We start from the raw sequence: 72,089 nt of genomic DNA, 5'->3' as shown, positions 1-72,089 counted from the left end.
GCTGTATTTTATTATTACTACATACTGTACGTACCGTACTGTTTTATGTTTATGTCTCTCTCTCCCATTGATCATTGATTTTGTACATCGTAAGAGTATTTTATGTTGAATAATGCAGCTTTTTTAAGAATACGGTAAAAATTCAGCTCTTTAGTAAGAAACGGTAATATAGAGTTATAAATGGTTCAAAACAGTTTAAAAGGTGTTTAAAAATGTCAAAAATGATTGGGTGTGTTAATAAAAAAAATAATTTACACAACACTTTTCCACAACGCGAAATTTCGACTTACGCGAGGAGTCTTTTGGAACGTATCCCTCGCGTAAATGCGGATTCGACTGTATTTCTATTTTAATATTGACTTGGAAAAAGTCTCTAACGAACTTATAGTTTTGATGCTTTAATTAACCAAATGAAACCATCGGGTTCTGAAATTTCATCCAAACTGGTTTATAAACTACATCATATATAGTATTTTAAATCGTCATTTTAATTAGTGCATTCCGCGGAATTCTAACATTACTTACATTTATTTGTCAAAAATAACTGAAAAAAATCAGCATAACTCTTTAGTACATAACTCACTTTTTGCAACTGGGTCATCCACGAAAATGTCAACCTGCAGGCCAAAATTTCAAACTCAATCAACATTAATGTGTTATACATCATTTTAGAGACAACATTCTTAATTTTCGAATCTGGTAAAACATTTTTCAAGATGGATGCCCTGTGTAGAATAATTACTGTTTGACGATCTTCAGGAATACCATGTAAATTTTAACTAAAAACCGTTCAAGAAACGCGACCTGTAATGTTTTAAGCATATATTTGATGTAAACAATTTGTTTTCCAGTTATTGCTTATATTTTGAGATTTTAGTTTCTTTCACTTATTTTATTGGTTTTTTTTTTCTCGTTGAGCTTAATTTGAATTCTGTGTTAAACGGCCTGTTACGTTTGCCACGAAACGTCCTATTTTCTCTTCCACTCTTTTTATAGGACTATAAAAAGAAAATTTTTGCTTTATCCTCTTCCCAAGAGCTACCTAGAATGCATTTAAAATGTTAAATTTTTATTTAATTACTTAAACAATTATTTATCAGCGTGACGAACGTAACAAATTGATTGTACTGAACGTAATTGCTTGAAACAAACGCTGCATCTTTCAAACGTTTAGTTCCATACAAAATAAATAAAACGATATTTTGAAGTAATTTATTTTTTTTTAATGTCACTGCATAACATTTTGTAATTTTCGAAATAATTAACTCGATTTTTAACACATATTTGGAATTTTCTCTCGCTGTATTTTATGGAAAAAACAGCTGCTCAAAAAAAAGTTAAAGCAGAGCAAGAATGGCAGGTAAACAAAGAGAAAATGATAGGAAAAAAGCAGCAGAGCATATGCAAATATTACGGCAAAAAAATAAATAAATAAATAAATAAATAAATAAAAATAAATAAATAAAAATAAAAAATAAAAATAATAATAATAAGAAGAAGAAGAAGAAGAATTAATGAATAAAACCGATTAAGGAAATCAAGAAGGCCGAGAAATCAAAAATTAGAAGTCAGGAGATGAGAATCAATTGCAGAGAAGCTAGTAAGGTAACTTTGTATAGCGTTGTAAACCAATGCAACTACGCCTTTCTCAACATGCTAAGTTTACGGAAAGATTCAAAAAGCATGCTCTTCCAAGTACTCCCAGGAAAAAATAGGCTTTTATGCGTTATCTTTCCTAATAATAATAATAATAATAATAATAATAATAATAATAATGAAATCACTATGCAGCAGAAATGAAAATCAAAGAGTTCCTGAAAGAAATCTTCTTGAAAAAACAATCCTTACAATTGATTTTGTTTTCGTAAAGAAGATTTTATTTCTTGATAGTTTTTTAGAAAAAGAAGTTGCACTTGTGAGTAATTTAAAAATAAAATTGCGTTGTAAAACTATCGAAGTAAAACTTTTATATTTTCTTCTTTTTCACATTCTAAGCTGCCATTTCAACCCGTATGTTTTCTCTCACTCTAAGCTCTTGTTCTTTCTGCGTCTGACTTAGGCATATTCACCACATTATTGTATATTTTAATGGAGAAAATAGATTATAAATAGACTAAAAATTGCTCGAAATCCGCTTTTTAATTGTTGCCAAAAACAATAAAAAATAATGGTAATCATGAAGTTAATTTTGGTAATAAAAGTGAACAAACTAACTTCTAGGCAAAACCTTATTAATGTAGGTTACGCTTGAAAACTGGTGATTTGACTTAAATCAAAGAAATCCTCAAAAATCTGCATTATTTGTAACGTTTAAAGTGGCCAAAATCCACAAATATATGCTTACTTAAATTGTTAATTTTACTAACAAAAATAAATTTACAGATACTATCATTTTATTATACAGATTTTTCATTATTTCTGGCAACAATTAAAAAACAACTATGTCATTTCCGTTACACAAAAAGAATATCAAAAATTCAAAGCTCTCGCATAAAAATTTCTCTTTAAAACAGAAGAAAAAAAATAAATTTTACACAAAGGCAATAAAAAAGCGTTTATTTAGTCCATGTTGAAAATTTGTTGAAAGAAGTGTTAATTTTAAGAAAATGGATCCACACACAAGCTTACTTATTAATTAATATTTAGTCACGTAACGGTCTAAAAAAACTAAACGAGTCTTCACCGAGACGAACGTAACTTCAGAGTTGGGTTCGTCACACGTCATATTTTGAAGAATTATTCATTTCTGCTACATTATAAAAAAAAAAAAAAATGAGTATTATTCTGCATGATAAATAAAGTTAAGGAATGAAAATAACGCACTACACTGTTTTTACAGTAATATCTACCAAAACTTTAGAGAAATCGAGAGCGGAATTTCATGTTGCTAATTCAAGGTTGCAAAAATGTTACGTTCGTCACACTATAGTAATCTTATACATATAAAATCTGAGTATCTATCTATCTATCTATCTATCTATGTCCAAGCTTCTTCTCCCGAACGACAGTGAACTGACCATCGAACCAGGTATCGATGGATTCGTCATCTTCCCGTCTTCATGTTTGGCTATTTAACATAATCCTCCGATAATAATTAGCGGAGATATCAATTAAAAATTATTAATTATGACTCTTAGATTTCAAAATAAAATCCATATTTTTCGAAGGTTTTCCTCCATTCAAATTATTATTCAGTGCTTCAACTCAACTTTCCGGATGAACGCTTTTATTAAAATTTACAGCGTGAAGAAAATCATTGAGATGAAAGATCTGTTGCCATTTCTTTTTCTCGAATATGAACAGGTAAAATTCTTGTTTTTGTTTTGAGGCTTTTCCAGTAATCAGGGGATTTAAAATGTTTACTTTATGGGGGTTTTCCGCAATCTGCCACAAAATTTCACTGACTTTTTTTTTTGGTTCAAGCCTGATTGTTAAATACGCGTCACATGACATAACTTTCATTTTCGAGGAGGACCGTGCACGTCGTAAAGTAAATGAGTGATTTACAAGTTATTTGAGTTCTTTGAGGGTTTGTACCTGGAAAACGGATTGATGTAATTCTTGTACGACCATGTGAATAGAATCCATCCAAATATTTATCTGAGTGGTATGTTGCATTAATAAACACCCGGGCAACGCCGGGTAGTAGACTATTTTATGTAAAAAGCGGATTGTTATTGTGCATAAATATTTCCGATATAGTCTATCAGATGTAATTCAGTTTAACGTGAGTAAAGATTATAGTTGATAATGCATATATTTTCCCCTTTTGTGCTGACTGAAAATGTACTCATAACTTGTATCATTGATAACGATTATTAACGTTGATGAGGTGTTTTGGCAAAAATATGTTTTACTGGTGTTTTGCAAACCTTGCTTTACGCGCATTTATTTATTCCTTAACGCGTTAGAAACTAGTGTCAGTGTACTACAAAAGCATCAACTGGACTGCTCTTACATTTTTTAGGTAGCCCGTGCAACGCCGGGCACGCAGCTAGTATAGTTTTAAAATCCGATTTATGGACTTACACTGTGCTTTATTGCATGAATATTACACAGAAATTATATTCTTTCACAAAATTCCGTAAAACCACAAGTAAATTATTATTAGACGTTTAAAACTCATGATATGCAACGAAAAAGAGTCTGAATGTTACGTCCGTTACCATAGAATAACCCTACTGCTAGTTGAAAATAATTTTTAAACACTCATCGGATTCACATACATAACTAAGTTCAATGACAGCTGTCTTATGCGAAGACAGTTGTCGATGCTATTAATGATGAGGCTCAATTTGTTAGAATAAAAAATGTTTCAAGAAAATTAATTTTATTTTTGCCCTTTTGGTTGCAACCAATCACTGTTTCCATCATCAAACGCTGAGGGGGGGGGGGGTTATATGGTTCATGGCCCCACCTTTTAAAGGCCCAAATATAACTCAAAGCTGCTTTTTCGGATCTTTTAAATTGTCCTAATAAACCATCTATTTGCGACCGGACTAATGACTCCCTTTTTTTTACCCGAGAATAAACTCCTCTAAAACCAAAAACTGGTTTTTCCCTCATGTAGCATAAGATTCAGCATAGGCGTGCGACTCACTATTCGGTCAAAAATTCATACAGTCATTAAAATTTACCTATTAAGCTTTATATAGAAAGTTTGAATGTTTATTCAATTTCGCTGGATTTCACACATTTTTCCCAGGTCACCTTGCAACTAATTCCGGAAAATATTTTCTTTTGTGGGGCCCAGCCTCTTTTGTATAATGAACTGGCAAATGCCTCATTTCAATAAAAATAGTTCAAGACAAAGGCTCCGGTGCAAGTTAAACTCTTTTTTAAGGCGAGAGAAAAAACAAATTTATTTTTCCCTTTAAGTGTAAAAATTTAAATTGTAGCTAAAAAGTGCAAATTTGTTTTTTGATAATAGAATGAAGCAAAATTTAATAATCCTCATGTATATACAATAGCCAAATCACTGATCAAGTGACGTTGACGTCACCAACAATGAAACTTTCGCCATAGCATGATAATCCTCATATAAATAATAGCCGATGATAGAGTAGCCCGCGCGTTTCAACAATGAAACTCGCGCCACAGCTTGATAATTTGATAATATGTTTTGGTAACATGCAGGGAAAGGCTGAACTAGATCCGGTAACTTAACAGTTTCACTGGTAAGACTGAGTCATTTCAAGAAAAATGAAGAAACGAAAACAATTAACGCTATCTACTGGAGTTTAGGGTTAATCCACTGGTGTTGGGGTTAAAGTTTCAACTATCAAAATATCAACAAAACAGGCAATTCTTTCGTTCGAATGTAGTAGCAATTTTCACCCGTCATAACTTGATGCGCGACTTTCTAGTTTGATAATATTTGCTGTCCATATTTTACATACAGGGAAATGTTTTATTTTGATAAGGCTAAAATGGATCCCGCAACTTAACTGTATTACTGGTAAGATGCATTTTAGGAGAATGAAGAAACAAAAAAGTGGTCAACAATGAACGATATCTACCGGAGTTTAGAGTACATCGACTGGAGTTAGAGTTAAAATTTCAACTATCAAAATATGACCAAACAGGCAATTGCTTCGTTAAGATGTAGAAGCAATTTTCACCCGTCATATCTTGACGAGCTATTTTCTAGTGCTAGCAATAACGCTAAAAATGTTGATCCGGTCGCGCGATTAGGTTGGACTTCTCTACTGTTTAATGAGAGAAGTGATTTTGTTTGATTCACGCAATCAACTCTAACAGTTAAAAAATGTAGAGGTAAAGAACTATAAAAATCAAAACAATCATCAGACTTGCAGAAAATACATCAGCACGATAAATGCACACGTGTTCCTGGTCGTGAAACGAAGATAATAGCTGTGGAAATTTCAAGACTGTCTTGGATCAACTAAATTTTTCGAAATAAATCAATGAAAATGTTAGGTTACGGTTAGGCACTAACAAACATGCATTCTTTTACGTTCTTTTACGGTTTATCTCTCATATTCAGGAGAAAAACAGCTCTCACAGGCATGCCGAGTACTTCAAATATCAGAAGGTCTCTTAGTGATCTGGTTGTTATCTGTTTGCCAAGACATATGTTCAAAGGGCATCTTGATAGAAGGTCGTTCAGATGAATCCAAAGTCAGTTTACTGACGCAAGTAATCCACAGTAAAAAAAATGGGATACATCAACTCCGAGACAAGCAACGGTGCTGTCGGTGCTTGATAAGGATTATTAGTTTCATGATAAGAGAGTATCAAAGTCCTAGTTCTGATGAAGTTTTTTTTCTTCCTTTCAAATATCGTTTTGGGTTCCTGTTAAATTTTATAAAAAGTTTCATCAATAAATAATTACTCTTTACAAAATTAAAGTACAGGGTGGTTTACAACTAGAATTGAATCATCAGAGGTACCCCGCTAGGAGGTCACTATGACCTTCCAGAAAATTCCTTTTTCGGCAAATTTTGTCTGACAATCCAGCAAAATTTGAAGTTCCTATTTGCCAAAATTATCATTGTTCGGTGAAAAAAAAGGGGGTGGGTATCTATTTCATAAAACGTTGGGAGAGGATGAGGGGGGGGGGGAGGACAATGGTCATATTTGGATTCAAGGGGTTAATTCGCATAATAATCAATGAAAATGGTATCAGAAGCTTTTTGTTTTTTAGGCAAGCAGCGTTGTTAAGTTTTTCTTTTCTTTTTAAAGAAAGCAAGAAACAGCAACTAAATAGTAGTACCGCTTTTCTAAAGTTATGGATTCTTTGACAAACTACTGATTATGGCGAAGCGCAAACATGAAGACATTTTTTTTGCTAGTATTACTTCAGTAAATAGCCACCATATGTGAAAAGAATATGACAATCTGGAAGCCTTCTAAAACTGCTGCTACCTTTGTCATATCGAATGACGAGATAATCACAAAAAAGTCCTGTCAAGCGATCTGTACTAAGTACTCTGCTGTATTCAGTATTTTGTTAATATGTCAGCTGCTTTATCCTCTCATCATAATCTTATTAGTTGAAGACGATATTAGATTTTTCTTGAGCAACCAAGAAGATTGCTTATTAGTCTCACTTTGACGAGCCTGTTGACAATTTTTCTTTTGATGCCTTTGACGTCGGCATTCTCTTTGGGATTGGTTATTGAAAGTCACGAGATCCTTTCTAATTTTCTTTTTCAAAATTAATCACTCAACCTTAATTCTTACGTCAAAATTCATCGCAAATTTAGCCCTATATTTTGGACGAAAAATTATTCAATTCTGTGCAGGACTTAGACGATTTTGGCTCAGTGCAATATCCTCATGGCCCAGTATGCGACTACTTTGTTTGTGACGTCGATTTTACATCAACGGTACATCTACCAGTCAAACGTGCTTAAAAAAATTTCGCTGACGAAAAAATACTGTGATAAAAAGAGACGTCCTACAACCCACGTCCTAAAGAATGTCCGGTATTCGAAGAGGACATTCTTTGGTCATTACGTACTAGCATTTCGATTTTGGAGTAGTAAATGCGATAACAGCGGACGGAAGAACTGTGATCTTTCTTTTCTGTTCCGATAGATTAGAAGTGTTCGGTCGCTGTTGGAACACGTGAACTGTGAAATCGTTTCCAAAAGAAGTAGTTGTACTTACATAAGGCGGGAATAGAAAGCGAACTGTTCAAGGATGCCTCCTTCGGAATCTGGCCATGATCGGTTCAAGGGTAAGTCGAGTGACGGTCAAGGTGAAAATTCTCCGATAACCGCTCTGTTCCAGTGCATCAATTAACCGCATGCTTAACCACATGTAAGTCTCACGAACCGAATTGAGACAGTGAAAAGGAAGTGGATGTAAGTGGACTTGAGTTTTGAACGAAACAAGTGCTAAGTCCCAACGTACGCATTCATTGAAAAGTTTCAACATCTACCACCCGACTACGAGTACCATCTGTTGCCTCAAAGCAGATGAGAGTTTCTCCAACTATTTGGTACCAGCTACCTACAAATTTTAAGTTTTGACACTTAATCCCAGGGATGCCCCGATGGGAGGTCACTATGACGTTCTCAAAAAGTCCTTATTCCGCAAATTTTGTCTGACGATTCGGCAAAATTTGGAGTTTCATTCGGTAAAAGTATCACCATTCTGCAAAATTTGGAGTTCCATTCGGTAAAATTATCATCATTCGGCAAAATTTGGAGTTCCATTCAGTAAAATTATCATCATTTTCAAAATTAGGAGTTCCATTTCGCTAATTCAGAGTTTCTGTCCTCCTAAAAATTTATCAACACATTTTACTTCTAGGCCCTTACGTATTACTCAGCCAACCCTGAACTTCGGCAGGAAAATTTCAAATATTCTTAGAAATGTTTCCAATTTTCGCCAAGTGTTTTGACACTAATCATCAATACATCAAAAAATAACCACTGCGCTTAAGTCTCAAAGTCTCAAATATCGAAATACATTCCCAAGATAAACTTGGCCGTTCTCTGGCGGGATTGTATGGTAATGTGGTCCTTCTGCGATAAATAATGGATTTTGATTTATTACTTTACATTTTAACGCTGCTTTCAGTTGCAAAAATAAACAAGAAGTTCCGTCAAGAGTTAAACGAGCCTACTTTCCCGTATACCCATACTACTTTCTAGATCAAAATTCTCAAAAATAGCTAAAATCGCAAATTGTTTAAGGGGGTCTAAGGACCCTTAACCTTCAAAATTTTCAATTTTCTGGAAAAAATATATGTTATGCATAATTTAATTCTGAACAATTTGATACCTTATTTATTACCATACGTAAAAACTTTTCAAGTTATCGTGAAAATGCGTAAACTTTCCCCATAGAGATTTATGTTTACAGCAGTTGTTTAAGCTTCTTTTTCTAAAGTGCCGGTTTCTCGTTTTGCGCTCATGATATCTTAGAAAGTTTCTTATATATTTCCGTAAAACTTTTCATGCATGTTTGTCTGGTTTGTTTTTATGATCTGAACCTAAATTTTAATTAAAAACAGAAATTAATATTAAAGTAAAAAAAAAAATATTTTCCTCCAAAATTTTGGAAAATTTTGATATTAACTTATAAAATTTCAAAAATAAATTAAATTAATTTTAAAAAATAAATAAATTTAGGCTCAGATCATAAAACTAAACCAGACAAGCATGGACAAAAAGTTTTACGGAAATATATAAGAAACATTCTGAGATATCATGCGCGCAAAACGAGAAACCTGAGAAAACGCAACTTGAGAAAAAGAGACTTGTAAACATCTGCTGTTAACATAAATCTCTTTGGTGAAAGTATACGCATTTTTTCGATAACTTGAAATTTTTTTTGCGTATGGTAATAAATAAGTTATCAAACTGTTCAGAATTAAATTAGCCATAACATATATTTTTTCCAGAAAATCGAACATTTTGAAGGTTAAGATTCTTAGACCCCTTAATGCACTTACCAAAATAAATAAAAACAATAAAATGTCAAATTAAATAAATAATTTTCATTGTCAAAAAAAAAAAAAAAAACTTGTCTGCGCATATTTTTATGTAGAAACATAAATGACTACGAGTTCATCCGCCGAAAACTGAATACCTGAATTAAAACTTTAGCGTGAAAATAAAAACAAGTCATATCAATAATAATTATTTCACATTTAAAACCATAGCTGTGGAGTCGGAGTCGGAGTCAATCTCATTTTGGGATAAAGGAGTCGGAGTCGAATATCCAAGAATCGGAGTCAGTCATTTATCCTCCGTGTATAAATTTTTCCCAAAGTTACGAAGTCAGAGTCGAAGTCGGGGAGTTGGAGTCAATCTCATTTTGAGATAAAGGAGTCGGAGTCGAATATCCAAGAATCGGAGTTCTTCCGAAATCTTGGCGTTGCAGCCATTACAAAAGTTGTATTAAAATGCAAAAATTCCGCCAAATTAATTTTGGAAAAGGAATCATTAAATACTATAAGGTATTGAAGTTAAAATTAACCCACCAAATTAGTAAAACAACACGCTCAAATAACATTAAAGCTACTATTAATTTGTAAATTAATCCGCCAAATCCATTTTTTTTAATCTCCAGTCTCGCCAGACGACTATGTTAGCTCATCGGCGAATTATTTTTTATGAAACGCTTAATTTTTCATTTTTGTGTGTGTGTTTTTAAGGATTAATGATGCTAATTAGGATTTTGTGGAATTAATGTCCATATTTTAATGGCAACAATGGAGAATACTGTTCTTTGTTTTAAATTTGTTTTTTATGCTATCTGACTTTTTACTGATGAAGATTTTTGAAGTTAATCATGACGGAGATTTTCAGAGGGAGATCGATGTTATTTGAAAATGCTGTTATCACCATTCTAATAGAAACTTTAGGGAATGTTCCTCTTTCCGAAACGTGAAGTTTTTTGTACTATTGTCCTCATTGAAATATAAACTTAAAAAAAAAAAAAAAAAAACTGTTGTGCTCACTCTGATTTTAATGGTATATTTTTACTCGGAACTTTTTAGTATTTCAAACAGGACCGTTAACGCTATTTAGAAACAGTTGATTTCCTTCTGATTGGGATTTTAAAGATTTGATGTTCTCACTCTAAAGGGACATTATTAGAAAATCAGTATTTGTCGTGACTGTTGACCCTATTTTGGGACGATTGCCATTTAATGCTTAATTCTCTTTATTTATTCAGGAGGGACATGCGTCACCTGAGCTCCGTTCCTTTCTTCGACAAGAAGCGTATGCAATAATTTAGATAGCCGGCGTAGTGTTGGACACCATTTGACGGGGATCAGGATTATAAGGGAAATGTTTGATTTTATTTAAGAATAGTTGACCTCACTCGAATTAGAATTTTTAAGAATCACCCTTACTAAGATATTTACTACTTTTATACGTTTTCCTGATTTATATTGTGTAATTTTTTGGTTGTCTTCCCAGTTTCGACGACATTTCATTTACCCCCCCCTCCCCCCAACCCTGGTTTTCAGTTTTAATCATACCTTTTGATATATTAAGGGGGGGGATATGAAATGTCGGCGAAACTGGGGACAAACCCATTTTTAGTAATTATTTGACCCCTGCCTGTGTTGAGCATTAACCTGAATCGATTGAAAAAAATCTACATAAACGTGGGCAAAGCCGCGGGTAAAAGCTAGTGTTTAGTAATATTTCTTGTTATTACTGAGTTTTCTGTATCTGATTGGTTATTATTTAATGTGTGTATTTGTAAACTTACGATATAAGTTTGGCATCCTTTCTGGGGATTGTACTGCCCGGGACGTGCAGTCCTTAGAAATGGGGCAATGTTAAAAATTCTGTAAATAGTAATTATTTTTATGATTAAGTTGTTGTAATCTGGCTAAATTTGGCGTTTGTGCCATTATTTTTCACTTAAAATCATCTTATTAATGTAACCTGTAAATAGTTTCTTGTAATGAATGTACAACTCGCTTACATTCGAATGAAGTTTATGGTCCCTCCATTTCTGAAGGATAAGATTTATGGATGAATAAAAAGAAAATGAAATGAAACTTCAAGAATCACGTGGAATGTTCGAGAGCTCTCTTTCGAGAGTTATAAATAGCCGGGTGGCATTGGAAAGTTTGTATTAGCCTTTGCTCTATGTTTTTGCGTATTTTGATGTAAATACGTGTGTTATCGTTGAGTTTACGGTGTTAATTGATGTTTACCTAATTGCTATGATTAATTTAGCACTTGCTAACGATATTTCTTGTACATAGTTGTAAATAAATCTTCTGTGTTTTCTCAAGAACTGTGTCGTCATTTAAAGAAAGTTTAAAGTTGCACCGAACACGTATTCGCGCTCAAAAATGCTAAACAATACATTTATTAAGTGCTCAAGTTAGTGATCCGAAACACATAAATTGATACAACTAATAATAATAACTATTTTCAATAAATTTGTTTACAAACACTGAACTTGATTTTGGTGGACAAATTTTTACAAATTACTTAATGTCTTTTTTTCCCCTCAACACTTTAAGGTCATTAATTTGTTCTTTGAAGTGGAGAACGAGTGGCGATTGATAAATGAACTTTTTTTTGAGCAATCACGATTGCTTATTGTTCTCACTTGACTGTTTTTGACGTTCCTTTGATTTTTCCCACCGCCACCCTCCGCAACATCACCGTCGACGGGCTCCTCACAATGCTGCTCCTATAGCGAAACCGTCTCCAGGTTGCATCCATGTCCTACACACACGCGCATACATACACAACTACACACTCACACACACAAACACATACACACACAAAAACATACACACACATACACACAACTACCCACACATTCATGCCTGCACACAGACACAAACACATATGGCTACACACACGCCTACATACACACACTCGTGATTGCGAAAAACATAATTTGAATTCAAGATGTCAAAATTCAAATTAATTTTTTTTTTCATTTATTCGCCGTGTGACCGTTATTGATAGCCAATTTTATCTTTTACTTCTTAATTAACAATAAAAGTGAAAAACCTCAAAATAGTAAGTTCAGCACCTGCCTTGACTCGGATTCTTGAAGATGTCAGAACTGAATAGTGGTTTCACAACTAAACCTAGCTTCGAATGGCATTTCATGATTTAAGGTTCAACATCATTGTCATGGAGAGCTCGCACTGTAACTATTTTTTTTTTAATCTAAAGTGTAAAAATTAAGCAGAATTGACAAAGCCATAAAAAAGCAAGATCGTTTAAAGTTATCATCTACAAGTTCAACAAGTACGTGGTGAAAAAAAACTTTTAAAAATGCTTTTAAACTGATGCTTTCTATCAAGGAAATCTTCAGACACCTGTATTGTTTGAAAAGTTTCAACACCCAAAATCCATAAATCTCTGCTTGCTTAAGCTCAGCTTTGAAATGAACGTGTTAACTTCTTCAACAAAATTAACTTTCTATTCATTTTGGTTTCTGTCAACGAGTAAAAAGCTTGTCCCCTAGCAACGACAGAGCAAGTATCATAACACAAGCTGCTAAAAAGGTTAAGCTTTAGTATTACTAGTTGAAATCCAGCTCTTGAAAGGGCGAGGAGCAGCGATCGTAACGTGCCATAACCGTAATCATCTCTTAACAGGTTTCTTCCTCTCAGAAATCAACGAGCCATGACTTAAACGAGAGATTTCACGGGGTAAGAGGAAAATTCTGCCAGTTCATTTTGTGTGCCAGAAACCTTCCTTTTTAAAGAGGTTTCTTTTATTTTTGATACAAATAGAGAACAGTAAATAATGTTATTACTTTATTATGCACTAGCTGCATTGCCCGGCTTTGCACGGTCTACCTCGGAAATAAAAATTTTGTCAAGTGACGCATGTTCAACAATCAGGCTTCAATTAGAGTTTAAAAAAAATAAAGAAAATTAATTTGAATTCTGAAATTTTTAATCCAAATTATGTTTTTCGCAATCACGAACTGAGACAGGACCCTACTCATTGGAGTTATTGTTTCTAGAAACGGCTCCTGTCCCCCCCCCCCCAAGCCTGCCTCTCCTCCTGGGCGGTTACGTGTGCATAGTTGTGTGTGTGCGTAGACCTGTGTGTATGCACGTAGGCGTGTGTGAGTGTATGTGTGTGAAGTCGTGTGTGTGTGTGTGAACGTGCGTGTGTGTAGGACGCATGGACGCCTCCGACCAGGAGATCGGATAGCTCAAAACCGGAACAGCCGCGCCGCGCCGCCAGCAGAGGACGGTGGGCGGTGGTGCTGTAAAGGCTTCTGGTCCAAGTTGAAAAAGGCACGGACACCAAAAACGGTCAAATGAGAACAATAAGCAATCGTGATTGCTCAAAAAAATACCTTGAAATTTTCCGTCCAAATAATCATTCTTAAAGGAAGAAAACGGCAAATCAAAATTCCCGAATGAATTAAACGCAACCCTCCATAAATACGACTAAAATCCTAAAAAAAAAAAAAAGAAAGAAAGAAAAGGAAAAGGGAAAAGGAAATTAATTTGAATTCTGAAACTTTGAATTCAAACTATGGTTTTTGCAATCACGTACTGCGACAGGACCTTACTCATTGGAGTTATTGTTTCTAGAAACGGCTCCTGTCCCCTAAAGCCTGCCTCTCCTCCTGGGCGGTTACGTGTGCATAGTTGTGTGTGTAAGTGTGTAGGCTTGTGTGAGTGCGTAGACCTGTGTGTATGCACGCAGGCATATGTGAGTGTATGCGTGTGAAGTCGTGTGTGTGTATGTGTGTGTGAGCGTGCGTGTGTGTAGGACATGGACTCTTCCGACCAGGAGAAGCGGATAGCTCCGGACCGGAGCAGCCGCGCCGCCTGCAGAGGACGGTGGGCGGTGGTGCTGCAGAGGCCCCTGGTCCAAGCTGAAAAAGGAACCACAACGCCAAGGACGGTCAAGTGAGGACAATAAGCAATCGTGATTGCTCAAAAAAAAAAAAAAAAAAAAAAAAAAAAAAAAGAAGATAAATCGCCAAATGATAAACAAAAGGAGAAATTTTTACCTCAAAACAGAAACAAAATTTTATTTAGTCACAACCGAGAAAAAAAGTGGCAACCTTCTGAAAGCTAATTTAAAATGAGATAGCGCAAGCGATAATTTTCCGATTTAAAATTTATGTTCCATTAGGCTTAGCAGTGCGTTTTAATTTTTCCCGGTGATTTTACAGCTTTTTCTTTTTTCTTTTTTTTTTGAAATTCGAAGGAAATGAATGAACTTCGCGCGCTTTCGAATGGCGCCAAAATTGAACTCATCGGATAATTATTTCAAGTGAAAGAGCCATTTAATGCCATTTTCGGGCTCTAAAGTTAAAATTTGAACGGTTCGATACTTTTTTGGCATTTGATCCCCCCTCCCCTCCCCCCACGTTCCTTCTCGGGTGCCCAAGTACCTCCCTGTCAAATTTGGTGGAGATCCAATGTAAACTGTGGATTTGTATAGGGAACATACACATACACACAAATAAATATATTCTCTGTTTTATTTATATGGATTTAAACGTCAAAAATTCAAACTAATTGGGAACATAAGTACTAGTTCGGATTTTCGAATTCATCGGGTTTTCGAAAGTAACCAAGAACATACCGTTTGGGAAAATAGTATGCCATTTAATCAAAAAAAAGTGCTTTTAAAATATGTATGTACATAATATACAATACAGTACATAACGCTAAAATATCTAATTACATTTTTTAGCAAAAATTAACTCTCAATGTTCACTGAACATAAAGGAAAATCTATTTAAGTTTCAAGAAAGTGTGTTCGGATTTTTGACAATTCGGATTTTTAACATTTATATTTTGACGTTCTACCACCGGTGCCCCGAACTTAAATTATTTAATGGCTTGTTTCATTTATTTATTTGATTAATTTAAATTCTAACGAGACTTCCAAATGCTCTTGATAACCTAATTTAGTTATTTGACAAAATTTTTTGCAGTTTAATAGAACTATTTGACTGACTGTGGAGCGAAGATTTTTGAAAACTCTCGTTAACTACTTTACCGTAACTTCGCTAGTGATTGCAATACCGAAACAAAAATGCAATACCAGTATCCGGTATTTAAATTTTCACTACGCGAAGCAAGATAAATTGGTAAAACTATTTCTTATTTCCTGAATTATTGCTGCCTTTTGTGTTCCTAATTCATTAAATTTACAGTTTAATTGTTTTAAATTAATTTGATATGCATTTATTTGTGAATTGAGCATCATCAAACAGAAAATTTTGATTTTTCCTTTTGTATTCAAATGCTAGTGAATTGGTAATTTCAAATTTTTATTTCAGAGAATCGTTTGGCTGGGCTACAGTTGCGTGGTCGCTTTGTGAGAAACGCAATAAATAATGGAGCTTTTATAGTCTTTTTTTTTGCAGGATTTAATATTATTTAATAGCTTGTTTCCTTTATTTATTTAATTTAAATTCTAACGAGAATTCCAAATGCTCTTGATGACCTAATTTATTTATTTAACAAAATCTTTTACAGTTTAATAGAACTTTTTGACTGACTGTGGAGCGAAGATTTTTGAAAACTCTCGTCGACTGCTTTACCGTAACTTCGCTTGTAATTGCAATACCGAAACAAAAATGCAATGCCAGTATCCGGTATTTAAATTTCCATTACGTGAAGCATGATAAATTGGTAAAAATATTTCCTATTTCAGAATTATTGCTGCCATTTTTGTTTCTCATTCATTAAATTTAGTTTAATTGGTTTTAATCAATTTGATATGCATTTATTTGTGAATTATTTGACACTTTTATGGCTTTATTCAATTATTTTGCTGCAAACTTTTCCTTTTATTGGATTACATAGAGGCAGTGAGAAGCAAAGGGATATAACTAGCAAAATTAAAAATTTGGAGATAACCAGTACAAACGGTAGGTGAACCTCTCCTCTATCTTGGGCAAGAGATATTACTAGAGGCCCTGATAGGGTCTGTTATAGAACGTGATTTAGAAAAAAAAAATTAATGAAAGCCTACCTAGGACCTCATATAATTTTAAAATTCAGCAACTTTGCTTTTGACCATGTGTTCCGTGTTATTTTACATATTTTCTTACTCTTGTTTTGCAAAGTTTAGGAAAATATGAATAAAATAAAACTTACAATAGCGACTAATTAAAACCACAACAGGATGGGCGGTACAAGAGAAAATCCACAAACTGGAGAATCGCCAAACCATTGTTTGCCACCTGAGGCAACAATGAGGTTTTACTTTGCCGATGAAAACAACGCCTCGTGCGCCATTTTTGTACCTACTATCTGAGAAATGGACATTTGGATGCATACTGATACGAAAATTTTAAAAAATCTTATCTTCTAGAAAAGTATTACTAAATAATACAAGATAACGATTGTATAGTTCAGCGTTTCTTAAATTGTGTTCCGCAGAACCCAAGAGTTCCATGAAGATGAATTAAGGGTTCCACGAAACTCTCATTCATTTTTTCCCCCCTAACTTTCTAACTTAAAAAATAGAGTAAAATAATGAATTTCCAAAACTTAAAGTTTAATTTCAAACTTTAAAATTTTGTTCGTGTTTATAAAACTAAGTTTTCCAAGTTGTTTTATTTATTTATTTATTTATTTTTGGTAATTTTTGAAATTACGATTTGACAGTAAAAAATTTTATTTGAAATAATTTTCACTTTCACTATAAATAAAACATAATGTTGCTTCTAACTATACTACTTATGAAAACAACAGGGGATCCACAAAGAGTAGTTATTTAATAGGGTTTCATTAATTTAAAAAAAAATAAAATAAAATAAAAAATACTGGTATAGTTCGTAAAACAAACAATTATAAGAATTTTTAACGCTTTTACAAGCGTATTTATTTTACGCATTCAATTTTAAAATATTCTTCAAATCTTTTCTCAAGCTTATTTTCAGGCTTTATTCCAAAAAATTTAGCGTCGTGGAAGATGGAGGTAAAGTAATTCGAATTTTAGAAACATTACTTTTGAATGTTATTTAAATTCAAAACATCAAACATTCTAAAGGCTGAAAAAAAAAAAAAAAAAAAAACTAAATGGTGCACATCTTTTCTTCCCTGCCATTTTACATCTTATCCTTAAAAAGAGTTTTTTTACGTCATTTGACACTATTATGGTCTTTACTGTACTCGTATATTTCACTCCTCATAAATGAAGGCTTTGAATTTACTTCATTTTGGTTCAGTTAATCAATATCTACTTTTGTCAATGTTAAGTCTATGAAAAATGGCATTTCGACTTTTTTTGGATAACTTTTTCGTATTTCTTAAAATCAGAAATCAGAGTGTATACATATTCTTTCTGCAGATAGGAGGAACTCACGATTTAAACAAATAATAAAACAATGCATTGAATGTAAAATACAGTTAAGAAAAAAATCAGAAGGACGCGAGAGAATAAAAATTTATTCGTGATCGCATTTTTCATTCAGTTATTGGGGAGTGCATCATATCGTGGATTAAAAAAATTTGTTTCCTTCAATCTAAAGTGTGACTTTTAGTCACTGCCATTGATAGCATAAGCAAAGAAAATAACATGGAGCGAGAAAAAAACTTTCATTTTCCCAACGCTTGATTTTTAATTAATTTTTTTTAATGTCCGATTTTGAAAATAAGGCGTGGTCTTAATGATGTCACAAATGATGTACTTAGACGTACCCGTCTATCGCGTTTCCACGTTATGATAATCAAGAAGCGAATTAAATATTCCGCTCTAAGCTTGCTATCAACCATATCGTTGCCAACACATGTGAGTAAAAAAGCGAATTAAATACTGTTCTCTGTGAATGGCATCAGGGAATGGCATTTCATCATTTGTGATGTCGTCGGCAGAAGCATAAACAAATGAAAGCGCACCGATCAAAATGACTTTTTAAAACTTAGTCAAATTATTTAAAAAATGGTCAGATCCAATGTTCTTTTGCATGCTCTTTCAGAAAAAAGAAAAATACTTTTAAAATTTCGGAAACGACCCAATTTTTGTTTTAATAATGTTGCATGCGGTGTTTTAAACATTGTATATTGTTGTATAGAATGTTTAGTACTTTCGTTTTCGATTTCGATCACTAATGAAGTAGCTTTTGTACAGAACCACGTATAAGAAGTGCCACGCAAAAAAAAAAAAAAAAAAAGGAGGCGCGGCTCTCACGTAATTGCGCGCGAAAACAAGTTCATGGAACAGTGCGCTAATAAAATAGATGACACGGAGAAAACACTCGCAGAGCGCGAATTCGAAAACCGAAGCAGTCCGTTTACCACGTGCTAGCCATGCAGTGTGTGCATGCTTTCATGACGTCACCGCCAGCTGGGAAGGAGCGGGTTGGCCACTCTCGTCGCATGTGACCAAAGCATGATCTCGGAGCGAAGCGAAAAGTTCGGTTTCCTAGTTCAGTTATTTTATCCTCGTTTTGGCGAAGCTTTGAGTTTTTGTTTTAGCAATCTGAAACTTCTTGCCTGATTTGCTTCTTACGAGTCGTATTATTGCAGATAAATACTTTTAGTTTCAAAGTTTATACAATGTAGCAGGAAAGCTCCTTTGCTTCTTTGTTCATCTTACTGGGCTTAGATTAAGTACAGCTGCACCAAAGCTCTGCTAATTCAAACTTTCTGAACTTTTTTCAAATACAATTTTAATTTGGAAATTTACGTTTCATTTTAAATGATACTTATTAAGTAATTAATATTATTATAATTTATATTAAGTTGTTTTATGGAAAGTAAGTTAAAATTTATTTCAACTTAAAAAATAAAATTTTAAAAATGAAAATTAGATTAAAAAAAAAAGAAACTTAAATTTCCAAATTAAAATTATATTTTCATTTTCGAATTTTGATTTTCTTCTTTGAAATTTGATTTTCATTTCCGAATTTTGATTTTCTTCTTTAAAATTTGATTTTCATTTTCGAATTTTGACTTTATTCTTTGAAATTTAATTTTTATATTTTCATCTCTGTCACTACGGATAATGACAGCTATATGTACTTCCATATAAATCCTGTTCTGAAACGGGCAATACCTTTCGCGGTAAGTGGTCCCGTTGGCCTCTCACCAAGTTTTGGGACACTGAACTGTCCCGTTTTCTGAAATCACAGAATGGAGAACGGAATGCTTCAAAATCTATCAAAAGTCATTATGTAGAATTATTCACATGAACTTATTCAGAATTTTTACGTTTGCTCTTCCCGAGCCTAATGCATTCGGAGAATGGAGGAAGTATTTTTGCTTATGAATAATTATGTGCTAGCCAAAAAGCAAAGCTTCAAATCACATTTCTAAAAGCAATGTTAATTGTACAAAAGGTAAATTGCAGGAAATCCTGCAAAAATTTCATCGTTGTTTAAAATCAGATCAAATGTACTAAAATCAAATTTGTGTATTAAAAATTATAAAACTACACAAAGTCTTTTTAAAGCTCTCTTCTGTAACAGGAACAAACTAAAAGAAAAAAAAAAATCTGTGACAGTTTTGTAATACCCTGCAACTGTAAAATATTCCGTTTTAAAATTACTCCATTGTCTTACATCGAAGCAATATGATTTGTATATTTTATTCTCTTAGGAAGGAACGATGAAGAGAGAATTTTTAAAAAGAAAGTGTACAAAAGCTTTAGATTTAAACGTATTTTGTCTGCAAAATATTAAAAAAAAAAAAAAAATCAGATAATCCGAATCAAGTATATGTCTGTTCCGAGTAATGACTAGTCCAAATTAGATCTTATTAGATTGTCTCCAATGTACTTCAAAGCTTTCCGAATTGGTCCACATTGGCCGATGGCACAAATATCATTTGAGACAAATTCTAAATTCTGTTTGTGATTACATAAAAAACCACGTGAAGGGGTAAGGAAAGACCTTTTTCATCACTGAAAAGTTAGCTTGTAAATTATTTTCAACAGAAGATTTTTTAAGTTAAATCCACTCATAATTAAGAGTTTTTAAGTCCCCCCCCCCATACATCGTAAAAATCGTACGGTTCGCATCTGTGCACTATTTTTTTTAAAGGATAAAAGAAAAACTGGCTGATTTTTTTTCCTCACAAAAACCAAATCTTTAATTTTTACCAATTTCTGTTGCCAAAATTTATTAGCGTAATTTGTGACCTGATGACAATATTCATAGGAAGAAGACTGCAGGTGTTATGTAATAGAACTGCAGCTCTATTTTAATGAAATAATTAAACTTCTGAGTTAAATGTGACAGGGGTGCCCCTCCCCTAAGGGCAAAGGCACACCCCTCCTAAATATCGCAAAGACCCCCAAAAGCAAGAGTCCGCTAAAAAAGTGAAAAATACCCCTCAAAACACCTCTCCTAAAAATTTCAATGGCGCAGTCTGCGCCATACTCACCCCCCCCCCCAGGTGAGCACCCCTGTGTAATATATGCTAAGAGACAAGGGTGATAGTGGACTCAAGTAAAATTTTTTGAAGACAGAGTGAAATTTTCGTAAGCTATGAGGAAGCTCGCCCCCTACCTCTCCCCCGTAAAAACCATTCAAATATGTACGCAGAAATCATTGAAATCATTGAAAGAAAAAAAAATTGTTTTAAAATTTTTTTTTTTAAATAATATTTTAGTTTTAGAATGTGTTGCTTGCGCAAAACTTTCGGAAACGGCAACCTAAAATTTTCGGATCACAAACACCCTTGTAATAAGGGAATAACAATAAACATTTTTTGGAGTAAAACATATCTTGACTGCTTGATTTGAAATCAAAAAGTTATTACTTTTCATAGTACGAATTTTAGATTTTCTAGAAACAATCGTTTGCGCTTTGTCAGTTGATCAGTTGCGCAAAAAAGTTGTCTGTTTCCTTTTTTTTTTTTTTTTGCCCTTGCTATAAATTTCAGATAACGTCGAGTGTTTCCTGAGTGCTTAGAGAAAAAGTTTTTTTTTTTTTTAAGTGCTTCAAGCTCAAGTCCTTGAAGTTCATTTCGTGAACAATAAAAACGGACTAATTTTCATTTATTTTTTTTTCTATTGGTGCAACTTTATTCTTCACTTTTCTTTCTCTTTCTTCTTTTTTCTAATGACCAAACGGCATGACTTTGAGGGTCTCGGATTTGGATAAAATTCTAGATATAAGTCCATTCCCACTAGGTATGAGCCCAGGTACAGCGGTTTGACTTCATAGGCTCAAGTTGGGCTGCAACGAGGGTCCAAAGTTGCTAGTTTGGCCTCAGAAATGCAATGGCGTTTCCATTGGAGTTCCCATTGGACTTCGACACAATGTTCGTTCTCCCAACACTTTTGGCGTCTTTTATTAGTATAACGAGTGGAAGAGAGAGCACCGATTTATTTATGGGCATTATTTAAGTTCTTTGAAAAATCAAAACGATTTTTTATTTTTGTTTTGTTTTTTAAGTACTATGTGCAATAAATTGGAGGTTTTTCTACACTTCCATTTTTTGCTTATCATTGTGGAATATCTTTGAAAGCAGACGATAAAAAAATCCAGTTAAACTAAATGCTTTTATTAGCAAACAATAAATACTTTTTACTTGCAGACTATTAATATAAAACGAAAATAATTAGTTTCATTTGCAAATGATAAATATCCTGTAACAATGTTATTTTGGCCATCACGTTTTTGAAATTAAAAATAGTATCCAATTTAAATTTGAGAACTACTTATTAAAAATAAGTATTCAAAGTAATTAATTCAAAAACAAGTGCATGAAAATATTTAGTACTTCAGTACAATTGTGGAAAAAGGGATAAAAATGACAATTCTAAAGGAAACGCTATTGCATTTCTGGGTGCAAATTATCAACTCTAGACCCCCGTTGCGGCCGAACTAGGGCCTATGCAGTTAAACCGCTTTACTTAAGTTCATACCTAGTGGTTATTGACCTATAGTCAGAATTTGGTCCAAATCCGCGACCCTCAAGTTCGTGCCGTTTGGTAGTAAGTTAAATTTAGTCATTAATATTTTTTCGTCGTATTCTTGCGATCAAAAAGTTTCTCCTTGTTGAGAATTCTCTGTATGTGGTTAATTCTAAAAAAAAGAGATACAATTCGAAAATTTAATATTTAAGCAATGCATACATTCTTTTTACTTCGCTTTTTAATTGTTTTTATCAAACATCTTTTTTGTTAATTGAATTCATGAAAATTTGATCACTTTTTTAGTGGTAAGAACTCAATTTAATTAATTGTTTCTTAAAAAAGGCACATCTCCACTCTCTGTTACCACTGATTATTATAATTGTTACCTTTATTATTGTTGTTATTATTACTTTTGTTTTTATTACCATTATTATTATTTTATTATTGTTGATTATTTTATTATTGGTGCGATTATTACTATTACTATTATTTACTTTTTTAAATTTTAATTTCATTATTATTTTTTAATTTTTAACAACCATTTTCTACATAGCAGTTGTATTACTAACTATCCAATTATCTTTGAATTAATTAAATTATCAAACGACTTATCAAAACTTCAAAACTCAATTATTCAACTGAGTGGAGAAATATTTATTACATTTGGTGTACTCTTTCTTTTTACTCTATTAACGCTTGATGTTTAATTCGCTATTATTATACCTTATAGGACTAATATATATATATATATATATATATATATATATATATATATATATATATATATATATATATATATATATATATATATATATATATATATATATTATATTAATAGTTCCAAATGGGAAGTACGCAGTTATAAGAAACTTTGTTGTGTCATGTCAATCAGACAATGTTGCATACTTGTCTGAGTGTCCGAATTTCAATCATATTCATTTCATTTCAGATTTGGCAGTCATTTTGATCCATCCTTGAACGAATTGCTAGGGGACACACCCCATACCAAATTGTTCTCCTTAATTCAGGAGATGGGCTTTGTGTTGATAATTTAGTGGTAGTCTCGTTGTCCTCGTTTTCACATCGTCATTGTGTTTCTTTATGCATTTTTATTGTTATTCTAAATTTTCTCGCAGTGCATTAATTCGGCCCTTGATTTAAAATTAAAAATTTCATATACATGTTTATTTTAGCAATCCATATTATTGTACTATATTCCGTCCTTTTTCCCTTCTGGAAACAATCGTTCGGCGCAATGTAGTTCATTAGCGCAATATATATTAAGACTCTAGGGGTACCCCAAACATTAATTTTTGGTTGAGCGGAAATTCTTAATTTGCCGAATGGAACTCTAAATTTCGCCGAATGATTATAATTTTGCCAAGATGAACTCCAAGTTTTGCCGAATTGTTAGACAAAATTTGTCGAATATTGACATTTTTGGGAGGTCACAGATACCTCCCGTGGCCTCCCAACAGAGCATCTCTGAATGCCATTAAAACCAATAGAATCAGGGGTGCCCACAGGGCGCGCAAGTGGCGCCATCAACATTTGGGGGGGGGGGAATTTTATTTTTTTTAGATTTATTTATTTAAATTCATTTATTGATTTATTTTTAAATCGAATTATTTACTTTATTTTATTTTATACTGTTCGTATTTTATTTCATTTATTTATTAGTTGCTCTGTGTGTGTGTATGTTATTGGTGTAGTACAGAACTTTCTAATAAAATAATAATTAAAAATAAATAAATAAATAAATAAAAATTAAAAATAAATTAATAAATATATTTTTTTCAAATAAAAGAAGAAGGCTAAAAATAAAAAATAAAAAAGAGAAAGAGAGTTGAGAAAAATTTGAGGGGGGGGGGGCATTTGCGCCATTGGACATGGGAGGGGGGCACCCCTGAATAGAACCAACTAACCAACTTCTTACATCAGAATCAGATATTTATAGTTCTTTGTTTAGGTCCAAGAGAAATCTTACGGAGGTTGTCAAATAAATAAATAAATAAATATAAATAAAACTGTCTAAATAGGAATGTTTCGTAATATTTTCTCAAACCCATTCCTTAACGCTTGATTTGCTGATGTTTGGGTTCATTATGACCATCTTTGCTTCCTGTTTACAAAGTGAGATCAATTGAAACACGCTGCGTCATTCGTCAAATTAACGCTCACGAAAAAGGGAAAGAATAATAGGAAATGCATTTGAAAAACAGGCATCAAATTTGATAGAATAACATGAAAAGGGAAGCTGATGGAATAATTAGTCCAATGAATTCATCGAAGATAGAAATATGTTCTAACCGAAAACTTCTTCCCGTTTGAATCCGCTACATTTAAGTCGAAGCAAAATAAACCAAAAAGCGATAATTTATTCCAATAAAAACAACTGATTTCATCATGGGGTCGTTTCCAAAATTTTAGTTTCTCTCGTGTTACATCACAAACGATGAAATGCCATTCAGTGTTGCCATTCACGGAGAAAAACATTTATTTCGCATCTTTACTCATGTGTATTGGCAACGATATGGTTGATATCAAGCGTAGAGCGCAATATTTATTTCGCTTCTTGATTATCATAACGTGGAAACGTGGTAGAAAGATGCGCCAAATTGCATCATTTGTGACGTCATAAAGACCACGCCTTGTTTTCAAAATCGGAAATTTTAAAAAATTAATTAAAAAATAACTGTTGGGAAAATGAAAGTATTTTCTGGGTCCATGCTATTTCTTTTACTCAGTCTATCAATTTCAGTGACTAAAAGTAGTACTTTTGACTGAAGGAAACAACCTCATTGATTTTAGGGTATAATTTTTTCGTATATATGTTACGGGGTAGTCTGCCAAGTAAATGAGGACTTAGCACACTTTCTCATAAGTACATAATATCGTTAACAAGCCCAGATCTATAAAATTTAGGTCCCCCTCCCCCTGCAAAAAATCATTAGGGCCCCAAGTCACCGACTATAGATTGATTCCCCTCTCCTCTCCTCGGAAAAAAAAATAACTTGGGCAAGTTGTTTGTTTTTAGCTGCTTCAATATTTACTACTGGCGTTTCTGAGAAATTGGAAGAGATTTTTAAATTCTGATCTTTGGAAAAATTATTTTATTTGTAAGTTGTGTACAAAAATAACAAGTAAGCAAGTCTCACATATCTTGACACTGCTAGAATTTCAATCAATTTTATTTTCAATCCAAAAAATAAATTAAGATAATATTAAAAATCCAAAATTGTTATCTTCTTAAGATGGTGGCATTTAAAGTGCGTCCGAATTGTCTAGATTCGGGGCTTCGTTCCGTATTTTTTTCAAGCTTGGCATATATGTTTCGAAATTTTGTGGGAAAAATAATGGAGGGTTTAAAATAGATGGGTTTAAATAATTTCTTGACTGTTGCCAGTTTTTTAACTTTCATTTAACGATACCCGATTTAACGATTTCCTCAATTTAAGGATACATTTCCCTGGTCCGGATTTGACTGTATTGAATGTCTATGCTCCTCGATTTAACGATTTCCTTGATTTAATGATAACATTTTCCTGTTCCTTGACAATCGTTAAATCGAGGTTACAATTTGAATTTTCTGTGAATTCATTTTTGCATCTTCAATAAATCTTTATTTTATTTGTTTTAATGTTAAAATCTTATTTAGATTTTTGTTCTGATAAACCGAAATTCTTCGATTTTTTACTCAACAGAATTGGTCTAAATCTATTTTCGAAAGATGCTTTGACCTTTTTTTTTTTTAAGTATTTCGGGGGAATTTTGTGAATGCTTTGATATACAGTTGGCTCTCTGTTTAACGACTTTCAAGGGACCACAAAAAATCGTCCTTAAGTGGAAAGCGTCCTTAAATAGAATGCTTTTAACACTACAGTGAACCATCTGGGACCGTGACACGCCGTCGTTAAATAGAGAAAGTCGTTAAATAGAGCGTCGTTAAACAGAGAGAGCCATTCATAATTTTCTTCTATTTACCTTTTTACCCCCCCCCCCCCCGAACCGTGGAATCGGCAGGTATGTAGATCCGGCCCTGATCGTTAAAAATTGTTGCGTTTGGTAGAATTAAACTTGTCCAAAACAGGGAGACTAACATATTCTGGTCTTCCAATAAATAAATAAATAAATAAATAAATAAATAAATAAATAAGAGTAGTATTCTTCGTGAAAAATTGAATTTACAAATAATATTTCAGGCACTTATTTGCGTGTTTTTAATTTATTATTCTTTATCTTTTTCGCTAACAATAAAGCTCAAAGTTTGTCTGGATCTCTGTCCGGATCTTTGTCGAGACTCTGACGCGCATAGCGCCTAAACCGTTCGGCCGATTTTCATGAAATTTGGTACAAAATTAGTTCGCAGCATGAGGGTGTACATCTCGAAGCGATTTTTCAAAAATTCGATTTGTTCTTTTTCTATCTCAATTTTAAAAACATTTTACCGAGCAAATTACCATAACGTGAACGAGCAAATTACCATAAAGTGGACGCAAGAATTACCTTAACAAGGGCGAGCAAATTAACATAGCAAATTGGAGAAAAATTCATCATCCATTTTTTGTAAATACACAGGTGAACCAAATGACCTTTTAATTTTTACTACGGGCAAAACCGTGCGGGCACCACTAGTTACAAATAATTTAAAACTCAACTTAGATAAAATTGACAGTTAGTGAGTAATAGTGAAGCACTGTAATACATAGAAATTTGACTGTAAAACATGTAAATATATTAACTTCTCTACCAGCTTTCGTATCCTACAAAGAATTTTATGGAAGAATCATTTATGCACCTAATCCAAGCTTCACATACATACTGGCTTTTTTTCCATTTTTTAAACTTGTCCTTTCGAATGTGTGCAAATTACTTATTTTCCAACACTAATTCAAGCCAACGCCTATAACAATGACAGCGGTATTAACGAAAATTATATTTTTTAGTCTGTGAAATTATTCCAACAAAATTGTATTGAAATTAAAAAGATGATTAATAATTTACTTTTGAAAAACTAAACTTAATTTATATATACCTGACTCGTTTAATTAATCCTTGCATGTATTTACTCGAGACCATAATTCCATAATTGAAGGATATTCCTGAAGTAAAAAACTTTTATATTTTAAGGTGTCTACAAGTTACCTTTTTTGTGGAATCGTAAAAAAAAAATAATCAAAAATATTTAACTATCTTCAAATCGAATCAAGTACTTTCGAACATTGCTGGTCTTTGGTAAAAAATCCAAGCTTAATTTTAAATAGATTTAAAAAAAACCTCATAGATATTTGTTGGAAAAATAGTTACAGCATTTTTACAATGAATTAGTATTTTTCAAATTAAATTAGCAGAAGAAACAGTTATGGTCAACTATTGAATACTTTTTCAACTTAAACGAACGTTCTTTCAGGATCAGTTTCAATCTAATTAATTTCTTATTTCAAAAAAAATAAAAATAAATAAATGAATAAATATAAATAAATAAATAAATAAATAAATAAAATAAAAGAGAATTTTTTCACAACCGGTTTGGATTTACTACTTTTTCATTTAAAATATATTCCCAAACTAATCAGCATTTTTTTTTCAGAACCAGTTCGGATCCACTATTTCCTAATTTAAAATATTTCTCTTATTGTATTTTTTTTTTCAATTAAAATGAACATTTTTTCGGTAATAGTTTGGATCTACAACTTTTTTACCTAAAATATTTTTTTTAATCAAATTATCATTTTTTTTTAATAAAACCGATTTGGATTGTTCACTTTCACATTTTATAAATATGTTTTTTTCAAACTAAATAACATTTTTTCAAAACCAGTTTGGATATATTACTTTTTATAGTTCAAATAATTTTCAAATCAAATGAAAGTTTTCCCATCTGCTACTCTCTTGTTTAAAACAATATTGCAAACTAAACGAGAATTTTTTTCAGAACTGATTTTGATCTACTACATAAAAGAAGGATTGCTCCATGGTTTTCGCTTAAGAGTAAGAAATGTTTCCATTTAGCTTTAAAAGTTTCACTGTGCGTTTTAATTATTAATTTAACAGTAATGAACTCTTCTATTTTAATTTCGTAAAATATTTTGTTCGAATAATTTTATTGATTAAAAATAAAGTTTGATTTTTATCCGTTGTCATTGTTATGGGTTTTATTTGAATAAGTGTTCAAAAAGAATTCTTAAGCATAAAACACCATTCGAAAGGACTAGTTAAAAAAATAATAATTGAGTATGCATTCGATGTTTAAGACTTGGCACAGGAAAAATTATGTATTCCTTAAAATTCTCTGAAAAAGTTCCCGCAATTAAGTACAGAAGTTAAGTTTTTATGTGTTTCACACTCAAACGGCTATGTAAAAATGCATTACAACTGTACACTAAATGTTATTTTGATTAAAGATTAGAGTCTTACAATATTTGTAGCAAATATAGATAGATAAACGTAGATTTAAGTAATGATAAACGTATAACGCGCAAAAATATCATTATCAAAATTTAAACTATTACTCTTTCAATTTTTCTCGTCCATGCTCAGCTCTCGGTATTTCCTAGTATTTATCATTTTTTATGGAGTTTCCTATGCCAATAAAAAATATTATTGGGAATGTATGTTCTCTTTAACAGGCTCTTATTGACAGAATTTCGCACGCCTACGACTTGTCAGCTCAGAGCGTGGACGGTGGCAACATTTCATTAGGATTTACCTTCAAAACAAAGCGGTCGCAAACGTGCTTCCCATACAACTGACCACGTGAAGCAAACGTGAAAATGTTACATCACCCCCAAGGATGACATAGAAAAGCCCGAAAGAAAAACTCATCCGCAGACAAGTTTCCATTGTTTCCCGTTCCTCTTGGCGCTCACTTGGCGACAGAAATCAAGCGTCTCTTTGGAGGAGAGGCAACCCTGTGCGATAGGATGTAGAGTAGGAGGCGGGAAAGGGGAAGAATTGTTTTTGTGATAGAAACTTAAAGGATCGCTTATCATTCCATACGCAAACCGATTTTTATCTTTGAGTGCAAGTAGATTGGACAGGCTGGATTCGAACCTTCCTTTTAAGCTGTGGTCAGCGAAGAGCAGACACTATTCGAACCTTCAAAGCAATTGGTAAAGATGGAAGAGAGCAGCATTGCAGATCCATCAACGACTGCCCGGTGGTCGGCTGCTATGCAAAGTGACAAAATAGTTCCTCAGTGGTCACTAAGACAAAGCTGTTTGTGCCGTGTGAAAGACAGTGTCCTAGGATGGAGCAGAGGTAGGAGGAACAGCGTACCTGCACAGTCGAATGAAAATCCCTTCTACGAATATCCGATTGACTTGAGACACGAGCTTCTCATCAACCTGTTGCGCTTGAAACCGACTGGCCGTGAATTGCTGAAAGCTGCGGAGCTCCTGGTGTCTTCCGGAATCCCTTCTTTTGACTTGAGCTGCCTGGACGATTGCAAGTTCAGCGACGTGAGAAATGTCCTGGAAGTCCTGACAAAAACTGGATTCTGCCTGAAAGAGCTTACCATAGCCGGACAGTGGTTGTTCCACGATTTTAGTGACTCTTTAGTGCAGGAGATGCTGCGATCCTGCCCCAACTTGAGATCCTTGAAACTACAGCACACAACTCATGAGGGAAAGGAGTTGGAAATCGCCCTCCGACACTGTCCGAAGTTGCAGCGCCTCGAGATCATGCATCCATCCATTGACGAAAGTGACATCGAAGACCTGGTGGAGATCATCAAAGACGACCCAGCCTTCGAGCATGTGAAACGGACATTAGTAGAAATTCGGCTTCCTTCATCTGTGAATGGTCGTGGTGTGTTAAAATTGCTAAAAGCGCTTCCTAATTTGCAATACATCTCTTGTACTTACCTTGATCAAGTCATCGACGAGCTTGAGGACCTCCAGGATTTGAATGAACTGTCTTACTGGCGTGAGAGAGTATCTACTGTCCGAGGAATACACGTGTCCCTACCCGTTTGCGAGGATACACCTGCACTGATCCTGGAGTGGTTTCCTAATTTGGAAGAAATTTCCCTAGAAGTACAAGAAGAAATGGATCTTAAACCTTTAGCCAATCTAAGCAGGTTGAGATCTTTAGAGCTAAAAAACAGCCCAACCATTCCTCTGTCTTACATGGAAGAAGTGCTTCCTCTTGTTGCTTCGTGCGGCAAGAAACTCCTCAGCTTGAGCTTAGAAAGATTTGACCTGATCGATCTTGCCAAAACTGCTACTTATTGCCCTAATCTTCGTTCCTTCAGTGCCCAGTGGTTTACCATTTTAAGTACGAGTGTTGCGAGAGGAGTGAAGAAGCAATTCTTGAATCTTCGTTTTCTTCGTTTACGTCCTAGAGTAAACCGCAAAGTGTCGCCTGAAGCTTGCGAACTTTTGCTCACGAACAGCCAATGCCTTAAACATTTAGAGTTTTACTGCAGCTACGGTTTGACGGACTCTCTAGTGAACAATTTGCTCAAAACCAATAAGTTCACTCAGCTCCGGACACTACTTCTTAGACATGGTCACGGACTTTCTTCAAATGGCATCCTTCAGATCACTAGAACTGCTCAAAACTTACGTGTGTGGGATGTCGGCATGATATATTCCAAACAAGTCAATGCCTGAAATCGATCAACATACCGGTGTGAAGGATTAAAACCTAGTCACTAAGTGTACATAACTGCCAAAGTGTAAACATAAAGATCGGTGACGAAACATCTTCTGGGTCCAAAAAACATTCAATCTAAGTTTTTTCCCAAATGTTCAAAGAACAATGTTACTTAGGATTTTAAGAAAAAAAAAAAAAAACTGCATTTGTATTCCATAGGTTTCAAACATATACCATGTGCTTCAAAAGGTAAATAATTTGTTACGAATCATTTTTTAATTATTATATTTTGAGATGTATCTACAAACATTTATGCTTTTCAAGAGATAATTTCATGTTAAAAATGTGCCTTCTATTTTTATAATCATTTACAAAAATGCTTCTTAAGCGCTCATCTAGAGCTGAGTTTCTCAACCAGTGCCGACCTCCCGAAGCGGTAAAAAATTTCGCTTACCGGTGAGTTTTTTTCTACTACTATTTATTTTAACTCTATTTTACATTAAAAAAAAAAAGACTTGACTGAAGTGGGTAATTACGAACTGTTAAGCTAATTGTAACAATTTTGTTATGTTTTACTACATACAATAACACTTAAATGTAAATAGGCTATTGTACATAAATGAATTAACCAGTGAATTAAATCACAGTAAATTGCAAATTATGAGAAAAAATTGTAAAATTAAAGTAAAAATATCGAAAAAAATGTTGCTGTTATTCTCTTGAAATTTTTTAATACGTCAGATTAAAAATATCTGGGGACCGGCCAAATTTTTTAGTGGAGAGTGGTTGAGAAATTCTGATCTAGAAACTATTTATTGAATGTATTTATCAGTTATTACTTTAAATATATTAATATTTTGATGCTAATCTTATTATTCTAGTAATTTATACTGTAACTTGAGTATTGTTAATGAGAAACTTTCGTTCTCAAACTGAAGTATTTAAAAAAAAAATCGACCGAAAAAAATATTTAGACTCATATATTTTTTTTTTTTTTACTAATTCATCTTTAAAAAATATGGAGAATTTGGTTTTTGATCATTAACATTGTTTTACTGTTTATTCAAGATTTCCATTTGTTAATTTCTTACTTCCGGTGCTGTTAACATTCTACACAGATGTTTCAAAATGTATTTTGAACTGAATCAATTATACCTGTGATAGCTTTTGAGAAAATATTGTCCTCTTCTGCTTAGAGGCGAATTTTGTGAAAGAAGCCTAATTTCTACGTCGAGAAAAGAGTTTTCTATTAAATAATTTATAAAATTTTTAACCATGTGTCTGTTTTAATATGTGTTTATTTTCTTACATACTTCATTCAGTGTAAGCATTGTGTTGTTTGCATGTTCCGTATGAAACATATGTATCGTAATTAGCAATGCTTCTATTTATTAAAGATCAAGATTGGACAATTTTTTTTGGTCGCCAATGAAGAGTATTAGTAAATTTAATGAGTCGCCACTTTTTTCCCCAGTCGTACTATCTTTTGTAAAACCAATAAGAAACATAACAACGGATTAGTTTTAATTTTCTACTAACTCATAATTGTTTTTAGTTGAAATACAAGTTAATATAACTAATTAATAGCTTTAACGTAAATTATATAATCAAGTGGTAATTATACAAGCAGAATATTGTTTCATTTTAAAGAGAAATGTTTTCTGTTAAAATTGTTGATAGCACAGGTGGAGTTGGAGAAAGATGATACCTTGTGATAAATTATACAAATATTTTTAATCCCCAGATCTGTATTTAGTTGTTACCTGGCGAGTGGCAACACTTAATCTTGATCTTTACTACTTGTTACATTTTTTTTGAAGAAAAGGAAAAAAGCCCCACATTGAAATAATTATTTTTAGAATATTACGAATTGCATATTTGTCTAGATGTGGAACTTACGGAATTCTGCGGCATGAATTCATAAGTTACGATGTGTGTGTGTGAGAGAGAGAGGTAAACAAATTATCCAAGTAACGTTACGTATTCGTATTTTCTCTGCAATACATGGAAAATGGAAGGGAAAAAGTTACCATGGTTGGTTTTCAGATAATGCGTTAGATACATACGGTTTGATTGTAATTTAACTGTTCTTTTTAAAAAATCAAGTCACCTTTTATAAAGATATTTCACAATTATACTTAAATTTAGCATCTGTTCCAATCTTTTCTTTTTGAAATTACTTACAAGTTAGAATGGCGTAGCATAACCACTTGATAAAAATTTTGAATATGACTTATTCATAATTTGAAGAGTTAACTTGAAAAACGCCCTAAATCCAGTTATCTGTGTCATTCATTCATTTTATAACGCATATGTTAATTTTAACTAATTTAATATTTGTAATTAAACACTATATTATCAATTATTATTTTCAAAAACGAACTTCCCTTTGAAATTGCCATTTTATTAGTACGTATTAGACTTGAATTTTCGGCTTTTTGAGGATAGGTAAATTATTGTCCTTCAAGTTATTTCGTCAGACGAACTCAGAATTTTAAATTCATTTTTTTTTTTTCAATCCGAAACGTTCAAATACTGTCACATCACTAAACTAATGCTGATATACAAATTAGTACAGCAGATCCCCGTTTTACGCTGGTTTATTTTACGACGTTATACTGCGATTTTTGATTTGACGCCTTTATTTTATTTTACGAGGATGAGTTTTGATTTTACCTCGGATGCGATATTGCAAAACGATAAAATTTTCCCCTCTTTCAGAATTTGAAACTCTTGAGATTATAGACAACACGTAATAAACTGCATTTTGGCGTGCTAATAAGCGAGCTTGGACCACTTGAGACATTTTTTTTTTTGGAATCGGTTCCATAGATTCGGTTCCATAGACACCTTTCTTGGTGTCAAGTTATGAAACTCACACGCAGGGGCGGACTGGTCCGTCGGCCCATAGGTCCTCTGGCCGGTGAGCTCTCCCACCCATGCGCCCTCAATCAAGAATACTTTTTTTTGTAAATTAATTTTATTTTTTGGTGAAACGTCCTTATTCTTTTCTTTCTTTCTTTTTTTTTTTTTGCTCTCACAAACCTGTGCGACATCAATTTTTTGTTTTCTTTTCTTTGAACTCGTAAACCTTTGTGTGTGTGTGGTTTTATTTATTTTTTATTTTTCTGCACCTTTTTATTTTTTATGCGCCTCCCCTTCCCCCTTTTTTGCACCTTTTCTTTTCGCCCTTTGAAAGTCAAGGTTGGCGCCCTCTTGCGAGACCCAGTTCGCCCCTGCTCACGCAATTCAGAGCTCACTATAAGAAGAGCTTTTAGAAGTAACAAAAAAGGGCGAAACCAACGAGGATACCGACATCAATGACTCACAGCCCCAAGCCTCAAGCCTTTCAAATTGAAACTTTTTAATTATTCCTTGACAATGGGAAATGATATTTCTGATTTGTTAGCGAAGGAATGACGCGAGGGCTTAACGCATTTATGCGTTAATGCCCCACAAAGAACTACTACAAAGAAAAATAATTAAGAACGTACAAGAGAATATCATAACCAACTCGTTTTTATGAACACTAATTCATGTTTTATTTATACACGCTGTGCATATGCATTGGAATAAATACCTACACATTAAACTAGTTATATATATTTATCTCTTTCTAGAATGAAGTTTTTTTTTTTTCCATCTGTGGAACCTAACCCTATTTTAATCCTAATCATAGGTCTCAATTCATGCGGAATTTAACCTAACTCCCGCGTAAAACGAGAGTCTACTGTATTCAAGTTATTAAACCATCGTTTCCCAACAGGTTGTTGTCGTGAACCCCTGGAGGTTCGCGAGAGGTACGAAGGGGGTTCGAGAAAATAATATTGTAATGGCGGAAATTTAACATGTTTGTTTGAGATCATCATTTATTCATTTTTGTCTCCTGCACATTATATACTTTTTGGATACAAATGTTACAACACTTGCTGACATTCTACTTTGTAAATTTAAAGAAGGGTCATTCCATCCGGATTCAACGGATGAGTGCGCTCGACCATTTTTAATTTTTTTGAAACTCATATCCCAAAAAAGATGCATATGAATGATGTTTAAAACCACTTTTATTTTTTCTCTAACCTTAACCCTTGATTTTTTTAGAGGTCATCAAAAGTCATTTTCGCAGTCAAAAATGGGACTTTTAGACCTTTACATTTTGGCCAAAATCTATTTGAATTACATTTATGGCAGTTAATTTTACGCTTTGATGTTAAAGTGCATAAGATGAGTCTTACATGCTGAGTTACGTGGCCATAACTTAATAATTAAAATAATGGCAACAGGTTAAAGTTCAAGGTCAAGTGTAAAATTTTTACTCATTTCAAAGGGTCATAACTCGCTTAGGGGATAAAAACACAAAGTGAAATATGGCAAAAACTAATCACTGGAGTCACACTAATGAGAAAATATAGCTGTAATTGTATGTTTGTTTACCCTTTATAAATTACAGCCCTTCAAAGATCAGAAAATTGAGAAAAATGACATTTTTAGACCCCTGTAAACCAAAAGTGGATGGAATTAAAATTAAAATTTCTTGGCCAATTGAATATTCCATTCAAGTACTATACATGTTATATATATTGTTTTGTGTATTTGGTTTGTAAAAAAGATACAGGTCTTTGAAATTGAGCAATTTTGCTAGTTAATTTACTCACTAAAACAGAAATAAAAAGTGTGAAAACTTTATTGCATTTTCTTAAATGGCCTATATAATATATTATACTGGAAAAACATATTTTAAGTATAAAAAAACTGTTTTAATTTGATAACTTAGAAATATTTGGACATAAATGAGTAGTTCATACTTGATTGCCAGCTTAAGTAATTAATTTATAGACTACCTACACACACAAATTTTCAATACACATTAACGTATCTAAATTGCCTTAAACATATGCAAAAACATTATATATACAAAATTTAAAGTTTAAAAAGCGCGTTTTTTATTTCTTGTTTGAGTGTAGTTTTGAAAGAAATGAACTCACCTAGTAGTCCTATAGTTGTAATGGTGACTCAAGTATATGGCGTTTTGAAATGCTTTACCATGGCACATTCATAATTTGATACTTTGAAAATGTACTAGGAGCATGACAATGACAGGAGTTCTAATTTTAGTGATCAACACAAGCTGTGTAATAACTTTTTTGACAATAATGGGCATTTTCTTTTGATAATTTTTTTAGTAACGCACTAAATACGGATACGAATCTCATTTTTTTTTTAAAAAACCCAATTCAACTATTCAAAAATTTAATTTGTTACGGAAGGTATTCCCGTCAGAATAATAACACTGCTTCTTCAAAAAATGTCATCTACGGCGAAAATATAATCAAGACTGATTTATTCTTTAAAGAAATCTCCGATAAATTTGAGGGAGAGTTGGAAGGAACGGGTCAACGCTGCATTAATGCTTAAATAGAATGTGAAAAAGTATTTCTTGGTTGCTCGGTAGATGTAGGATACAAGAGCAAGGGTGTAAAGCTGCTACTGGACAGGCTAAGGATTATTTTTCGCATTTTATTTCGGCATAAATGCAACGTTGACCCATTCCACCCAACTTACTCCGACCGACAGAATAACAGAGCCGGGAACAGCTTTACAAAAGTAAATGGATAATTTAGTCTCCCTTTTTTTTGTAGAATTCCTAGAAAAACCAAAATGAAGAATAACATAAACCCCAAATCAATAACAGAAACTGATATTAAACTAAAAGAAAAAAAACATGTCCACCTGACATTGAGATGGAATTCGCGGGTCAGGACACACATTGTTAACCAATATGAACTGACAGCGGATAGAAAATTTTAATCATTGAGCTTTTTCTCCTTATCCGACTATGAAATAGCTACCGATCACGCGTATAAAGACTTTGAATTGCATTTAAAATTCCCTTAACAAGATTATAGCTTTTACTGTATATAACTTGGAAGTTCCAAACAAATATCAAACGCAGAAAACTTAGTTCGTTCAATTTGGGGCCAATATTTTTAACGTACGGGTAATTTTTTACTACCATAATTCTGAAAAACGTTAAGTCGGTTTTTATTAATATTTCCGGTAATTAAAGTTCTGCAAAAACGAGGCCAAGCTAAGAACACTTTCGATCAAGTCACCTTTTGAAAGAAAAAAAGAACTATCAAAATCGGTTCATCTGTTTAGGAGCTACGATGCCACAAACAGACACACAGATACACTTTTAAAACTCATTATCCGTTTCTTTTTGCAACGGGAGAGGGGGGGGGGGTACAAATTGACTTCTGAAATGATACCTTATAATTTAAACAGGGAATAAAACCTAATTTAAACGAAATTTAAAAGTCTTTTATTCAAATATTTAAGAATTTTTAGAATCGAAGCGATCCGTTTAAGATCCGTCAAAAAAGTAGCGGATACGGATGCGGATACAGATCTTTATTTTCCCTCGGATATCCGCGGATACGGATACGGATATCCGGAACATCACTAATAAGAACAATAAAGAAATTTCGTGTGTGTGTGTGTGTGTGTGTGTGTGTGTGGCACAATAATGGCTTTTGTTGTAGTTTTCTTTTTCAGCTGAAGATAATTAGTTTGGGAATAACAAAAAGAGGCCGTCACCTGTTTACGCCACCATGACCATTTCGGTTTTCGTGTGGGGAGCGGTGAATATATAAAAATTTTATTTTTCAGAAGCGACATCAGAGTCGACCATTCTTTCCTGAACCAAATGGGTAATTTGCGTGTTGGTAGAGAAAATTACCAGTTAATGTATATGCTAAATTAAAAAAAACATCTATACCACAGTATAAGAAAAAGAAAACTTTTCAGCACTCAAACAATTACAGTACACAGTATCCTTATCAAGCAACTAGATTTTGCTGGCAGAATAAAGATCATTTAGTTAATCTGAGACATTTTCTCCAAAAGATGTTTTTAAAGATCATTTCTTAATTGATTGATTTGTGTTACAAATAAATGTGCTGCTGTGACATAAAAATACATTTTAAATTCTATTACCCCTTTTTGGCATGGGAAAAACGAATTTCAGAAGATAGGGTAGACCGACCAGAGAGTGAACACCACCCAGTGAATGAACAGCGCGTCATTTTTTAAAAAAAAGTATGCTTCAAAAATTTTTTTCTGAATAAATTCACTACAAAAGCGTTCTTTATTGATATTCTAAGCTATCTGACACCTGGTTGGTTACTTTGGATACATATTATTTTCCTGGAAAAAATTTGAAATTTTTACTGCCGTGAATCGTTCTTTCTCTCTTTCAAAATAATAAGGCTGGTTTCGTGCTAGCAATTATTTTGATGCATATTATTTTTATCGATAAATTTTATTTTTTAACTCTACGAAAGAAAAATTAAGTATACATATTTAGGCTATGGATTTAAATTGTTTCAGTCAATGCAGAATGCGTAGATTTTCAGGTAGAGGGGTGTTCAGTCACTGGGTACGAAAAATTGCGAAAACCCAGTGAATGAACAATGGCAAAATTTATTTTGATTTAAAAAGAAATTTGAAGTTTCTTTGAGATATTTTCATTTTCTCACTTTTTTGTAATGCAGATAGTTTTATATGCTTATTTATTTATGTATTTCATTATATATTTTATAATTTCTTTATTTTTGTCTTTGCAAACAATGCACTTTTTACTGAGTTTTATCTTTTATCTATCTATATCTCTATCTGTATATTAACCTACCTACCTACATCTATCTTTCTATATCTTTATCTATCTTGATAGATAGACAGGCAGATAGAGAGATAGAGAAATAGAAGTACATATACAAAGAGAGAATGGATAGGTAGATATGTATGTATGTTTGTATATAGATAGATAGATAAATAGATAGAGGAAGATATAGAGATAGATATATAAAAAATAAGAGGTAAATAGATATATAGGTAAATAAATATAGATAGAATAGGTAGGTAGATAGATATATCGATAGATTTATTGATAGATAAATAGGTAGTGGTTAATAGATAGATAGGTAAATAGAGAGACTAATGTAGAGATAGATAGCTAGGTAGAGAGACTAATATAGAGATGGATAGTAGATATATAGACGGGTAGATAGACCGATAGATATAGATAGGTAGATATATTGATAAGGAGATAGTTAGATAGGCAGATAGATAGACAGGTAAAAAAAGCAGGTAGATAGATAGATAAATAGATTGATTAGGATAATAGATTGGTAGATATTTAGATGTACAGACAGATAAATAGGTAGATAGTTAGGTAGATAGATAAGTAGATAGATAAACATATAGATACATACATAGACAGATAGATAAGTAGCTAGATAAATAACTAAGTAGATATACAGATAAAAAATAGATAAGTAGATAGATAGATAGATAGATAAGATGTATAAATAGATAGATAGATAAGTGGAAAGACAGATAGATTAGCAGATAGATAGATCGATAGATAAGTAGATAGATCGATAGATAAGTAGATAGATAGATAGATAAGTACATAGATAGATACATAGTTAGATAGATAGATGGATAAATATGTAGATAGATACAGATAAGTAGATAGATATAGATAGTTATATAAGTAGATAGATAGATATAGATAGTTATATAGATAGATAGATAGATCTCAAAGAAACTTAGTTTCTTTTTGAATCAAAATTTATCATGTTCATTCACTGGACCAATTTGTGTTCATTTACTGGTTCGAGGTGTTCATTCACTTGGTCGTTGTGCCATGTTTTCTTTAAACACCTAAAAAAAGTCGGAAGCGGTACCATTTAAGTTCCCGCGATTTTTTAGAGATATTTACATAGATCAATTAAAATGTTTTAACTATTACGATCTGTATAGTAAAGAATTTAAAATTACTAGGATTTTTAAAAAATGAAATTGTGCTTAACTGTTCATTCATTGGTCGGTCTACCCTAAATGCAGATGGAAATTAAATGCTGAACCTAATGTAAGCCTGAAGTTGTCAGACAAGACATTTGAGTCAAACTTCGAAATTTTTTGTTTCACAACCATTCCATTACGAATTTTTTCAAAGTGGGTTGAAACTCAAAGAACTATCATTGGGTTTGTTCCTTTGTTTGTTTTCTAATAATTTTTTCACTATCATTTTAACTTGTAGCATGTTTGTACTTTTACATTTTGCAATTATTAATTTTGTGTCTCAAATAAACATACAAAAAAAAAAAAAAAAAAACCTCTCAAATTTTACTCTGTACGTGAGGGGGAGGGAGGGGGAACTTGTCACTTAGTACTTAATGCACAAGGAGTAAGCTAAATTCGTACAGTTTGTGAAAGGGGTTCGCAAGGCAAAAAAGGTTGGGAACCGCTGTATTAAACTGATTAACGCTTAAATATCTAAAATGTCCCTGCCAATACGTTGGGCGGTTTACATCATGCCTGCAAATCTGAACAGTCTGGCACGTTAACTCCAATGTTACGAACTGAAAACCAAGTTCGAATCAATCACTTTCCAGTTTCCTGTGTGCAGGTAAATACTTTCAATGCAACAAATTTGGAGCCAAATATGTATTCAGAAAAGGTTCTCCACTTTAAGCCTTAAGCCTTCAAAGAGCATAATAATTAATTATAAAATCCTGCCCTAAGCATCCAGCCCCTGGCATTAATTTGAATTTTTACATCTTGAATTTAAATTATATTTTTCGCAAACACAAATTGCAATAGGACCAAACTCGTTTGGTTTCTTGTTTCAACAAATGGCTCCTACTGCAATCATAATAGAGAAAAACATAATTTAAATTTGAGAGATCAAAATTCAAATTGATGCCAGGGTCTCGATGCTAGATGTATTATGCTAGGTGCTGGTTTTGACTGAAGAGGAGTGTGTAAAGTCGAAAGGGTCGGGGTTAAATAAAGTCGATTCCGGAGGACATGGACACCATCACCCAGAGGACGGTGGACCTCAGAAGTAACGCTAGTTTTGAATGCAGGTTTTCAGGGCCTGATTTAAAACACAGGTTTTTTAACGCACAGGTCAACTAGGCCTGGGGTCCCATCTTCCTAAGGGGCCCCAAATTACTTAAAAAATTATGCATAGCATTCAGCTATATAAAAAATACAAGTATTTTTAAAATAATGATTTGTTAATTGGGGGGAAAAAACCCGTCCTTAAAGGAGAACTTTTATTTTGCCAGTAGAGAATTTACCATATCACAGTTATGAGGACCTCGAAAGGGATTCATAAATGCACATGATAAATGATTTACATAGTTCTGTGAAAAGACAAAGGGGTCCCCCATAAATGCATTCAGATGGGCCACAAACCTATAAATCAACCAAGGAATTCCGCTATAGAGTCTTCAAGGGGATCTCCAAATTATTATGCGCCTAGGGCCTCCCTTTCAATTAGTCGAGCCCTGCAGGTTTCAGGTAAAAAATGTAACGTAAACAAATACGGCGACAGAATTTCTTCCGAGGGAGCCGAGCCCATTTGAAAATTTTCTAAGGGGAGCAAATTGAGGGGTCATTGAGCATTCTCTTAAAATTTGAGTAAGAAGCTAAAATTTTTATACCATAATACTATTAGTAAGTCTAAAAAAGACAGGGAGTGTCCTGGACTCTAGCTGAAAAAATGTTTTTTGAATCGGTCACTGTTTTAAACCAAAAGCTTCTTCATATTTCTTTATTCATTTTACATAATTTTTTGTTTTATTCTCTCTACTTATAACTCTTCTTTTTTTTTTGTAAAAGGATTTTCGACTTACTAGATTTTTCTTCAATTCTTAAAAAGCGTTTTCTGTCGTTGATTATTTTTCTTTTCTTTTCCCTTTTTGGGATTGTACGGAAGGGAATTGCGCTTGCCAATTAATCTAAAAAAAAAAAGGCTGGCCTTAAAAGGATTTAAAAAAAAAAAAAAGAACTGTTTATTCACTGGTCGAACTGCCTTATTTCTCTTTATGGAACTTCCTTGGCAGAATTAAAATGTGACGTTGTGAGAAATGAAATTGCTTTGCTGTTTTAAGGAAGATTAGGAATTTGGGAATCATTGATTGACCTCCCTTTCCTCTTTTCTCGTCTGAAAATTAGCAATTTTATATTGAAGAGAGAATACAAAGAACAGCAGCATTTCGATTTCGCATCAACATTATGATGAAGAAATAGGCTTAGTCACATGGAACATTTTTCTTTTTTTATTCTCCAACTGTTATGAAGCAATTTGTTTCGTAAGATCGAACAAATGAGTAAATAAAAAGCCGATTGCTTGCTTTTGTCATTTTTTGTGTCTCTCATTTTAAAAGTGCATTCTCTGATTAAGTCATTCGGACTTCTTTGTAGCATTGGGGTGTTATCTACAAAACCAAAGTAATATAATAGCAGGAATATGATTAAAAAAAAAAACTTTTAAACTTATGACACAAATCAAGGACAGCCCCGAAAACGTGCTTTACTTGAGAACTTTCTGAAGCTCAAAAAGACACTAATCTACGCTAGCTGAAGTCCAATTTTTGAAATTAATTTGTTCACTTCAGTAGCAATCAACTTCAGAATTACTATTATTCATTTTTGCTCCTGGCAACGAGTGAACGATTTAAAAGCTTGTCCGACCAATCATCGACAGGGCAAGTATAGAAGAAGCAAATGTTTTACATTTATGCATGAAAAATACTACAAAAAGACAGTAGAAACAAAATCATTTTAAGCATTACTTTCAGTACTCAAAATTGATTTTTAGAACGCTTCAAATGTCGCTAAATAGGATAGTCTGACCAGTAAATGAACATTTAAGTGGTCGCCCACAAATGATGCCATCCTTTGAGGAGGGGAGGGAGTTGTGACAAGGGAAAGGGAGGGTGTAACTGCGACACCACTCATTTTGTTTGAAATAAAAATATTTTTTTTTGTAACAATATACTTACAAAACGTGACATGTGACAAGGAGAGGGGAGGGGGAAAGGTAAAGTGTGACATTTCATGACAAGGGGGGGGGGATTTCATTATCTGACAATCAGTATATTGTTAAAAACTGTAGTATTGGATGCATGACGTTAAAACATGTTTATTGTTGTGTAGAGTGTAGAATTGTTAAAACTGAGAACTTTTATGATTCTGCTTCAGGTTTTCTGTGGAAATTAAATAAAAGATGGCACAGCAACGCAATAAATGCGTGGAAAACCAAGAAATTTTCTATCCTTTTCCTTTTTAGAATTATAGAGAAGAAAGTAACTTTTATCAATTCTCCACCAAAGAAAAACATTTGAAGCTTTATTTATTTCTAAATTAGGAACTGTTTATTTTCGAAAAAAAAAAGGAAGACGATGATGAAAGGAAGCACGGTACGGGATTCAAAAAGACACATGAAAACTATTTTACGTCGTTTTGTCTATCTATAAGGAGGGAAATATATTCCGCCGGGCCTCCAAACCTGTAATTCCGCCTCTGCCCCTCTTACAAATTGTCATAATTACACTACTCCCCCCACCTCCCTCAAAGCTTGTCATCGTTCATAAACGGATCCTATTCCAGAAACTTCAGTGACTGTTTATTCAGCTTGCGCAATTCTTGCTTTTAACAGCTGCTATTCTTTGCTTGAATTTTTTTTCAAGAGAAAGAGGCCCTTTGACTCAGTAGAAATGAGCCAAAACGAATGAACTTTGGCGCTTGTTATCTCAAATTAAAATAATTGCTCCCACTTTTGCCTTATGACTGCAAAGAACTTGAACTGCAAACGTAATGAGAACTGAAAGAGATTTTATTGATAACTAGAGGACCCGACAGACGTTGTTCTGTTCAAACTTCGTAAATTGAAAAGTTAAAAAATTTCAATAAACTATCAAGTATTTGAACCGTTTTGTTGAAAAAAAATAAGTAAAAAGAAAATGCTTTAAGCTGCTTGGTGTCAGAATGTGTATATTTATTACAACTTGGTTTATCGAATGCCCACTGAGCAGTTGTTTTATTAACTATTTTTTCTCCCGTACTTGATAGTTTGTTCCTTCAGCCATACTCAAAGGATACAAAACGTCCTCAGATATTAAGTGTAAAAAACTAACTACTCATCTAGAACTAACGGGAAATCCCGCTGCAACATCACCATATGAAAAAATAATAAAACAATCGAAAGGTTCTCTGAATAAGCGAAAATCAATCATCCCTCCCCCCCCCCTCCCGATGTAAAATAAACACATTCTTCAATTAAAATGACTAAATCTCTTTAAAAACGAAAAACAATTCTTTACAATTTGAAATATTTTACCAAATAAACAAAAAATACAATAAATTACATTAACAGTACCTTTAAAATGTAAACAAATGAGCACGCAACTCTATTGTTTATAGCCAAAGTCGGCAAGCCACCACGTTACTGTAATCCAACCGATCAGTGAGCGAAGTCAACTGCGACCGATTAGCAGTCCAATCTTTTGAATGAAAACTTTTTAAACTTCATATATTGCCTAATTTGTTCTTTCCACCAAAGATAAAGATCTTCCACTGCACTGATCTTTTGTGTACTGAACTACCCTGTTGTAATTTATCTGGACGAAAATAAAATTTGTTTCGTCTTTCTTTGAATTTCATCACCTTTTCCTTTAATAATGTACTGATTAGTTTGATAATCCTTAAAGTATTCTTGACATTGGTGCCAAAACTCAGATGGATTTCAGCCGAGAAAGAAATGTTGCTAGGTACGGTACTTTCTGATCATTTGGTTAGGAAAACCTAAAGCACCGATCCGGTCACATGGTTCACCTACGACGACAGAACACGCGTTTTGCGTGAACCTTCCAGTACTTTACTTTAAAATATATCACGGGACTTAAAATCGTTGCTAAATGAAGGCTTTACCATCACCGTACTAGAGTCACTGGCTTTACTCTCTCTCTCTCTCTCTCTAAGTTTTATCTATTCTCAATTGACAAATCACAGTAGGAAATTTCATTACAAAAAGCAGAGCTGGCTTTCTTATTATCATTTGGCAACGGGTTAAACATTTATTTCAGTTCTCGCTCAACAATGGGTTAAAGTAAATATTAAATACTTGGGAGATATAACTATCCAATGTTTAAATAAATTAATTAGTTAACAAAAACGTTTCCGATTCTATCAGAACACACTACAGTAATGCAACTCGTGAGAACCAAGCCCGTTTTGTTGTCACGAGTGAGGCAGATTGGTACGGCTCTTCAGAAAGCAAAGACCCCATAAGAGGAGGAGTTCGAGTTGACCTCAAAAGATGGCAGCATTATCTCCTCAGTTTAAAACTAATGCGAAAAGAAAGACTCTAGACACTCTGCACCCAGAGTAACTGATAGCGACCGACCACGTTACTTTCGGACTTACTCGGTAGGATGTACTCGGTGTTTGTATGGTGGCGACGAGTTCCGAACCCGGACTGGAACCCTCAGATTCCAATTCACTAAGCTACTCACGGCCTCATTAGTTTTTAATTTCTCAAATTGTTATAGATCTTTGACTTAATGACAAAACCATAGCTTAAGTTATGATCAGGGCCGTATACAAGTGGTGGTGGAGGGGGGGGACTTCTTACGGCTCAACATTTAAATGTTCGTATATATTTAAAAATTTCCAAAAAATATTGTTCCAAAACTCAAACTTCTTTCATATGTATCATATGTATATTAATTGCATAAAACGCTTTCATAGTAGATAACCCGACGACTTGAACATAAGCACAAATAGCGCTAAACTGCGTATGAAAGTTTTTAAACCCTCTTCGAAATTAAAGAATAAATACCTTTGTGCTGAAAAATTAAAATGTCAGTAATCCAACGTTATTAAGCACAAAACTTGCAAATGATTGCAGACACGTGTTTCGGTGTTACAAGGAACACCTTTTTCAATGCAAAGAAGTGTGAGCTTTTGGATGAAAAGTCATCCGAGAAAAGCAACACGGTGGAACAGGAGGTAGTATAAATATCAAAAAATAGAAATTAAACAAAACAAAAAAGATAAAATGACACATGGAGACAAAATTTACTATATAATTCCATCAGGAAAAAACCGTTAAGTAATAAATTTTAAAAGAAAACCCATAAACAATGCAAAAAGTCCAAAAATGAAACCACTCTGAATAAATTAGCAATAAATTTACCAGCGGGAAAAACTATGTATGGAAGCAATGTATCAAATGGAGAAATGCAGAAAAAAACAGAGTGAAGGATAAACATATTGGAATTAGTTAATCACAAAACGAAATAAGAAAGCAAAAAATGAAAAAATAAAAGTAAGAAGTGTACGACGTTTACATAAAAATAATAGAAAATCTAAACCAATTTTAACAAAGGAGTCCACACAGAAGAAAAATAGGGAATTGCAGTAAGATCGTTAACTAAATTAGAACGGTTCCTCAGGATGTGAAAAGATTCCCAAAAATCAAGATCCAACGAATTGGGGCATTTTTGGATAATTTGATAAGAGTTAAAATCAAAAGAGTGATTCGATTCCCAACAGTGTTGAGCAATACTGGATTTATTCAGCTGTTGTTTTCTCACATAGCTTTGATGTTCTTTTAACCGAAATTTCAAAGAACGGCGGGTCTGTCCGATGTATCCGAGTCCGCAATTGCAAACAATTTTATAGATCCCACAGCAATTAAGAGGGTGAATAGAATCTTTAAGAGAAGAGAAAGAAAGTTTATTAATAGGAGAAAATACCACTTGGAATTGGAATCGCTTCAGAATCTTAGCAACCTGAAAACTGATACCAGGGAAGAAAGGCAGAACAACTAAATTCTTAGTGTTAAAAGTTCTATTAAGAACAACATTTTGAGATTTTTTTGCAAAGTTTTTTATAAATGGAATCAACTAAGGTGGGCGGATAGTCTCTATCAACAGCCACAGCTCTTATATAGTTAAGTTCCGCATTAAGAAGCTCAGGTGAAGAACAAATATTCATTGCACGATAAACATATGTGTTGAAAGCTGAATATTTTTGATTAGGAGGGTGAGACGATAATCTATGTGGGGGTAAGGAAACAGCAAAAGGTTTACGATAAACCGTAGTTTCAAAACCGGACTCAGTTCGAGAAACGAGAACATCCAGAAATGGAAGGCAATTATTCTGTTCTTTTTCACAAGAGAATTGAATATGAGGATCAATGGAATTTAAAATGGATAAAGTATCATCAATGCTTAGTTGACCGTGGTTCATAAGAACAAAACAGTCATCAACATAGCGAACATAGAATTGAAACTGTAGTTTCTGAAACAACTTGACCTCAAAGTAATGCATGTAAATATCACTAAGGATGGGGCTAAGTGGGTTTCCCATTGCCAAACCATCCAACATAGTATAAAATTTACCATTAAAAACAAAGGAACTTTGCCTTAGACAAGTATGAGTAAGGAAAACTAAATCCTCAATTTCCTTAGAGGTAAAATGAAATTCAGACAGTCTACTCTGAAGGCATAACAATGAACCCTCGACCGGAACGTTCGTAAATAATGAGTTCACATCAAAAGAAACCATAAAAGAATTATTTGGAACGCAATTCTGAATTTTTTTGACAAACTCGATAGAGTTTTTTACAGTGAATACATTATTACTCATAAGAGGAGAAAACACAGAGACTAAATATTTTGCAAGTTTATAAGAAGCCGTACCAATATTGGAAACAATCGGTCTGAAAGGAATGCCAGCTTTATGTACCTTGGGTAAAGCATAAAATCTAGCGCAATTAGCAATAGAAGGAATAACAGAGCGTTTAACATTTATTGGAATAGACTGAACAGACTTGACAGCCGAAGAAATAGTCTTTAACTCATTTTCACTAGGATCTTTAGAAATCTCTAAGTATGGACCAGAAGAAATCAAATCATTAGTTTTGTCAACATAAGATGATTTGTCAAGAACAACAATTTGACCACCCTTGTCAGCTTTAGTAACAACAATATCTGAATTAGAAGTTAAATTCTTTACAGTACGCCGAACAGTATTAGTAAAGACGGGATTGGAAATTCTAGAATTAAAGTCCACATTAGAAGCAATAAGATGCCTAACGCAATCTTTTTGATTGGATGATAAGGCACTAAATTTAAAAGCTTTCTCAATAGGAGCAATAAGCTTAGAAAAAGAAGGTTTGCTGGCCAGAGCAAAGTTATCATTGCATTTTAGAGCATTAATTTGAGAACTATTTAAAGGAACACTTGAAATATTAACGACAACATTTTTATTTACCACTGGTAAATTTTCCGAAGGAACAACTTTCGAATTTCTACAAAGTTTAGCTAATTTCTTTTTCAAAACAACTTGATGATTCTCCGTAGAACGAAGGGTTCTAGACCAAGAAGTTCTATCAACATAATCAAAATCAGAAATAGAATTTGAAATAGAGAGATGCAAATCATAGAGCTCACGTTCAATAAACGAGAGGCGTTTCCTAGTTTCTTGGATCGAAGCTCTAAGTAGAGCCAATTTCGACCGAAAAATAACTTTATCAATTTTTGCAGAACGTGGTAAGTTACATTTCAAAGAAATAAAATTCGGAATAACTTTCCTGCGCCTACATTCTTGAAGAAATTTTAAGTGGTTCAAAAAGCGAAACTTCTTAATACGAAGATTGCAAAACCTATTGTTTTGAGACATTCCAAAAACAAAATAACAAAGTACATAAGAACAAATTATTATCAAAAATACAAATCAAATTAAAACAGTAACAAGGCAAAAATGAAGCAAAATTCAAAACTACCAAATACAACAAATACAACCAAAATTCAAGGCAAGAAGAAAGAAAAAAGAAAGTAGAATGCAAACGTACGGCCCGTTTAAGCCAACTAAATAAAGAATAAATACCTTTGTGCTGAAAAATTAAAATGTCAGTAATCCAACGTTATTAAGCACAAAACTTGCAAATGATTGCAGACACGTGTTTCGGTGTTACAATGAACACCTTTTTCAATGCAAAGAAGTGTGAGCTTTTGGATGAAAAGTCATCCGAGAAAAGCAACACGGTGGAACAGGAGGTAGTATAAATATCAAAAAATAGAAATTAAACAAAACAAAAAAGATAAAATGACACATGGAGACAAAATTTATTATATAATTCCATCAGGAAAAAACCGTTAAGTAATAAATTTTAAAAGAAAACCCATAAACAATGCAAAAAGTCCAAAAATGAAACCACTCTGAATAAATTAGCAATAAATTTACCAGCGGGAAAAACTATGTATGGAAGCAATGTATCAAATGGAGAAATGCAGAAAAAACAGAGTGAAGGATAAACATATTGGAATTAGTTAATCACAAAACGAAATAAGAAAGCAAAAAATGAAAAAATAAAAGTAAGAAATGTACGACGTTTACATAAAAATAATAGAAAATCTAAACCAATTTTAACAAAGGAGTCCACACAGAGGAAAAATAGGGAATTGCAGTAAGATCGTTAACTAAATTAGAACGGTTCCTCAGGATGTGAAAAGATTCCCAAAAATCAAGATCCAACGAATTGGGGCATTTTTGGATAATTTGATAAGAGTTAAAATCAAAAGAGTGATTCGATTCCCAACAGTGTTGAGCAATACTGGATTTATTCAGCTGTTGTTTTCTCACATAGCTTTGATGTTCTTTTAACCGAAATTTCAAAGAACGGCGGGTCTGTCCGATGTATCCGAGTCCGCAATTGCAAACAATTTTATAGATCCCACAGCAATTAAGAGGGTGAATAGAATCTTTAAGAGAAGAGAAAGAAAGTTTATTAATAGGAGAAAATACCACTTGGAATTGGAATCGCTTCAGAATCTTAGCAACCTGAAAACTGATACCAGGGAAGAAAGGCAGAACAACTAAATTCTTAGTGTTAAAAGTTCTATTAAGAACAACATTTTGAGATTTTTTGCAAAGTTTTTTATAAATGGAATCAACTAAGGTGGGCGGATAGTCTCTATCAACAGCCACAGCTCTTATATAGTTAAGTTCCGCATTAAGAAGCTCAGGTGAAGAACAAATATTCATTGCACGATAAACATATGTGTTGAAAGCTGAATATTTTTGATTAGGAGGGTGAGACGATAATCTATGTGGGGGTAAGGAAACAGCAAAAGGTTTACGATAAACCGTAGTTTCAAAACCGGACTCAGTTCGAGAAACGAGAACATCCAGAAATGGAAGGCAATTATTCTGTTCTTTTTCACAAGAGAATTGAATATGAGGATCAATGGAATTTAAAATGGATAAAGCATCATCAATGCTTAATTGACCGTGGTTCATAAGAACAAAACAGTCATCAACATAGCGAACATAGAATTGAAACTGTAGTTTCTGAAACAACTTGACCTCAAAGTAATGCATGTAAATATCACTAAGGATGGGGCTAAGTGGGTTTCCCATTGCCAAACCATCCAACATAGTATAAAATTTACCATTAAAAACAAAGGAACTTTGCCTTAGACAAGTATGAGTAAGGAAAACTAAATCCTCAATTTCCTTAGAGGTAAAATGAAATTCAGACAGTCTACTCTGAAGGCATAACAATGAACCCTCGACCAAAAAACACTTGTTTATTTTCAGGATATATTTCATGGCTAATGTTGAAACAGTGTACATAAAATAGCAATTTTACAATGTAATTAATTTCTGTTAGTGGAAATTGCAATCATATTTCTGATTTGTTTGGAACTTTGTCAATACACTTATATTCAGCAATGATGCAACTTTCATTTGCTTTGAGCTACCTCTAAATATTGTTAAAAAGTTATAAAATTTTGTCCCACTTACTTATTTTCTTATGCATTGCAACCAAATGGGAGGGTGACTCAATAACTCGTTGTGCATAAGGTGTAGAATTCCTATGGGGTACCAAAAATATAGGATTTTTTTTTTTCAGGGTTGTTTGGTTTAAACCATGGTTTAAACCAAGTGATTTTTTTTAAAGTGGTTTAAAAAAAAACACTTAAAAAATCATTTTTAAAAAACTTTTTTTTTTGAAAAATTTTATTATTTTTCCCCAAATGTTTTCATAAACTTTACAAATTATTGCAAAGAGTAAAGTCTAATTAATGCAAAGTAACTAGCAAAGCTTTATACTTAAATTACAGATTAAATTAATTTAGAAACTTATATTTTTTAAGGTAATGTAATGCAGGTTTGCTAAATAGTTTTTTCTTTTCTTTTCTTAAATCTAGGCCAAAAAAAAAAAAAAAAAAAAATGTATTCCTAATAGCATTAAACCTGAGGAATACTGACTACAATGGAAAACAATGATTTTCTTAAAACCTACTTCTCCTGTTTCTATAATTGTTGTCATTGATTCAGAAGGTAAATAAATTACATGATTTATAATCTTTTTTAAACAAAATGTGCGTTGATATTTTGATTTTTAAGTTGTATAATGTACATTACACTTATAATTTATTTGTAGATACTGCAAAATACTTTCCACACATGTTTAAGAATGTGTGATTTTAATTTTACTGTATTTTTTTTATTTATAGAATAGATAGCTATTAATTTGCAAGATAAAATAAATTAATTTGCAAGAATTTATTCATGGTTATTTGTAATTAATACTGTCTCAACTATCACAGTAAATTATTTCTTTGATTACTTATATCAAGACTCATTTACGTACTGTATTTTTTATAACAGTTAAAAGATTTTCAAACAATATTCTCCTAGAGGGGGGGGGGGGCGACCGCCCCCCCCCCTCATCTGGATCGTCACTGCAGTATCTGAGCACTCAATGTGAACAATCATATTCTGAAGAGATTTTGATGGTCTCTGTGAACACGTATGCATTATCCAGGCTTCTTCTATAATGAACACTCCCATAATTTCAACACTTTTGTTTGGTATCATGAATGTTATGTTCAGAATCAACAGAATCTACTGCATTATATTGAGATCAATAGGTTTATCATTGCCATGAAATAGTCAAAAACATACATTATAAAACCACATATCACTCACTTCTCAAAGATTGAATGGATTTCCTCTTAAGTTATACACCATTCATAAAGTCAAGTTTTTTATCGGTTGAATATTGCCTTGAACCATTCATAGATTTCCACTATTAAACTGATTTCCACTATTAAACTGTACATAAATCCATTCCATTTTATCAATACATAGCAACGCAGCCAGTTTCAGGCAGAATGAATAATGTAGCAGAAAAATTATACATTGAAATTGTGACACTCTACAATACTTTGAGAAAATTATAAATTTATCATACCAACTGATGAAATATGCACTTTTTGTGAAACATAGTTACAATAAGATTGAGTTTAAATGAAGATTCTTACACATTAATTACCGTTAAATTTTGTGTGTATGATGCAATATTTGGCCAACTTTGATGCACTACAACTGCGGAACCAGTTGAGTCTCAGTCATCAAATTTTGATCATATGTTCATACATGGCCTCACTAGATGGCACTGAAGCTTAATGGACCTTGACAATTTATGACTTTTCTGTGTTAAACCAATGCAGCTCATGCATCCACCAATCAATGTCGGTGTTTCAGAGTTTGTTTAATTTGGATTGGACGCCGCCCATTTTGACCGCAAGAGGCGCTGAACGGAAACCCTGCATCCATCAATCAATGGCAACATAGTGGAAATAGGGTTCCCTGTAGCGCCCTCTTTGTTGTCATGAACTTCAGTAATTGTCACGGCCTATAAGAATTAAGTGGGGCCGTGGTTCATACCATAAAAATATCATCTGTTGTAATATCATTATTTTCCACTCTATCCCTTTGAAGTAGAGTAAACTCCTGATTATTGGTGGAATAGAATGGCAAGGTGGCATAGTAACCCTAGATAAACAAAAACCGGGGATTGTCCGAATAATAGGTAAAAAACCATACTTAGTGCATACAAAAGTTAAAAATATTAATAACACTCACACATACATTTAAATTATAGCTAAAAACATTGCTACATTACGTCAACTAAAATTGAATGTAAAAAAATATATGTAAAATCTAAAAGCAAACAATGACAAAATCACAAGTTGGAAAAAAAAATTGTGCGGCTAATCCAACTGCCGATAATCGGGAGTTTACTGTATTTTATTTCAAATCTTTCCAAAATATGATTTTGGCCGTTTTTGTAAAATTACATTAAAACAAGACCAAATTTTCAAGATTGAAACTTCTACTGTGGGGGTCATTCCATAGAAATGTCAACCTCAACCTCAGAAATTTTTTTTCCACAAAGCCTTAATTGTGACCTATCATTTAATTCTAGTACATAATCCAGTAACAATTTGCAAAAATTTCATTCCGTGTTTTTCTTCTGGCTCTAAACGTGCAAAGTTGTAGAAAAGGCTTAGCATGTGCAAAAAAACATACGTCTATGTTTTCTTGTGTAATGTAAAAATGTTTGCAAATTTTTAAAAGAACTGTGTTTATTCTAAATGATTAGATGTTGACTCAATAAAATTGATTGTTCTTTTTGCATATATTATAAGATAAGTATTTTATTTAGTTTGGTTATTTCACTGAAAATATTTACGTTACGTTAGTCACGAAAATACTATTTTCTGCGTAAAAACTAAACCAGACGATTGAAACAAACCGAACTTTTTATTTTCTTACATCTGTGTCATATCTAATTAAAAAGTGCAAAATATTTATTTTGGTACCAGTAGATATAAAATAATTAGTGTGACTAACGTAACATTTGAGCTGTGACTAACGTAACAGTTTGCATGTGACTAACGTAACAGTTTGCATGTGACTAACGTAACATTTTAAAAATGACTGCTAATATTTAAAACTTATTTAATTCAATGTACATTTTCATGAACAATTTCGAATATGTGGGCATTCTATATTGTAGACCTTCTGTTTACATAGAAAAATATTTTTTAAAGGTCTTTATAAAGATACTTCCAATGTAAAAAATTATTAAAAAAGAAAAAAGGTTAGTAAAGCAAAATGAGTACTCTGCTGAATGTGCATTCAACATAAGAATCCATGCTTAAGAATTAAGATAATAGAAATACAGTCTTAACAAAGGAGAACGTCTCTATATTTTAGAAAATATATCTCCACCTGTTATTAAAATGAAGTAACGGCTGCTCATTGGAAAACATTTGAAGATGTTACATGATACAGCGACAATAAACGCTGCTGCCATAGATTTCAGAAAGAGCAAGAATGATCATTTAGAAATTCAAACATTTGTGGTGATATCTGGAATTAAAATGCATTCTGAAAAAACGTTCTAATATCTTTTTTCAATATTACATTTTAATTCAAAAGGATGCACAACACATTCGTTCGATGAATCAGTAAACCTTAAAGAATAATATGCCATTGAAAAGTACTACGGAGTTTCTTATGATGATAACTAGTATATCAGCAGAATACTAGAATTCGGTGAAACTATCAACTTGCATAAAGATAATTTTTTAAAAGAGAGATATTTAGGATTTAATAGCCCAAGAATGATGATATTTAGTTTGTAAAAAAAAAAATTTTTTATTTTTATTTTATTTTATTTTTTTTTTTTTTTTGCATATTCAAATTGAGTTAATAGAACTGAATCCTTCCATTCAATTTCTTACACTTATATAGAAAAAAAGTAAAGAAAGAACCATAATGCAACACAAAGAAGGTTTCTAAAAAGTGTAAAAGTAATATAAGAGGAAGAAATTAATTATAAAAAGGTTTTATATGCATTAATTCCTTGTTATTCGATGGTTACGTTAGTCACATACAGTTCTTCGTAAAAGTACCATTAAGGGCCAAAAAAGATTCATCAGTAACAAATCTGTAGTACATTTTTTAAAATCGATTGTTTACCTCTTACAAATATATCGGCCGATTTTAAATGCCTGCATAAGTTTCAGAAACATTTGCCTCCTAACATAAGCATTGTTTCCCAGGGTTGCAAAAATGTTGCGTTAGTCACGATCCCTTTTTTGGTGAAAAAAACACCTGCCAGCGCTTATTTTGCTTCAAATTCTTGGTTGAAATGAAAAATAGTCACCTTGTACATTTTAAATCTGCATATTAAACCAAAACACATTTATTTTTACTTCTGATGTAAGTAAAAAGTTTGAAAATCAGTTGCGAATGTTACGTTAGTCACTATGGAATGACCCTGTGAGTCTTTCAATACTTTTCTCATACATCTATACAAAATAAATAAATAAAACTGAGTCTTTCTTCCTTTGAATAACTTTACAGCGCTGAAACTCCCATTTTGTTATTCCTCAGTTTACATTAGTAATTTTTTCCCCTACTTTAATTTCTTGTAATTCTTCCCTACTTTAATGTTATGTAGGTAACATTATGTAAAGTTAAAATATCCAGAGTCTTATTCTGATAACTTTCGTTTATATTTTGTCTTGATACGTATTCAACAAACAGAATTAGATGCATTTACACAAAACATGTTTTTGGTCAAATTCTGTTGCAAAGCTAACTTAAAATGGCGAGCAAAAAAAAAAAAAAAAATGTATGAGCTAAAAAGAAACTTCTTGTTATACTTTTGAACTCGGTACTGAGGAGTAACGGGTAAAAATTAGAAAAATCAAAAGCGTTAATCAACTCACTCTGGATGATTTCTACTGGATTGACCCATAAGCAAAATATTTCTTGCAATTAATACTGATGTTCAAACATTACAGCATTTAAAAAAATAATACTAATAATAATAAACTTTACCTAGCACAAGACTTTCGACGACTTGTTCGAGGAGGCTGAAAAGTAAAAAAAAAAACATTTACAAGTGTGTATCTCAAAGACATTTAGTGCAAAATGAAGATTTTTCAAGAGTTTAAACCTAACATAACAAGTAAAAAAGGTTTAAAATAAAAGCAAATACAGACTCAGGATATATTATAAAAGATCTAATTTTAAATTGTTTCAAAGGGGTGTCCAGGGAATCTCAAAAGTAAATTTCGTAACATTTCATAAACTTTGGAGGCCTTACAGGATACTGTACTTTCAAAGCAATAAAATAGCTATTTACAAATAAATGATTTTTAGGTTAATTTATGCTTTCATATTTTAAAGAAAAATCCTTCAAAAAAATTGACAGGAAAAAAAATGTTGTCCCAAAGTTTACAATACAATGAATTTTGTTATAAGATAATGAAATTAAACTATACTTGCCAAAGGCCTGTTTAGGGTTTTAAAATTTGGACTTACTTTTTATAAAAGTCACTATTTTTTGTACAGCAATTTGATCTTAATATAAGGTCCTTGGGACTTTCCGAAACTGATTTTCTAAGCGGAGTGAAATTACAACTCATTCTTACAATAAGTATGTATGTAAATAGTATACAGGGTTCATACACTTTTGGTTAAAAAAAGTTCCCTGACTTTTCCAGGTTGTTTTTTAGAAAATTCCAGGTTACTTGCTTCATTCAAAATTTAAGTTTAAATAGTAATATTTTCAAAATAATTAAAATTGTTTAAAGTAGCGATGCAGAAGAACTGAAACTTCTCCCTTAGATTTAAAAAAAAAAAAAAAAAAAAAAACTTGGTTTTTTTTTCGTTTGTTTTCTTTGTCAAAATTTTAGGTTTTTTTTAAACATTTTGTTTAAAATTGTTTTAATTTGTTTACTATTTGTTGAAAACAGAGTACTTTCAACTTATTTTAGCGTTTCTTTGATGTCACGCGTAATATTATAGCGTTTTGCTGTAGTCCTGCAGCAACCTTTTAGCATCCGCTTTTGGTTTACAATACTTTTTATTTTCTTATAAGTAGGTTACACGAAACATATTGAGCAAAATGCAATGCTAAATTTCAGTATAAATATGATTAACTTGTTGCATCAATCGGCATACCATGTAATGCATAGTAACAAAAATCAACATCCGCCAATCATAGGCCAATGCCAATAATCTTTTTTTTTTTTTTTTTTTTTTTTTTCACATATTAAAGGACGCTTACATTAAAATTTCAAACTTTCTTTTCCAGAAAGTAATAGTTAATTTTCAAAAATTCATAACTTTTTGCACATTTAATGTTATTTTCAATATTACACATTGATACAAACGTCCAATTGTGTTTCTGGAAGTTTAAGTCTACTTCCATTGTGCAAACGATCAAATATGGCGTCAAAGTGAAAAATTTAAAATAATAAGTAGATTTTTGGGTTTGTAGTATAAAAGTAGTAATAAATAATTAATAATCCTTAAAAAACTACAATAAAAGCAAAATAGTCAGTATTTAGCACATAAGAGTCTAAATCAATTAAAACAAAAAATTTTTTATGAAGATTAAATTTTGAATTTTTCCAGAAAATAATTACAAATTATCCGGAAAAAAGGGGCACAATTTGTGTTGTTTTCAATAGTTTGCATTGCAATTAACATCCAATGCCGTTTTTGGGAACTTAGGCACTTGAAAAAGTCTTGTGTACTTCCATATTGGGAATGACCAAATATGGCGGCTATGCCCAAAAATAAGAAATAACTTTTTTTTAATTTGTTGCATGAAGACAATTAAAAAATAATAAATCTTCATGATACTACAATTCATTGAAAAGTTTTTATCACATTTGCGTCCGAGGCAGTGAGGACAAGATTAAGTTTTAAGAACAAAATTTTTCATTTCTCAAGAAAATTATTTCAAATAATAATAGAAAAACAATTTGCAGACCATTTTTGTTGTTTTCATCAGTTTTCAATTAAAGAAAACATCCAATTCTGCTTTGTTTTTAGAAACTTAGGCATTTTTGGATCGTATCTCCATCTTGTGAATGACCAAAGATGGCGACTACGTTTCACACGTAGCTGAAATGATTTTCCGATTAAAAAAAAAAAAAAAAGATTTTCCCCGATCGACTCTCCTATCTACAGGTTGTGCTTCCGAAGCAGTAAATTGTCTTCTCTCCTGTTGAGTTTGTGCATAATTGCTCTTCACCTGATTTTTTTTCCCTTGGGAACTACTGAGAGCCAAAAATGGCGGCTGCTGAAGATTTTTTGGGTCGCCACTTTTTTCATTGCTTTAAAATTGTTACAATTTTTTTTAAATACATTGATAAAAATGAAGATTAGATCTTATAAAACGAAATTCTCTGGGAAAAAATTGGGAAAAGAAAAATTTTGGGGACACATTTGGAAAATTCCTTGACATTTTTGACTAAGACATTTTCCCTGATAATTCCAAGTTTTCCCGGAGCGTACGAACCCTGAACCGAACAGAATGTTGTGGCAACCGTGGCAACCCATCTAAAACTTTAGGCAGTAGAAAGAAATGCGTTCCCCTCACTGACTCCATGCAAGAAAATATTCGCTCTTTTGGCGCATTTTTCGTTGTGAAAAAAAAACGTTCATTTTTCGATTGCAGTTTTTAAGTGCCAGCGTCGGTTTAGATAAAAATTTACAATTTTTTTCGTGAAATCACAATAAAAACGAAGACTAGATCTCATAGTACTTAATTCCTTGGGAAAAAAATGGAAAAAAAAATTTTGGAGGACAAAATTTGAAAACTCCCTGACTTTTCCCTGACATTTTTGACAGTGTCATTTTCCCTGACAATTCCCGGTTTTCCCGGAATTCCCGGAGCGTACGAACCCTGGTATAATTCTCTGTAAAATTTAATATGTTAAAAATTATAAGTTTACTATGAATTTTAAGAAAGTTAAACCAATTAAAATCAATGGAATCAATAAATAAAATTTCGTTACTTTTTTGTTTGGAATAAAATTCTATACAAGTATGCTCAAGCAAAGTACTTAGGGGCCATTCATTAATTACGTAAGGATGATTTTGGCAAATTTGACTCCCCCTCCCCTCTGTAAGGGTACGTTAGATTTATCAAACCTCTCCCCCCTATTCTTAATGTAAGATTCCGTTTAGTTTTTCAAAATTATAAAATGTTGTTAGAAAAGGATCAGTTACACTAAAACTCCCAGTCTGACGTAAATCAAAGAAATTTATTTTTCAACCGATAAGTTATACTATTTTCGTCGCTGACGTCATGGTTAGTTTGTTTTGTCTAAGTACTTTTTAGGCACTGTTAAATACTCATACGATGTGATTAAATACGCTGTGCGTAACATAAACAAACCTTGCAATACTGCTCTTTGTCTTATATATACAAATCCTATATTACTGAAATCATTATAAATTCAGTATTAAATTATTTTTTAAAACCTTTTTTGCGTAAAGAAATATTTAGTAAAAAGTTTTAATCTAGACTGAATGTTTTTTCAACATTATTTTGTATATGATGCGATACTAATTGAAAAAAAATATGCCATACAAGATGTGAGTCTTTTATCATATTTTACACTAATAAGCCTTGGTAAAACAAGCAAAAAACAGCTCATCCTAATGTGTTTTCTACCTTCAAGCCGCAAATGAAAAATGATCCCTGCCGATCATTTGATCCCCTGAAAAATGATCACTTGATTGCGCAATTTCCAATATAAAATATCAACTTGGAAAATATTACGTAAGAATTGGCTTGACCTCCTCCCCACCAAGTAAGGGTCTGTAGAGATTCTTTCAACCCTCCATACCTGCTCAAAATCTCGCAAAATACAGAACTGCAGCAATTTTTCTAATTTTTGTAAAGTTTACTATTTAAAAAAAAAAATGCAGCTCTATCATATTATTTTAAAAATGTTTTATGACATTTGCGCTCATGTTTGCATGTGTCAACATTTCAGTATCACTGTTATTTTATCCACCTTTATACTACATTCTCTGCACTTGACACTACGCCAGCAGAAAAAAAAATGAAATCACCCAAACAAAGTCAGTCAAAAGGGACTTAATAAGCAATTATGGTATTCAAGACCTAACCTTATGTCCGATAATTCATAAAATAAATTTCCTATTCAAGGACTAAAGAAAAGTGATCTTATATTATGGCCTGACTGTATTCTAATTGCAAGATCCAACAAGTCAAAAATTTGGGTGTGAAAATATTTATGCATGACTCTATAATCTAAGTTTCATTATAATATTGTTCTAAGTTTAATCTTTATTCTATAAATAACAGAGAGGAAAAATTAATACCTTAATGGATACAATTTCTATATCTAACTTTAGATTAAAAGATACCAGCAATTATCCTGGTAATATCTGTTAAAAATATCTTTTTATGTTATCAGTCTCAGAAAATTTTTGAGATAGAGCAACAGAATCTTTTTTCTTTGGGTGTGTTTAAGCCTTCACAATTGAAAATTTGCCAGAGTATTTGCCAAGAACCGACTGCCTTTAAAATTAGCAAAAATGGCCTTTCCCTTAAGTCATCAAAGAGAGCCTAAAGTTGTATTTTTAGAATTTCATTAAATTTTCCAGGAGAGCGCACAAACTCTTCCTTTTCTATCACAAAGATTGCCTACAATTCCCTTTTAAGACTTCAGTTTCAAAATTAAGAGAGGTAGCCCCCTTAATTTTGAGTGACCCAAACATAGCTTTAAAAAGTATTTTTAAAGCTCCAGCATTGAAAAATTTCTGTGAGGCAAGTCCCGTTTCCTAACATTGAGTTTTTAAGAGTACAGTCCCAAAATTTACAGAAGGGAGCCCCTAAAAATTAAATTGCCCAAATGCATCCTAACATTGTTTTTAAGACTTCGGCTACAAAAAATGGGGAAGAGAAAGGAACCGATTTTTCCTAGTGGAATCACAAATAGACACATCACTTTCAGACTGCCAGTTTTCGGCAATACCAAATTTATAAGCATTCAAATAGGGAAAACATTTTTTTCATGTGTTATTAAGTAACATTAAAAAAAAATAAAGAAGAAAAATTCAGGGGCCAAAAGTTAAAATTTAGGAGTTTTAAGAGCCTTCAAAAAGAAAAATAAGGAGTGCGTGCACCCTGTTTAGTAATGCACAAACACATTTTTAATATGTTTTTAAAAGCATTATTATAAAATTTTAAACTGCTTACTTCATTCTCAAAGTCTAAATCATCAAAGTCTGTATCCAGCATTTTTGAAAGTTGAGAATGAAAATCAATTTTTTGTGAGACAGAAGAATCCTCAGTACACTTAGCTTGAATGGGCGAACTTGTTGGATCAGCATGATTTTCATGGGAGTTCCTATCGTGGAAATCGTCTTCAACAGAACCTTCAACGAAATCCTCATGGCAATTGTCTTCAACAGAACCTTCAACAAAATCCTCATGGCAATTGTCTTTAACAGAACCGTCAACAAGTTCCTCATGGCAATTGTCTTTAACAGAACCTTCAACAAAATCCTCATGGATATAGTTTTCAACAGAACCTTCGACAAAATCCTTATCTTTTGCACTGCTCTGTGATTTATCAGGATTTGATGCATAGTTACAATTTAGTTTAAGATTGCTGTCTAAGTTATCCATCACTTTACTAGATGGTGATTTCATTGCCAAATCTTCATCTATAGTTAAATCATATATAGGAATCTCAGAAGCCTTTGAATCAATTTCTTGCACAATGTCATGTTTATTTACTGTATTTGTAGCAATAGCACATTCACTATCCTCAGGCACTACTGATAAGCTTTCTTCTGTTTCTGGTTGTAGAGAGTTTTTATCAGGTTGAATATCAGCTGCATCTGTACTTTCAGTGCCAAATAAACTTTTTTTTTGAAAATTAAGACTTTGATCAGCTTCAGATATAACATAACTTCTGTTTGGAGAATATAAAAACTTACGTGTACTCTTTTTATTTGACGTTTCATGTTTTGTTTCTGAAAATGAATAATAATTTGTTATCTTATTTTTCTTTGGAGTTGAAGAAACTTGACCTACATGAAAAGAAAAATATGAATTGTTAAAATGTTGAATTACATCAATTTGTTATAGCTAGAACAAAAGAACTTTGACTTTTCAAGTTCTTAAAATATCAGGAGCTATGATGGCAATCCTGGGATACAAAGCATTAATATAATTGTGCTAGTCAGGCGTCCTACTTTTCAGACAATATCCCAGTGTGCCAACCAATTTACCTCCCGTCCTGGTAAAAAATAAATCTGATTATGGATGACCAAAGAAGTTCAAAAATAATTAACTGTGAATGATTATATATTCATTTATTTCACTATACTGCAAGAAAAGTGAAAACTATAGAAGAGTATTGATCTGCTAATAAATAATATTGTCATCATATCCTATCGTGACCATAAGATATGAGAGAGGCCCTCCGAGCGAATCTGATAATGAATCTACAGTTAAAGGCTTGATGAATTCAAGTAAAATGAATATCGGATTTGCTTGTGATTATTTTTACAACAAGATTAAAACCAAAAAGGTTTTTTTAAAAAAGTGCTAACCAATGAAAAGAACATGTAAATTTTGTTCAAATATTATCCCACATTCAAAGAGTTTCTTCGTACTTAAGTGACTTATAAATATTTACATACCAGAAACAAAGTTCAAATTTGTATGATAGAGTCAATTAGTACAGGAGTCAGAATGGAGACTTAATTTTAGGACAATAAATATCAAACATCAACAAAAACAGGCAGTTATTTTGAACATATACAGACTGCATCCTCCACCCCCCACCCCCCCAAAAAAAAGATACTTTTAAAAATGCTTATCGGGGAGAAAATTAACAATTTTTTTAAATGTATTCTGTTATTGTATGTATAATCAGTGAATACATATAAACAGTGAAAACAAAACATGTTTTATTCAGTTCAGAAAATTCACTCAAAAGTTATTGGGGAGAGAGGGAAAACGCACTTTCCTCACTTTGTAACCATCTGTCTGTAATTTTTATTGAAATAACTTGTTTTACTTATTCATTTCATTTTTCTTCCAACTTTTTTTAAAGCAGAAAAATGGGTTAATAAAAAGAAAAAACTGTCATATTGAAAGTGAAGTTTTACTCCTAAAATTATAGGAGTAGGGACTACTCCTATGAGGATATTTCATAAAATTTGAAATTAAGTGCAATAAGAACAGCAGCTAGAGTTCTAAACTATTGGTTTTTAGTCTCAATTTATAACCAAAAATTTCTGTTTCACAAAACAAGATATGTATCGGCATGCGTGATATCTTTTGATTTATGAAAAGAGGAAACTATTCGCAGTGTAGACATATTTTGTTTTAAATGTTTGTTTAAAAAAAAAAAAAAACTTTTTTTTCTGTGTGTGCGTGTGTACATATTTCAAATTTTTAAAAAGAGTTGTTAGTTGCAATATTGTTTATTTTTATGCTTTTTATAGTATGCATGCAATGTATTATCAAGCCTCATCTGCCATACTTTCATTTCCTCCATAATCATCAAGTCTTAAAACTTGGCTCACTGTTTTCATTTAAAAGATTAAGTCTTGGCTAAAGTGGGTAGGCTAATAATAAGTAATGAAAATTTTAGGAAAATTAAGATAAATTTGAAAATATTAGGAATTAAATGTAAGAATTAAAAAATGAAAAGGTAGAATCTACAAATATAAAATTGAAAAATATAAAATGTAACATGTAAAATTGAAAAATTCTAACCCCCCCCCCCCTGTTTAATATTAACCCTGGTTTAGATTCACAATTGATAACCATAGCATTGAGAATAAACTACCCTCTAACAGAACCCACACTCGGGATTTAAAACAGTTAGGCAGTAAATTAGCCAAATTTCAAAAATCTTAGCCAAATTTGTAAAGTTAAATTTAAACAAATTTTAAACATGAATATTTTTGCTTAAAAAAAACTTCAATCAGTAAACAAAATAAAATTTAATGCAATATGCAATCAGGGTTGCCACGGAAGTTCAAGAATGAAATTCCCTGACATTTCCAGGTTTTCCAGGTGGTTTTGAGAAAAATTCCAGGTTATCGATCTCTACCTTATTTTTGCAACATTAATATATGCATCTCAAATTTTGGTAAAACATACCTCATTTTCAAACTTTACAAACAATGGTTACCAAATTTAATTTACTCATGCTGAAATAATCAAAAATATGTACTATAGGGTGGTTCAAAAAAAATTTTTTTCAGCTACAGTCCAAGACACACCTTATTTTTTTCGACTTACTAATAGTATTGTGCTGTGAAAGTTTTAGCTTCTTATTCATATTTTAAGAGGGTGCTCAATGACCGCTTAATTTAACATTAGCCCTAGCATAGAAAAAGTCACAAATTTAGAAACATTTAATTTCCCCAGCTGTTTTTTTTTCTTTTAAATAATTATTTTACTGCAATGTATGTGCATATACCTTGTGCATATTATAATATGTAAAATTGTTTTTTCAGTTCAATGTATTTTTTTAACCCCCATATTACAAACCACAAGTCTAAAAACATTGAGTGGAGTCCTGTTTTCTAGGAGAAACCTTTTTTTTTTAAAAGTATTTTTGAACCATCCTAATGTACTAACACAAGTGAAGCAAATTACTGTAATAAAGAATTAAGAATTAATGTAAAAGTAGCATATCTGTTTTTCAATAGCAAGAAGCCACAGCCTTACAGCAAATGAAAGAACTGCCAAATAAACAATTGTGACATCTATATCACAAAAAAAAAAGTTGCTAATAATCTGAACTAAACCTAAACCTTTTCATTTATTGCTTTCCAACCCTCCAGTCCAGTACATTCACTGCGCTTTTAGACTTTGGCCTGTAAAAAAATCATGCACCTTTTAGCTCCACATATTTCCCTTATTTGTTGCTCTTATAGCAGGGGTGCTTCCCCCCCCCCCCATATTTCTGAACGCCTTAGAGCTTTTTTATTTTTAACCCTCTTTTTTTATTTTTTTAAAAATATTTTTTATTAACCTATTTATTTTTAATTATTATTGTTTTAAAAGAAAAGTTTTGCGCTCGCTCCACAATGATACACTCATATCTCTGAAAATTTGGGACAATTTCTGTTTGCTAAGAGTTGGATCAAATCATAATCTGTTTTATCAAATTTACAATTTTATTACATTTGGTGCAGCGGCGAATGCTCAGCGTGGACCCTGCTCTAAAGTACTTTAAAAACTAGTCAAGAGTTGTACCTTGAATACCCGCAATTGGGGATGGGCATTCTGGTGTCCCAGTTGAACATTTCAGAAATCTAGCAAGCCTAGGTATAATGGGGTTCTACTGTTCTCTTTATGTGTTTCGTTTTTCCCAATAATCTGGGCCAGGGTTTTAAAACACACCAGGTTTTTTGTGGTTTCAGATGAAAAACGTGGGCTTTTTCAAGTGTTTTCGAGAAACTTTCTCATCTCGATTTCGATTTATTGGTGAGCAAAGCGAGCAGGGGCCGAAGTCTCCGAGTAACATTATTAACAAACAAATAATAAAAAAACAAATATTTTCCCTTAATCTTACTATTAATAGAATTTTTATGCTTTTTATCAGGAGAATAGCTTTGAATAGATTCACTGAAGTTTTCTGTAATTGCAGCAGATTTTGAAAACTTATAATTGTCATCTTGATCTTCATCTGTAATATCTATTATTTCTGGTGCTTTGTAAAAATCTGAAAAGAGAACAAACAGATTTTTAATATATTTTTTAAATTATTAATCTTTTGTTCTACTATATAAGATGAAATGAAATAATTCATTCAATAGCCAGAGAGTGAATATTTTAAGAATCAAGTTACAATGTTGTACTTTGGAGGGAGGGGTCTTTCATTATTTTGGTAAAAGCAATTTCCCTTCTTGATTCCAGATTTTTACTATATTTTTCAATAATATATCATGTTAGTTCTCAATATTAAAAGTTTATTGTAGTAAATTCACATCAATAACTGAATCTTGTTTAAATTCTTTAATATGTTAGTATATAGTAAAGTATTACACGGATGCACTGAAATGCAATTTTTTCACAAAAATAAACAAAAAAAAAAAGCACTCCTCCTTCCTTTTAAATGTAGTACTTTTACCAAAATATCATTTATGTTATTAATAGCTAAATTCAAGCCCACAATAACAAATAAAATTATATAGTACTCTAGTGTTATACACACAATAGTGCAGTCAGGATAATCTTGTGTATAGGGGAGTCCTAACAGTATTCAAATGCATATAAACTACAGTATTAGGATTAGCAGTAAGTGTCAAAATGAGGTGGGGGGAGGTGGTTGACCCCTAAAATGTCCTCTTCGGTGGAACCCAAAAGCAACATCAAAAAATGCATTAATGTGAGTACAGTGGTGGATCCAGATGATTCTTTTGGGAGGGGCGAATGACTGATGCATTCAATGGGGGAGGAGGGGGGAGACTAATAAAAAAACTGAAGCAAGATGTTTTTTTTTTTCTTTTTGTGTGTATGATTTGAATGAAATTTAAGTACATAAGTTTTCGTACCAAACATAATGAAATACAAAAATTATGTTTCTAAATAAAATTTGAACTTTTGTTAGGAACACATTTTTAGACTCTCTTTAGTGGTTAATAGGAGGAGGGGATTTTTTTTTTTTTTTTTAATTTTAAGGGTATATTTTCGAAAACACAATTGTTTTTGCCATCTTTGAACAATTGAAGGAAAAGGATGAGATTCAAGAATTCTTTCTAGCTGTTTTTTGATATTAGAACTCCAACACCCAATTTTAGGGGCTTTTAATGGTGCTAAGAACAGGGGGGGTTCCAGGGCTCGCCACAGGAAATAATTTTGTAATTGAAGTCCTAAAAACGCAATTGTAGGCCACCTTTGACGATGTAGCAGAAGACATGAAGTTCAGAACTTTTTCCTTAGGAATGCTTCAATGCAGTAGGTCGGGAGCTGTCCCTCAATTTTTCAATACTGAAACTTCAATAATGCAATGTTAAAAGTTTTTTGAATTGATGTTTGGGGAAGGGCTCGAGGGCTCTCCCTCGGAATTTTCTCAGAATTGAAGTCCTAAAAACGCAGTTGAAGGCATAGATCTTTAAAAGGGATAGATAGGCCTTTCTTCTACAGCGCAGCGTATTTCGCTCGGAGAAAGTGGGGTCACCATGATTCTTCCGAGAATCACGTGATCAAGGGACATCGTGTTTCCCTCTTCTCGGGCAGCAGTGATATAACAATGCGAAGCGTCGTTAAAAGTCTAGGATTGTCTGAAGATTTTCATTATACTTATGTGAGAAATCTCTATATGTGTGAATCTGAGATTTTCTAGCTAAAGAGGGTTTGATGAATTTTATTAAAAAATAAAGACATAGTGAGTAACAGAAATCTTTCTTTCTGCTAAAGGCAAAAAAAGTTCCCATGCAGAGTCGAAATTAAGAATATTTTAAGCAATTTACTATAGATACCGAGCATTATATTAAATCACTAAAAACAAGCGATGGAAAACTAGTTATAGTATGTCCGCGGAAAACTGGATTTTTAGGTTTCCTAATTTCTATGAAAAATGTGCTGGGAACATATGAAAAGTATGTAAGTGCCCGAATTCCAGTTTTAAACTGCGTAATGACTTATAAGCTTACTCAGGATCACCTTGAAACTTTTTTCAGTGCGATCAGGTTGTGAGGGGGGATTCAACAATAATCGTCGGATAATTTCGAAGTGCGAAAAAAAGATTATTCATTCATAGGGAAATTAAAGAGTCCAGTTCTTCAAATTGCGCTGATTTTGACAACCTTCAAATGCTAAGATTAAATTTTAAGCGTAACAAAAATGCTTTGAAAGAAAGCCTTTTCTTCCGATTCCTTTGACGACGATTTGGAAAATTCAGAAATCATCTCAATTAACACGACGCAGTATATTAATGATGTTTCTTACTACGCTGGATTTTTTTGTCCGGTAAGTGCACTCTGTTGTGAATTGCGACGACTGCAACACAGTCTTAACTACAACAAATCAAAAAATAGACCTAATAAAATTTAAGAATTTTGAGACACATTTAAGTATGATAACTTATTGCAAGATTGCAGCCATTGAAATATGTACATTTATGAAGAACAACTGAGCGAGAATGTGAAAAAGTTTTGGGAGTAAAACACAAAAATATAATGTTACTCATGAGACCACAAGAGTTATGCGAAAAAATTTCAAATTCAGTTTTTCTAAGTTTAAATAAGCATATGTTGGAAACAGAAGCAGCAGATTTTCTCGTTAAAAAGTTTATAAAATTAATCGTTACTAAATATTTAAGCGTTAGAGTGTATCGCGCAGTCAATTCAAACAATGAAAATAATTCACAAAGAGCAATAAGTAGGAAAGTAACAAAATTAATATTGTTAAAGACAATAATCACTAGTTTTCTTCACCCTCGAGTTTAAATTGTCAAAATTATCATAGTCTGTGGGACGGAAAAAAAAGAAGAAAAGAAAAATTGGGGAGGGGGCGGAAGTCAAATGACCATTCATGTAGTTTATAATTGAAAATAATTTATTTTCTGAGTACTTAAAAAAAAACACTGAAGTTGCAGTTAGGAACAAACCAAAGGTTTGTTCTAATCCGTTCTATATTGGTTTGGCTAATATAGTGTTGGTGCGAAATGCATGCGAATATTAGAATATTATTTAATTGAGTTGATATTCGATACTATTTACATTTGTATTTCTAATTGATTTATGGTTTTAGACCGGGTTTTATGTTAAATTGTTGCACTGGTTTCAAAAGTTGTGGGAAAAAGCACGCATTGACACTATTTATCTGTATTTGAAAAATTTGATTGAAATAAAAGAAAATTTATAAGGTCAATTTTTGTTTAAGATTTTTAAAGACGTCTTTTTCTACTTAGTATTTAAAGCACTTGAAAAAAAAGTTTAAATAGCTTGTGCGCCTGCTTCAAAAGTTATGATGGGAAAATATCTAATGGACCATTCCATGAAAAAGCTGTCCTTTTGTCCCGCATTTCATTAAAAAGTAATAATTTAAAAAGGTAACAAAGAACATTTTTTGTAAAAGTACAACAAATACATTTGCAATTTCTTAATGAAAAAAACAATTGTTACCTTTTTTAATTATTACTTTTAGTGAAAAATATGAGGTGTTACGTGAGGGACAGAGTGTTCCGTTTTTCTTTCATAATGGGTAAAATGCCTTAATTTAACCCATGCTTAAAGGGGGGTTTAACCCATGCTTAAAGCGTTTAACCCATGGGTTAAATGCTTTAATTTCCCTTAATTGTGCAAATGATCGCGGCGCAAAGTGATTCTCTTCGATAAGGGAAACAGTTTCTTGTGAGGGGAGTCCTTTGATCACGTGATGTCCAACGGGGGATGTTGACGCGCGCTCTGAGGAGAAAAGTGGGAGAAGGCACATCTATTCTATTTTAAGATCTATGGTTGAAGGCCCTCTTTAGCGAAGGCCTCTCCCAAAAACTCTCCCCCAGAAATATGTTGATATTAAAGTTCCAAAAACATAGTTTAAGTTTTTTTTTTGAGGTTAGGAACATAGGCGCATTTAGGACTGAGTTCCTGGGGGGGGGGGGCAGGATTTTTCTTTAGCAACATTTTTATTGCCCCCCACTCCCATGTTTTTGTCTGTTTCCTGTGCTGCATTAGTCCATGTTTTACTTTTTTGTGTGTCGTTTTCATTAATGTGTGTTTTCATGCTGTCCTTTTTGAATTGACCTTAAGAGAGGGAGTTGGTATCAAGAGATTGAAGCAGGGATCCCTTTTAAGTGGGAAATAGAATATCTCCAATTTTAGGGGGCCAGGGGCTTCTTCCCCGGAGAAAATTTTGTAAAATGGATATAAAATTCTGCATTTTTAAGATTTATAAAGGTTAACTGGATAGACATAGCAATTGATAACTAGATTATACAGTTGTACAGTATTGTTCAAACTTTGTAAGAAACAGCCATTTTTAGTTTGAAAGAAGAAATAAACTATAGATTTCTCATTACAACAACCTTTTTTTAATTATAAGTAGTGCAGAAAACGAAAAGGAATAGAGAAAAGGAATAGAAGTAGTGTAACATTTTTTTCCCTGGCTAAACAGATTAACAATATGCAGTAGAAGTAATTAGAGCCCATTTTGCTTAGGATTTTCAAAGACTTATCTAATTATTTTCAAGGACTTTAGAATAAATAAAATTATTTAATGCACTTCATTTGTACTTTCCAGTCTCTGATATTTTAGTACTTGATTGTAAATTTTTACAGTCCTGTTCTAACTTTGTGAAAATAGCTATTTTAAATTTAAAAGAAAAAAGAAACCATAGATTTCTCATAACAACTTTTCTTCAGTTGCAAGTGGGGCAGAAAACGAATAGAAATAGAAGTAGTGTGTATTTTTTTCCGTGCTAAACAAATAGACAATATGCAGAAGAAGTAAGATAAAAGCAATCAATACAAAAGAATTTCCAAAATACTGCATTCGGGATTGAATCAATAGCAAGATATGAAATATGTGAGTCACAAAAATTTACTTGAAATAATATGTTACCAACGTGAGGACCATGATTTTTACATTTTTAATACAGGATGTGGCAAGGAGCTGAATTTGACATATTTTGGCATTCCTCCCCCCTCTACCATTTGTTTGAAATTTTAAAATTTAAGGTTTGTAGCCACACGTTTCCAAATATTCAAGGTTTTCAAGCACTTAAAAATGAAATTAGTTTTTTCAAGCAATTTCCATTTTTTAAGGAACGAATCATGAATTTTTTTGGGAGTTAGGGACCCACTTCAAAGCAGAGGACCTAAGCAATAGCTTGTTTATCTTATAGGCAAATTCGGTCCCATTTGTAACTCTTACTTGCGAATTTTTGCTTGATTTTTTTGTAATTTTTACGAAATTTCGTCAGTTTTTACGGTTAAAGGATTTTTACGATTTTACCAATCTTTGTTAGGCTTTTATAGACTTTTATAAAATTTCAGCAAATTTTTCCAAAACTTTTGATGACTCAATTATTTATGTTTCCATAATGACAAGGACTGATTCACTTAGACTTAGATGATTATGACTTACCTTACTTTTTAAACAGTATTTATAAAGTAGGTAAAATTGTACTCTCCCTCTAAGTAAAAAGATTCATTTAATCAAAACACTCGGATAACTGAAATTTATTCAGTTTGCGATAGTATTTATTTTCTCTCTCTCTCTCTCTTTTTGAGAGAGAGAGGGAGAGGGGGGAGAAGGAAAAAAACTGTGTTTTTTAGAATTTCTCAAAAGGCCAATTAATCTACTAAGAACATAAATATTATGCACAAATATACTTTAAATGTGGACACAAATCATAACTAGTAGATCGAGTATATCGTTCTGTTAGCGCAAATGGGGTGGGGGGGGAGTTTTTTCTCCTTTGCTTTAGGTTCCAATTTGTTAAAATAATCTTCAATTATTATAAGTGTTGCAGCTTAATGTATAGCACGTTTAACCTATATTTTCATTCATATACTTGCCCAAATGGTTTTCTGTCCAAAATAGTGAATTTAGACACATTTTCAGCACCCCAGTGACAGCTGTACTATTTGTATATTTAGTGTTTGGTTTTTTTTTTTTTCCTTTTCTTTTCTCCCATCAGAAAAGGACATTCGCTTTTCTCTTCATTTTCATTGAACTATTCAAAAAAGAAAAAGTCATGATTTTTTTGTTTTAAGATTTTGGAAGATGTGTTGATACTATATAAAGTCCTCCCAAAACTGGGGGGCATTGCCCACTATGCCCCCCTATAAATCCACCCATGCCCTTCTGAACTATTCAAAAAAGAAAAAATAATAATTTTTTTTTTTAATTTTTGGAAGATGTGTTGTTACTACAAGAAGTCATCCCAAAATTGGGGGGGGGGGGCACTGCCCCCCATAAATCCGCCCATGGTTAGGAAGAGGTGAGGTTTTAATCTTCCAGCATACGTTTTTGAGTCTTAAAATGAAACTGTAGGATAAATCGGGTAACATTAGGTAAAGAAATGGAATTTAAGGAATCTTCCCTGCCGATTTTCTCAAAATCGAAGCTCAAAATTTTTGACAATCTTTGATGACATGGGAAAGAGGGGGTTTGGGGACTCTCCCCTGGAAAATATTTGGAAGTCAAGTCATAAAAACAATTGTAGACTATGTTTTGTCATGTGTTTGTAGGAAGGGGAAAAGTGAGGTTTGGTGGTGTTCTTCGGTCCTTCCGGAATTTTTTAAAAATGTATAAATCTTTTTTTTTTGGAGGGGGGGTGGGCGATTGCCCCAATCGCCCCCACCCCAAGGTCAAATACAGCAATTAAAAATATTTTTTATTCAAAAACATTTTTTATTATGAACAAATTCTCAATTTGTGTTCTGAAAGTCTACTTATTAAAAAGGCTGTTGGCAATGCAGCATGAAACATTTAATAAAATTTTCACTATTTTAATAGTGAACCTTTATAAAGTTTTTAAGTTGCAATTAAATCTACAAAATTATATGCTAAAGTATTTTCTAAAGATTTATATTCTAACTGTCTCATCATGTACTGTAGATAAAAAAGAAAAATCTACCTTTCACACTTGGTTTTTTGAAAGTGCGAACTGGCTCTGAAAATGGTTTAACAAAACTACCAGCAAGTTTCAATCCTTG

General features: G+C 32.6%; 2 protein-coding genes across 2 annotated transcripts in view; one reads left to right on the top strand and one right to left on the bottom strand.

The window, feature by feature from the left end:
- The first annotated feature begins 29,200 nt into the window (after positions 1 to 29,200).
- On the top strand, positions 29,201 to 31,545 carry LOC129221492 (uncharacterized). The gene has a single exon (XM_054855977.1). The coding sequence runs from the start codon at positions 29,393 to 29,395 to the stop codon at positions 30,887 to 30,889; it is 1,497 nt and encodes a 498-aa protein (XP_054711952.1). The 5' UTR covers positions 29,201 to 29,392; the 3' UTR covers positions 30,890 to 31,545.
- A 28,995-nt stretch (positions 31,546 to 60,540) lies between these two features.
- Positions 60,541 to 72,089, bottom strand: part of LOC129235267 (DNA excision repair protein ERCC-6-like) — a 206,350-nt gene continuing 194,801 nt past the window's right edge. The window contains exons 20-23 of the mRNA XM_054868983.1: positions 72,011 to 72,089; positions 64,994 to 65,143; positions 60,643 to 61,481; positions 60,541 to 60,570 (exon numbers count right to left, since the gene is read on the bottom strand). The exon at positions 72,011 to 72,089 is cut by the window's right edge and continues 48 nt beyond it. Of these exons, the coding sequence (XP_054724958.1) occupies positions 60,541 to 60,570; positions 60,643 to 61,481; positions 64,994 to 65,143; positions 72,011 to 72,089 (1,098 nt within the window). The remainder of the gene's footprint in view (positions 60,571 to 60,642; positions 61,482 to 64,993; positions 65,144 to 72,010) is intronic.

The sequence above is a fragment of the Uloborus diversus genome, chromosome 1, assembly GCF_026930045.1.
Source record: "Uloborus diversus isolate 005 chromosome 1, Udiv.v.3.1, whole genome shotgun sequence".
NCBI lineage: Eukaryota > Metazoa > Arthropoda > Arachnida > Araneae > Uloboridae > Uloborus > Uloborus diversus.
Note: the sequence above shows the minus strand (reverse complement) of the source record. Positions and strands in the feature narration are given on the sequence as shown.

Excerpts from the sequence above, each read along its gene's own strand:
- LOC129221492 (XM_054855977.1), top strand. The coding sequence starts at position 29,393 with ATGGAAGAGAGCAGCATTGCAGATCCATCAACGACTGCCCGGTGGTCG.